Below are 72,089 nucleotides of genomic sequence, written 5' to 3' on the forward strand. Positions count from 1 at the left end.
TTATATATATATATGTATGTATGCATGTATTGCTTATGGGCTCTCTGTTTTATGCACAAGTTGGCTTACACTAAGGTTTTAGTTTGTGTTTGGCTATGTTCAAATGAAGCCCAGAAACTTGTTCTTCTTGCTATTCATTGCTCCCTTTGTGTTGCAATTGTGGCCAGTGGCAATTCGTGAACCTTCAATTTATATAAATATTACTATTGGTCACGTTTCACACTATTTTGTCCAACTTGTTAAGCAATAAATATTCTCAATAGCAATAATTGTGAATGCAGGATCCTTATATTAAAAAGCTCGTAGGTTATTATAACTGTGACTGTAGTATTCTTTGTGGAAACTGTGACTGCAAGGTATTAGCAGTCTTGTTGTGATTTCCTATTGACCCTTATGTTGTATTACCAATATCTGCTAATTACGTTTGAAGCTTTTATGCATTTCTATTTTACTCTAGTAAAAGGTGTCAACAAATGTGACCTTGATTGATTCTTAATGCTTTCCTATTTGCTCTCGAGTCTCAGCAGCTTTTTGCTTGCAATAACATAAATGGTTGTTTTGATACATTTTTAGTTGAAAGTAATAACATAACAGGTATGTACTAATTGATAGTTGAAACCAGTGTAGAACCGGTCGGTCGGAGGTAGAATAATGTCAAAACCTTGATCGGCCGTATTGGTCTCCATTTGATGCTGGACCGGACGACTGAATCGACTGATTGTATAATTATATATTTTTAATTATACATATACAAAACGGCATCGTTTTGGGATGTTAGTTTGAAAAAAATATATATATAAATGAAACGGCGCCGTTTTAACTTAGGGTTTAAACCCCTCCCCCCCTCCCACCTCTCCTCTCTTCTTCTCTCCTTAGAGTCTTCGACTTCCCTCTTCTTCTCAAACTCGCCCTGCCTCTCTTCCCTCTCCACTATAGTCAGCAGTCTCCCTTTCTAGCGACAGTGCAGCCCACTTTAGCGACTCAGCTGTGACTTCGTTGAGTTTGTACCCCTAAGCATGTTGCCATTCCTCTGCCTGTCCCTCAGCCATTGCCCAGAGAGCTCGTGTTAAAAAACCCCCCCACACCCATGATCACCGCCGCATGCCAATGATTTTCTTGAGGTGGGATTTTGATCCCACTTGTCACTTCACAATTCACATGCATCACTTGAGGCAATTTTTTTTTTTTTAATTTTTAGTGTTCAGTTTTGTCATTTTGATGTGTTTAATTTATCATCATATTAATTATCAATTTATGTTAATATGTTACATATTATTTTTTGTTTAAATTTTTTTTTTGTGTATGTGCAGGGATTGAAAAATTTTGGATTAAAAAATTGGACTGTGAACTTGAAGTGTGAACATTAATCTGAGACTCACTGTGAGTGTTCTTAGACTTGTAAAGTTATTTTGTTGTAAAATTGTTTTGATTCTTGAAATAAATTGTGAGGTTGTGAGCAAACTAAAATCTAGATTAGAGTCTTAGACTTGTGATGTTTGTCATGTTGTAAACTAGCTGCTGTATAATAGACAAATTGTGTTGATGTTTGTTTTAATTTGTTGTGTTTCACTCTTTTTAATTAATTATGTATTTAATTTTTTACATGTTAGATGGATTCTTCATCAAGTCCAATTGATCTTGATTCGAATGAACAAATCATTAATTTGGAAGAGATCCAAACACCAAGACCCCCAAGTACTCCTAATAGTAGTAGTTGTCCACTTCCTAAGAAACGGAAAGAGAATGATCCGTCAATTGTTTGGAACCATTTTACAAAAGTTGAGGATTCTCCCGTAGATGATGCTAAGGCTAAGTGTAATTATTGTGGCAAGATGTATGCTTGCCACTCAAAGAGGAACGAAACTTCAACCATGCAAAATCATCTACCTTTATGTCCCAAAAATCCTCATAAACGCGAGTCTTCGGATAAATACCAAAAAACATTGGCAAGTGAGGCAACACCTGAGGAAGAGGTTGGAGAGAGTGATAGTAGTATGGTAAGGAATCTTGTAACCCACAAATATAGTGAAGAGGCTGTGAGGTCCGCGATTGTGGAGATGGTAATCATTGATGAATTGCCATTTAGAATTGTTGAAGGACAAGGTTTTAAGAAGATGGTTAGGTTGCTTGAACCTCAATTTAAAGTACCATGTCGTGTAACGGTTGTAAGAGATTGTATGAAATTGTTTGCATCAGAAAAGACCAAGCTTAAAAAGTTGTTAAAAAATGAGGGAATAAGGATTTCATTAACTATTGATTCATGGACATCGATACAAAATCTTAATTATATGTGCTTAACTACACATTTCCTTGATAGTGATTGGAAATTACAAAAGAAAATCATTAATTTTTGTTTAATCCCTAATCATCGAGGGGATACTATTGGGAGATATGTTGAATCGTGTCTCCGTGATTGGGACATTAATAAGATATTTACTGTTACTGTTGATAATGCTAACTCAAATGATACTGCAATTTTATATTTGAGGCATTTTTTGACGGGAAATGTGTTGGGGGGAAAGTATATGCACATAAGATGTTGTGCTCATATCTTGAACCTTGTCGTGAATGAGAGTCTTAAGGAGTGTAATGATGCCATCACAATGGTTAGAAATGCGGTTAGATATGTGCGCTCCTCCCCTGCAATATTAGACAAGTTTAAGGAATGCGCAAAGAAAGAGAAAATTGATTGTGAACAAAGGTTTTTCCTTGATGTGCAAACCTAATGGAATTCAACTTACATGATGTTGGAAGCTGCTGAGAAATTTGAGAATACTTTCAAGCGGATGGAGAGTGAAGACTGCAATTTTCTCTCTTACTTTAATGATGGACACATGGGGCCTCCTAGAGCTACGGAGTGGGAGACAGTACGGGTTTTTGTGAAATTTTTGAAAATATTTTATGATGTCATTTGTCAATTTTCTGGGTCTTTATATGTCATGGCAAATACCAATTTTTTGGAGATTTGTATGCTCCAAAAGGAGTTGGTTAGGTTGAGTGAGAGTGACAATACTTGTTTGAAGAACATGACCATAAGCATGAAAATGAAATATGATAAGTATTGGGGTTCATTGGATAGGATGAACTTGTTGTTATTGATTGCAATTGTGCTTGATCCACATAGTAAGTTAGGGCTTCTTACTTTCTACCTGAAAAAAATTCATGACAAGACTCGGGCTGAAGAATTGGTGTCGAGTGTGAGACAATTATTAGTAGATTTGTATGCGGAGTATAATGTTACGTTTGGTTCTACTTCGATGAGTCAAGAACATGTGCCCCCTCCTACATCTACACCCACAAAAGATGGTGAAGACAATTATGAGTCACGATTGTTTTCTGAGTGGTTGCTAGTATCTTCTACCTCTGAATCTACAGTTTCCAAAACAGAGGTAGACCGGTATTTATCAGATAGTTGTCAGGCACCCACCCCATCTTTTGACTTATTAAACTGGTGAAGAATTAATGAGCATAACTATCCTATCATTGCGAGAATTGCACGAGACTTGTTGGTCATGCCTGTTTCTACAGTTACATCAGAGTCAGCATTTAGTACGGGAGTTCGTGTACTTGATCCTTTTCGGAGTTCGTTAGCTCCGAAAATTGTTGAGGCACATATTTGTACTCAGAATTGGTTGCGACATCCGTCAACACCAATTGATATTCGAGAGTCTATGGATAATGTGGAGAGCTTTGTGGTAGAATCTGGTAATTTTTTTTTATTCAATTTCCATATCCATTTAATTTTATAAATTAATTTAATTTCTTTTTCATTATTCAAATTTATTAATATTTGATATTTTATTCTTATTAATGTTTCTAACTTTCTATATAGAGTTAGGAGCATTGGACGTCACAACTATTGAAGATTGAAGACTTCTTGGGAATCTATTTGGAATCTTGGATGATGAAAATTTAGCACAATTTTATTCAAGAACAATTGTTGCCTACTTAAGAAAATTTGATTTTATTTGTAATGTGTATTAAACATCTAGTGGAGTTTTTTATTTATTTATTTTTAGTTATCTAGTAATTAGTATATAAGTAGTTTCCATTGGTTTTAATTTTCTGTTAGTAACTGTGGAACGCTGCAGAAACTTGATTAATTAGTGTGTTATTTAACTCCTTTTTATGAATTGGAACAATTATCGTGAAAAATTTATCAACATGAAATTCCTATCTAGTAGTTTGTGTGTAAAAATGATGGATTTGCTCATGATCTGTTTGGTTGCTGACATGGAATTTGTGCTTATGCTTTGTTTGGTTTATGCCAAACTGTTTTGTTTGGTTGCTGACATGAAATTCTGCAATTCCCATTAGTAGCCAGCACCAAACAGAACTGCTTGTGGGGTAATTTATGCATATGTGGAATGTTTGAATATGGAATTGAAGCAAGCCTAGTTAAGGGAACCATTGAAGGCTTGTAGTTGTAATTGTGTTCCTTTTATGGTACTAACTTGAAGAAAAAATTAGTAGCTAATAATGCACTAACTTGTGTTCTCGAGAGTTAAGGCTATGAACTGTGTTCCATGCATATGTTAATGTGTGTTGAGTTCCTTCTAAATTACATACCTTTCTATGATGGTTACATACCTTTCTCTCAGTATTTCCCCCCCCCCCCCCCCCCCCCCCCCCCTCTCTTCTTTGAGTTGTTGAGTTCATATTTTAGATCTATGTTTGAGCCAATATTTTTTACCGAAACAGCTAGATTTGGGTGGTTGTTCTCTGTTTGCCAAACCAGATTAGCAGTTAACCAAATATTCTTCTTAAGGAGCTTTCCTTCAATTTTTGTTCTATTTCAAATGAGGGACATAAATGTCTTCTCCTAAATCCGGTAGTTATTGGGCACTGTTTGTTGCTTATAAATAGTGTTTTTTTTTTTTTTTTTTTTTTAAGATTGTGTGTTACTCTCAGGTGTTGCGCCTATTGTCCTTTTTAACGATGTGAATAAGGCGACTAGCTGTCATTTTGGTCCTCCATTGAGTTTTCTTGTCCAGAATATGCAAAATATCCATATATAGCTTATAATCATATGGTTGAATTGAGAATTATCCTAAGGCGCTTTTGCCTTAATGTGGATGTTTGCTGAACTTGACCAGATTCTTTCAAACATGAGCCAAACATAGTCCTTGTTGTTCTGTCTGGCCCGAAATTGCCCTTTTGAGTCGAACTATTATGTTATGAGCCTAATATTTGAGAGCCAACCTCGAAGTAGAATTTTAACATTCTTGGGAAATGCCCATTTTGTTGTTTTCATTATTGATAGAATGAATGAAATGACCTCGATGGGTTGGTGCCTAATAAATTAATAGATTACAAAACAAAAGGTAAGAAATCTACATGAAATGGATGGATGTTTTGTGATATTGAATTTTACTTTTAGTGTAATGACATCATTGTATTAATTGATTAAAAGTAAATAATAAAATAATTACAAAGAGTTATATAAATATTATGACTCTGAACAAATTAACCCCCTAATCACTTCTAACCAATTATAAAGAGTAACAAACAATGTTTATTTAGAGAGATATGTGGTGAAATCGTTCTGATAAGTTGCTATCCTAAAGTATGTACATAGAGAAATGATATTTGCAGTCGTGGGTGTGCAAGCGGCGTGCAGTCACTTTGAAAAAAGTGAATTAATATGGGACTCACATGAAAAAAAAAATTATTTTTATAACTTATTTTTATTCATTCCGTACAACCGTTTGCATCCCGCTTGTATTTGCCAACTGCATCTAGCAGTTCTGATGTACGTAATGGTTTTAAACGTATGATCATTGTGAAAAATTCATTGAAAAATAGACCAAAAAAAAAAACCAAAGAAATAAAATTTATGGAGTCATCTCAAACCACAAATGATATAATACACATGCCTTACATAATCCCTTTTGAAGAAAAACAAATTTAAATGTTGATTATGATCATATACTCACTTTAAAATGCATCCATTCTTTTCATCTTTTAGAAAAGAGAGAAGAAAATAGTAACGCCAATATTTTCTGGCATTTCAGCTACTATAATTTTTAATTGATCAGTTCCTTTGACCTTACATTAACTTTAATTTTAGAAACTGTTGTATGATATAGATATTATAGATAACCATAACTCCTATACCTTTTGATTGACATATTGTTTTAGTTTGTTTTTATCTTGTAGTTGGCAACATATTTTCCACTACATTAAAGAAGTACTTCGACAATGGATAGTGATAATCGCTCAACGGATAATTCATAAATGGATGACAACAGCAATGGAGAAGAGGTAAACTCTTGAGTTAGGGTTGAATTCTAGTAGTTTTGACTTCAAGCACGAGGTATATTCGATTGTTGTGCTTATTCAATTTGTGTGTGACAAAATGAGCATTAATCTTAGAATACCCTAACACAATATTGGTTTACATGACCATCAATATATTTACAAAATTCTAAATGATAACCCAACAAATTGTAAAGACTTATTTCAATTCGAGGTGGGCACATTTTGGGCATTATGCTCGACCTTGCGTGGAGAAGGATTTTTGTTGGGTTCAAGACGTGAGGTTGGTGTAAAGGAAGTAGTAGCCAAGTTTTGTATTTTGGTGAGACATGCATAAGGGCAACTCATTGTCAGGGACAAGTTTCAGCATAGCAGTGAAACCATTAATTGCCATTTGCGAACAATCATAAAAGGGCTATGTGAGCTTGTGAGGTATATTATTAGGCCAACACATACAGGGGAATCCCATCTCTATGTTGCGGGCAACCCTTAGAATATGTCATGGTTTGAGGTAAGCAACACGTTTTTGTTATCCACATTTTTATGTTATTGATTTGTATATGCATGAGACAAAGAATAAAAAAAAAGACGTGGCATTTGATTGAATTTTTTTGTGGTGTTACAGGGATGCATTGGGGCGATAGACGAAACGATGATCGATGCGATCGTACCAACTGAGGTACATGAGGCATATAAAAACAGGAAGGGATGAGTTACATAAAATGTATTATGTGTATGTGACTTCGACATGAAGTTCACATTAATGTACACAGGGTGAGACGATAATGGTCATGATGCCTGTGTCTTAATTAATGCGATAACTCAGTCAAACATCAATTTTCCAATGCCGCCTCCTGGTGAACTTCCAACCGAAATAATATTTTTTATTTATTTTACATTCAAGATTTTTTTAAATGGATTGAATAATGTTTATTATATTTTCAACTTTACACTATGGCTCGCTAACAAATGTGTACAAGTCGCTATTACCTTGTGGATTTGGCATTTCCACTTTCTCTTGGATATATGCCACCATACCCAAGAGAAAGGTATCATAGAAGCGATTGGCATAATTAGCGCAGATTCAATGGGTATCGAGATTATTTTAATTTTCGACATTTCTCATTGTTGAATGTTATTGAGCACACACTTGGTGTGATGAAAGAATGCTTCATAACTCCAAGTTTAATGCCTACTTACTCGGTTAGAAGGCAAGGGAGGATCATAAATGCCTGTTGTACGTTACATAATTTCATTAGAATTACAATGCCTCATGACTGGTTGTTCGCAGACGCACATCGAATGCGGATATGCCTTAACTATTCAACTGGGGTGGATGAAGCGGCATCATCATCTCACCAAGCAAACATGACAAGTGCATTAGCCCAAACAATAGGTGCAATTATGGATAATATTACACTATCGATGTGGATAGCTATGGGTGACAATTGAATATTAGTTATTAAAAAATTTATGTAATGGTGTAATTTGTATTGGAGGTAGATAATTTTGTGAGTGGAATATGTACTTCGATACATTATACACTTGGTATTTGATATTTTTGTGACTATTGTTCAATTATGCAATTTGGGGGTTTATTAGGAATTTCGAAACTAATTCATTTGAAAAAAAAAAATCTACAACACTTTAATACATATAATTAATTATTACAATAATTAAAATTATTCTAATTTATGATTAAAATAAAAAATTTCAAATTTCCTATATCTTAGAAAAATAAATAGTTTATAATTAGACTATATTTTAAAAGAGAATTATTTTTTCGGATTATACATTAATTTCGGCCATTTTGGTGTATAAACAGAATATTTATACATTATTTTTCAATTACTCATCAATATTACTTTTTTATTAATATATTCATTATCATATAATCAATAATTATTAAATCATCTCCAATCATTAGTGGTACCCACCACTTTATCAAATCCCAAAAAGTTAAAAATATCTCATCTCATTTCATTATCCAAACATACATTTGTTTTTACAAACTATCTTATCTTATCTTAACTCATCTTATCTCATTACTATTAAACATTTCATCATCTCATCTAAATTGTATATCCAAACGATACCTAAATAACGAGCCACGACATATATTTAGGTATTTTTTTTCTTTCTAAGAAATAACAAATTTAATAGAAAAGAATTTTTTCCATCACACTTGTTCAAGTTGTATTAATGAAAAGGAACTAGTACAAGGAAATGGGATGAATCATGAAACCCCGTTACAACAACAATAGAAAATAAATTAATATGCTTTAATTGTCCAAATCAAGGATTTTCAATTACAAATCATAATACACTAGACTCTCATATTACTATGTAAGATGTGACACACTTATCACTATCAGTTGATAAAGAATTATCCAATTAGAGATCATCCAATACTGATAAATGTATCACATCTTACATAGTCGAAAAGTGAGATGATAGTGGGTTTATAAAATTTTCCTATCCTATGGTACTAGGGGAGGGTGGAGGCAAAAATGGTAAAAGGGTAAAGGGAGGACAACTACTTTACTAAACTCGTGTAAGCTGGAACCTTTTAAGGAGGTGGGATAGTAAGAACAAAGTGTAAAGAGGAGGTGCCATGAAAGAAGAGCCATGAGAGAGATTTAAACCAATGATAAAATAAAAAATACATCAAGGGAACTACGAGAAAGGGACGAGGAGAGACATCTAACCATTTCCAGAGTAATCTGAGCTGTTTGGGTGGGACTTTCAAAGGGTTGCAAAGGGGGAAGAGCGAGAGTCGGGCTAGAGAATAAAAGAAAGATCGATTTCTTTTTTCTCTTAACCATAATTGGTTCAAGCAAGCACTAAACCTACTTGGGTTATAGCCAAAGTGGTACAAAATCTAGTTCAACTAATACCAGAGTTTGTATATTCATATAGCAAAACAGTTCAACAATCGCCAAGGCCATAGACCTATAATCTGTTTCAGTGCTAGAACAAGATACAATCACTTGTTTATTGAAATTTCAAGAGATCAATGAGGAACCTAAGTACACGGCAAAACCCATGGTGGATCTCCTATCATCAATAGACCCTACCCAATATATATGAGTCATCATGGTGTGCAATAAGCTGCAGTGAGCTTGGTGTTTACTAAAGTCCATAGTGAGGAGTTGCTTTCAAGTATCTTAATACCCTTTCGAGTGTTGTGAAACGTTTAGTTGTCGGGAAATGCATAAATTAATAGAGCTGATTCATGGGAAAGGATATGTTGGGTTTGGTAATGGTACAATATTGGAGGGATCCTTCTATTTAGTACCATCAAAGAGGGGCTCTCCAGAGTATTTTGACAATTTTGAACCCAAGGCTAGTGGATTGAAGTAAAGTTTTGCTCCTAACATCTCAGCTAGGGGTGAGCATCAACCCCAATCGCAATCAGAATCCTTTAAATCCGACTCCGACTCCAACTTTGTTGGAGCTCGAATCTGAGCTACATATTTAGCCTATTTTTAAACAAGTTTTTTTTTTTTTTTTTTTGGTGGAATTTTTATAATTGTTAGTATTGATTAATAGATACTTATTCACTAATGTCTAATTATATTTTATTACACTATAGTATTACAATTGTGTTATTAACTTATTATACTAGACTTATTTTTATACTAATATCCAACTTATTTTCTACTAGACTTATACTATAGTATCTAATTACGTGTTATCATACTATAATATTATATATAATATTTATAGTGTCTAATTATATATTATTATACTACTGTATTATGTGTTATTAACTTATTCTTTTAGACTTATTTCTATACTAGTGTCTAACTTATTTATAACTTATTTGTATACTAGACTTATTTCTATACTAGTATCTAATTTATTTATATACCAAACTTATACTATAGTGTCTAATTATATATTAGTACTACATATTATATTAGTACCTAACTTATTTCTATACTTAATTATGTATGGTAGTAATATTATGAGTTTACATATAATAAACTATTATTAGTCTATTTATATTATAGTATAAGTATATTATTTTATAATAATTAGCTCATACTAGTAAATTATTGAAAATTATAAAAGTTCTAGTTGTATAACTCTATAACTATACTAGTATATATGATCTATATATAGATAAATACATATTTTTAAAACATATGTATAATATCGGAGTTAGAGTCAAATCAGATTGGATTGGACTAAAAACACACAAAAAAATCCAACTTCGACTTCGTTTTGTTGAAGTTGGTGTGGAGTCAAGTTTGGATTTTTTCTTAGCCCTAATCTTAGCTCGATGAAGTAGATTAGTTATATATTTTGACAAATTCAAATGAGGCATATGGAGCCTATGAACACCCAAGAAGTAGTCTCAACTTTAGTTGAATAATGAGAGCATGAATATAGGAATCGTTGGAGCATGTGATGATGAGATCATCCACATAAATCAATACAAGTTTCGTCAAACCCAAGATTGAGGAGTGCTTGGGACAGTCATGTGAACCAAGCTAGAGGAGATTGCTTAAGACCATGGATGGCCTTTCTAAGTCGACATACATGATGGGAATATGAGTGATCAATGAACCCAACAAGTTGTTCCAAAAATACTTCCTCATTCAAGTGGCCATGCAAAAATATATTTGAAACATCCAATTGACGAAGTGTCTAGTTGTAAGATATTGCCAAATCAAGAACCATTTGAATGGTTGTTAGCTTCACCACAGGACTAAAAGTTTCAATAAAATTAATGTTGGTTTGCTGCACAAACTCCTTTGCCACCAAGCGAGTCTTATATTTATCCACGATACCTTCGACTTTAGGTTTTAACTTGTAAATTCACTTACAATGAATGACATTGTGTGGGGGTTGGGGGCAAAGTCCCAATGTTTGGGTGTGAGGCTTAAAATTCAGTTGCCAAGTCAAGAGTCTAATTTGCAAATTTTGTAGGTTGAGCGATGGTGTGGAGGGAAACTGTAACGTCCGTCCTTGTGGTGGGTCCTTTAGAAAATGATGAAGAAAATAGATAGAAATTTTGGTTTCTTTTGAAATTTCTTTTCCTTTTGTGCCAGGATTCAAAAGACTCTATATTTATAAATAAAACTTATTTATTAATTTGAAAATGTTACAGTGGAAAATATTAAATTTTTATAATTAAAATCTCTCTTACAAAATAGCATGCCTAGGCTTTCGTGCTCTTCCCCTTGGACTGTGTCTGTCCTGAAGCGTCATACTCATCTTGTCCCTGGGAGAGCACATATAAAAACTGAAATGAATCGATGACTCGTAAGTATTACTTCATACAGTTAAAATATAATAACATAGTTTTTCAGTCATGCATTCATGACTCTATACATATCAAACATAGACATTCAATTTGTTTTAAAACATTGCGAGGTAGGGTTTTTTTTAGTAAAAAAATTTCTCACGTCTCGCTACCTTCATTTCTTAAAACGTTTGTTCATGCATGCATCTTTTTTTACATACATGCATTCTTTTTTATCCTTTTCATTGGTCGTTGCACACTGTTAGGCCATGTGTGCTGGGGTTAGCGATCTTTTGGACCTAATTCCACTCGTGACCACGGGTTGGGAATCCATTTCCGTTAGGGTGCAGCATTGGGTGCACTATCAGTACTACTTACCCGGCATTGCAATCTGTCCAGTCCAGTCCTTTGGTACCCTTTTTCATTCATATGGCCGTTACATATTTTCATACATTAAATATTCAATCCTTTCATTCATTTCAATCATTTCAGTCCTTTATAGTCCTTTCTTTCAGTTCATTCGTAAAAGTCATTTAAAAAGCATGGGCTTAAACATCATCTTTCATAGCATCATTTAAAACATTAGTTCATGTATCCTTTAAAGCATCATCTTTCATAGGGACATTTTAAAATGCTTTCTTCACGTCGTTTAAAGCATAGCTTAAGGCATGAGGCCTGAGCTTCGCATTTCATTATAATTCATATAAAAGTCATTTAAAAAGCATGGGCTTAAACGTCATCTTTCATGACATCATTTAAAACATCAGTTCATGCATCCTTTAAAGTATCATCTTTCATAAGAACATTTTAAAACACTTTCTTCGTGTCGTTTAAATCATAGGGCTGAGGCCTCACATTTCATTTCGTGAAAATACATACAATACTTACTGCGTATACCATCCATTCACATGTGTACACTTACATACTTTGGGTGTGTGAAAATGGGCTACCAAGAAGGGCCGTTACGTATTTATACTTGAAAACTTATACTTAACGTCTTTTTATAAAACATGTTTAATAAAGAAAAATATTTCATTTTCATTTGCTTATCTTTTAGAAAACTCTAGAAGAGTATGAATGCAATACTTACCTAAACTTCATGCCATACCATTCCATACAGTCCATTCATGTGCGTGTTAGATAGCAACCTACATGTATACACATAACCTCACGTCATTTTCTGTCTAATGCATAAGCAACTATATTAGAAATAGAATGACGCTTCACTTGGAACACTCTTCGTCCATCCCTGGGCCCTTACATGCCATTTACTATGTTAAAACCTTCGGAATCTTATCTTTTAAAGTGAATCTCTATAATTCACTTAAGGGTTAAGATACTAAGACTTTCACCTTATTCTTCTATCAAACACACGTCAATGCATGACTCAGATTGACTAAGTCACACATCCCAATCCTAGACAACCTACCCGTTACTACCTTTATACATCTTAGCTCACAGTAAACCCTCATGCCCATCCATATACGTCACACAATTTAAAGCCAACTCTAGGCTAAAACACCACGTAACCATGTTGATGATAGATTATGCATTATATATGGTAAATCCATTCGATACACGTGTCTCACCAGATGCACATGTAACTTATCCATTTATCACTTAAGACTAACACACAGTCCATTAGTAGCTTACTTATATGAACAAGCACTATACTCTGATACCAACTTACTCAGACCCGATCGATAGGACACTTCCTACTTCCCGGCCCTGTATAAGTTCATCCCGACACTTAAACAAGACAGGACTACATCCACAAATGCATCTCTGTCACATCACGTAGCTCAAGAGTAACTTCGAGTTACATTAGGACGCCTGTCATGCTTCCGCTACACTACTCTTACACTTTTCCACCACTTCACATGTACTCTCAGCCATAAGTCAACCACAAGGTGACACCCGTCACCTCGGACTATAGGCCACATCACAGCTATTTCGGAACACTGTTCCAAAGTTCCTGACGTTACAAAATACACTTCACAGTTCCATGCATCACTATGACACGTGCCACACAGTGCTCGCCTCACAACATGGAGTATGCACCATATGTACCCCCTCCATTACATCACGTATTACCACGACGCATACCACACGGTGTGTCGCTACACAACTTGGAGCACATGCCATATGTACTTTCTTCACACTACGTCACATCACCATTACGGCATATATGCCATATGGTGCACCACTCCATCACATGGAGTACACTACACTCAACGTGTACTCCATCCACAACACAATGTTGCATTATAACTATGACACATGCTTCACACCCATACTCCACAGCACGATCCACAATACTACACAATTATACCCAACACTTTGTTATACAGCCACACCTCACTTCACAATTATGCAGTGAACTTCACAATATTAACAGCATAGTCCACAACCTATCGACTACTATTTATCATAAACAATGAGAGATAGAGGGTTATACTATCAACGGGATAACTTATGCGTTGCTCGCTGCCCGTCACAATCAAAAACGTCAGAAGAGTCATACGTGGCGATTAAATCTCGTACAATGGCGGTTAGCTACGTACATTGGCTATCCACCATGTAAAGTGGCAGTTTGAGGTTAGGGAAGGGCTAGGGGTGGTCTCGAGAGGTTCATGGTGGTCTTGCAATGGTGGTGAGGGGCGGAGCACGGCGGCATCTCGCCGTGAACAATGCACCTGAGAGAGAGTGAGGGTGCGTGAGGTTGAAGGGAGCTATAGAATTTTGTGGGGAGCTAGGGGGAGGAAGAGGGAGGCTGGTGGTAGTGCTTGGTGGCAGGGGAGGTGGAGTACGGCGGCACTAGGGCTGTTGGTGAGGGTAAAACCATGCATGAAATCCATTTTATGGGATGCGTACGTGTCCACGGAGAGGGGGACGAAGGCTAGATTTTGGTGGAGGAGGTCCACCGGTGATAGGGGAGCTCATGGGTGAAGGCTGGTGGCCTGTGCTACTGCGTATGGCGGTGGGGATGTAGAACCCGTGTGGGTTTCGGGTGTGAGGGAGATCCAACGGAGAGAGACGGCTAAGGGGAAGGAAGACCATGGAAATGAAGCTGGCGAGGTGGTAGAGCTGTTGGTGGTGGTCAGTGGCCAAGTTGGCCGTGTATGGTGGCGCTAGGAGGAGAAATGGGTTTCATTTATATTGAAGTTGTCATGAGAGGAGGAGGGCATGCGGGGGCTGTTGGTGGGAGGAAGTGTTGGCCAAAAGAAAGGGAGCAGCTGGTGACTGGCATTGAGGCCAAGGGTGGCCAGCGGTGGCTGGCCTGGAGGGCACTTCGGGCTAGAGAGAGGGAGAGGAAAGAGAGAAAAGAGAAAAGTGAGGGAAAAAGAGAGGGGTTTGGGTATTTAATCCATGCCCTTTGTTTTGGGATCTATAAAACGATCTAACGGTGAATTTAAATACTGATTTGAAAATACGTAAGCATTTTATTTAATTTAAAACATTGAGATGAATTAAGATAGAATATTATTTTAATAATTAAATTTTATAAAATAATATCCCTTCATCATTAATTAAAATGATGAAGTCTTGTTAGTTATTTGAAGAGAATAAAATCATTTAAATTAATTCAGAATTTTCAACATAAATTTAAATCTCATAATATTTTTAAATGATTAAAATCTTTTAAATTAAATAATTTCCCACAATTATAATATTTTTTGGAGCTCTTCAAAAATATTATAATTGTGTTATTTAAAAACAAGTTTAGTCCGATAATACTGAAAATATCACATATAAATATTTTTAAAATATTTAAAAATATTCGTAAGTTTTAAAATATTGAACTTATTTTGAAATCCACTTGGTATCTTTTAAAATACGCCATCAAGACTCGGCATATAGAACGAGGCTCATAACTATAGAAGAAGGAATAAGCGGGTCATTACAGAAATAAAGAGATGTTCCGTGCTATAAAATAGTTGGTAATCAGGATACTGCTTTGGATAGAAAATGCCTACTCAAGATCTAGTTGTCATGGGGTGAAGAGGGTGAGGAACAAGGATTGTTATGGTTGTTATGGTTGTTCGATGGGAAAAAGTGGAGGCATGGTCAAGTGTGGCAACTATAGGAGAAGAGGAAAACAGTAGTGAAGTAGTAATGTTGGTCAAGGGGGAATTAGGTGGTTTTGCAAAGTGATTAGATAAAGGAGATGTTAATGTTGGTGCTAGTGCTAGTAAAATATTGGAAGCAGCATGGGTTTGAGGGATTGAAGCATTTGCCTTATCATAGATTGGGAACTTGCATTCATAAAAATAACATGGCGAGAGATGTACACCAAATTGCTATGTGGATTTAGATACTTATAACCCCTAAGATTCATATTGTAGTCCAAAAAAAGGCATTGCTTACTACGTTTGTGAGAATTGTAAGGCTTGAGTAAGGGGTAACAACATCAACCAAAGACATTTAAAATTTGTATAGCCTAGTGGTTTATGGAAGATGGTAGTATAGGGTGACTCAAGACTGAGAAAATGAGTAGGCAATCTATTTATGAGGAGCAAAGTTGTCAATAATGCATCAACCAAATATTTGTGAGAGAGACCTCAATGTGCTAATAAGGCTAGCCCAATTTCTGTGATGTATCTATGTTTCCTCAAAACAACCCCATTTTGTTGGGATGTATGAGGACGAGACATTCAATGAAGAATTCCATGTGTTTAAGAAATATTGTTTGAACTGATGTGAGGTGAACTTACCACCTCCATCAGTTTGGAATGATTTGATGATGGTATTCAAACTGATTTTCAACAAAAATGTTAAACTTGACAAAGCATGAGAAAACTTAAGGTTTCCAAATCATTGGCAAACTTGGAGAAGTCATCAATAAAAATAATATAGTGATTACAACCTCAAATAGATGAAATAGGAGATAACCAAATGTTAGAATGAATAACTTCTAGAGAACTAAAACTAAGTCTTGAAGAACAACAATGGGTGTAATTAGCAGGTAAAATTTTGGATATATTTTAGAACCGAACTGATCTAAGTCAGTTCTAGAATTTTGAAAAGCAATACATGCATACTGGTTCATATAGAAAATTGAAACTTTTAGTTTTTCAATTTCAGTCCAGTTTGGTTTGGTTTTACAAGTGTGACTTAATTGGTTTTGGACTTTTTTGTTCGGCTAATTAGTTTTTCTGGCCCAAATGAAAAAACTATACAAAACAATGTGTAAAAAATTAATAGAACATGAGACTTACATATATTAAATATTAAATTACATACTTAAATATATAATATGGTATAAGTATAAGACTACACTTTATATTATATATACAATATAAAAAAAACATATCAATATTTCGATTTAATTCAGTCCAAATCAGCCTTCAAAACATGAAAATTGTGACTGAACCGATTTTGAATCGGTTTCAATTCCTAGAAACCGATTGAACCGGTTGTGAAGAACTATTCGGTTCAATTTGGTTTAGTTAGGTTGATTTTCAGTTTTTTCTTACACCCTTAAGAACTACTAAAGGGCAATTTTTTTATTTTAGCAAGCTATTAAGTTTCATATATGAAGGAAGATAAATATTTTTGGAACATTGGAAGTTGAAAGTGCTTGAGAACATGATCAGATATTCAGATGGCTATCCAAGTTTGAGATGCCACAAAAGCCAATGTTTTGACTCCCATCATGTAGGTGAAACTCTTGTTACTTCTGAGAAATTCCCTTTGTAGGCGGATGGGGTATAGCCCATCCTTAATAGAAAATTAAGATGTGGTGAGTTAAAAAAAAAAAAAAAATAGTTATTGTCTTCACACAAGTTCTTGTTAGAAGATTGACATGAGCTTTTGGATGATGAGAAACATTATTTAATCTAAACAAAGAGGTTGGAGTATAAAGTATGCTACAAACAAAATATAGCATAGGTAGAGAGGATCCATTGCTAACTAGAACTGATTCAGAACCTTGATATGCCTACTAATCTGAGAGATTATCCAAGTTAGTTGTAATGTGAGTGTTTTCCCCTATGTCAACATACCATGCTTGGTCTTCAAGATTTGAGTTTTTGGTACCAACCATGATAGCTAATTGCTTGGGAGGGTGATGACCTTGGTAAGCACAATCCATCCTATGAAATCAATTCAAAGCTTGGTGATTTGTTCTCCCACAAATCTAACATGAGACTCATGTAGGTGTGGAAGATAACTTGTTGGACTTGAAATTCATATGTGCAGTTAATTGCTTTTTGTGCTTTTACTATCGATATTTATGACAGGATCTTGGGTATTTAGGACAAGCCTGAGGAGTGAGATGAAATGAGAATTTTATGAATACTAATAAGATAATTTATGAATAGTAGTAAGATAGTTTGAGTTAAGATAAAGCTAGATCCACCAATAATAACTACCGAGGATGGCTCCCGATTGAGGTGGTTACTGCCACCTGGATTTTTTTAAATTAAAAAAAAATAGATAAGATGAAAATAGACATGATTTTCATGAGGGAAGACAACAAGCACAACTCTGCAAAATAAAAAATAAACATAAAAAATCCTAATATTTGTAGATCAAATACAACATAATAAAAAACTCCAACATTTGAGTAAAAGATGTAGGAAAATATTATAAAGTTAAAATATTATTAGAATATAATTTTTTAATATTATTTTTATTTTAGAATTTGAAAACGTTGAATTATTTTTTATGTTTTGATTGGAAGTTTGGAAAAATTGTAATTATTAGATGAAAGAGTTAAAGATTTAAAATTGAGAAGTATTTGAGTTTTAGTAATATTTAAAAATGAGATAAAATGAGATGGAATGAGATGAAGCATGAACTTTTCTACTCATCATTTCACACATCACATACCATATTTTTATTTCTTTATTTTATTTTTGTTTTATTCCTCCTAAACTAATTGACGTTGTCTACTCATCATTTATACACCATACATTTAGTAAGGAAAAAAAGAAATAATAAAAAAATTATGTGTAGTATGTGATGTGAGAATAATTTTTCAAATTTAAAAAACAAGGACTAAAGCAACCTCCATCATAAAGTTAGGTGGCCAGCTTTGATAGACTTTTTGTTTTTTTTTTCTTTAATTAGCTTTTATGCCACTGTGGGATGCCATGTTAATAGGGAAATTTCTCGGTAGGCATTCTTGGTGACTATAGTAGCATCTCCCTTTAAGTTAATGTTTTATGCAATTTTGGAAAAAGATATAGTAAAAGCTGAATAAAAAATATTATAAAGTTAAAATATTGTTAGAATATAACTTTCTAATATTATTTTTATTTGGAGATTTGAAAAAGTTTAATTATTTTTTATTTTTTGTTTAAAAGTTTGGAAAAGTTATAATGATTAGTTTGAAAGTATTTGCGTTTGAGTGATACTTGGAAAGGAGATGGGATGAGATGAGAGAAGAATTTTGAGATGAAAACAGTTTCCAAACAAACCTTTAGACTTGGAATGGGGAGGATTACTATTAGGTTTCTGAGAGTAGAGAGCGAAATCCATGACTTCAATGGAGGAGGTTTGTGCAGCTAACAATTGTTGATGATTTAATAGTTTTACTTGGAAGCACTCAAATGACATGGTAGTATTGTGAGTAGCAAAGTCGAAGACAATGACAAAGGAGGCATAAGAGGGGTTGAGTCCACTAGTGATTATAAGATGAGGTCCTCATCATCTATTGGTTTTTCCATTGCTGTTAATTGATCAGCTTGCCTTGGCTAAAGAATTGAAATGTTGAATTGCCACACTTTAAATTGCCTTGGCTAATAGACAATCTTGAGGCTAAGGATTGCCACACTTGCTTTGAAGTGTTAAGACCATATACAATTGAAAGCACAACATCAGTGAGTACGGCATTAATCAAAGTGAGAATTTACTGATCCTTTTTATTCTGAATGATATAATCTGCGTCAATAGTCTGAGAACCAAGTAGGTTTTATTGGAGGGCATGGCTCAAAGCCATCAACAATACCCAAAAATTCATGGCTCCTTAAAACATGAAGGAATTGTGACAACCATAATAAATAAGTTGAACTGCCCATCTACAAATTGAAGTAGAGGCTGCTACTCCTAGAAATGTAGTAAAAAAGGTGGACAAAGCAGCATGTGGCAATAATTTCTTTGACTTGAGCTTCGCAGATAAACTAGATAAAGTCTTGCTTTACTCAACCTTGGAGGAGTATTCGATTTGTCTACATATCCTTCACCATAAAATAAGATTAAGTGAATATAAAGTAGGAGTGGCTATATCGAGATTAGTTTTTAATAGTTAGAAAATAGGAGGAAGCATTAGTGCAGTGTAGAATATCATTTAAAAGAAAATGATTATTAGTTGAAGAGGCGGGGGAGGAGCCTGCATTAGAAAGGATCAAAGCTCCACCATTTCCAGCTGCCACTTTGTCATTCACTTGATATGGTTGTTACCACAAGGTCAAGTTACTTCATTTTGCGGTAACATGATTGGTGGGGCCATAGTCCAAATACCATGGTTGTTCAACTCTTCAATGTTGTTTGCATGAGCTACCAACTGAGCATAAGGGTGGCAGCCTTGTAGAAGGTCATTTGATGGAATTGTCCAAGGCTTTATGGTTGGTCCCATAATAGCTATGGCATAAGGGTCTATTGGTAGAGAAGAATTGGTTCGTGTTGCCTTGCTATGCAAAAGCAAAACTATTGAAATATGAGAATGCTGAGTTGGTGGCTTGCCCTATTGTGGGAACTTCAGATATTTGGTTCCATCAAGCCTTACAGATACCAATGAGGTGCAAATTTAGACTCAACATCTGGTAGATGGAAGACGATACTGAGAATCGATGAACCAATGTGTGAGCCAAGGGGAAGTTCATCTAGTGGGTCGAGGCTGCCACTCGAGAGGTGGCCAGAATTCTCAAACCAAAAGTATAAACCACAGCCTAAATATTCTTTAAACCACCTCTAGCTACCACGGTGTTCATTGCCTCAAGAGATAATTGGAGTAATCACCATCAATTTGATTGGAAATCTACCAAACCATAAATGGTGACAGTTAGAGATAGCCGAAATTCATTAGCTGACAACCACCATCAATTTCTTTTAGAAAAAATAGAAATTTTGATTGTGTGGGGATGAGTGTATTCTACTTATGATGAAAAAGCTAATGTGGCTAGTGGTATAATCGATTTGATTTGTGTAAAAGACGTGTTTTACCACCAACCACATAGTTGACCTGCAACGAACAAATGGGCAGCACTAGTTTTCTTAAGGAAACTCCAATGCCAAAGTCAGAAATATAATGAGAGTAAGAGTATGTAAAAGATGAAGTAAATCAAATCAAGTATTTGTTACCTCATGCAGGCTATTTATAGAGGTTATTTCCTTGGAGTGATAGGAGTCTAATTAGCCTTGTGAAACCTTTTCCTTCTAGGAATAGGAGCCTATCTCCTCTTAGGAATCTAAATCAACTCTCTCTTAGGAGTCTGAGTCCATTATTGACTTTATCTCTTAGCTAAAACTGTGGGCAATGAGCTTGATTACTAGATGGTACAAATATCCCTTCCAGTTATCCTGCTAATTTTCTTTATGCTGGCACATAAGAAATTAAATACTTTGCATTCCCTACACCTACCTTTTACCCCGCTGGCTGATGGGCACTTGCTTGCTTTTTGTTTTCTTCTACCCCATTGAGGGTCCATACTGGTGAGTGTATAGGTGTCTCCACACTCTTATGAAGCCTTAGAAGGCCTTGAGAATCTTCAAGTCAATAATCTGCAAAATTAATTTTGAAAATTTTTTCTAGTTTCCTATTTGGTCCCTGGTTTTTTGTTTGTTTTGTGATAAGCAGTGAAGATCTCGGCTTGGAGAGATAAGTGGGAGATGTACTCGACCGCATTAGATGCGAGCACAAATCTCTACTTTGGCTGGAAAAGTACTCGGCTGCATTGAGTGTGAGAGTGGGTCTTTGCTTTGGCTAGATATGTACTCGACCGTATTAGGTGTGAGCGTAGAGCTTAATTTTGAGTTTATTTATTTGTGCGGATGTTTTCCTGCAAAATTGTTTATTGTCGGCAACGAGTGCATATTTTCATGATTGGTTTTTTTTGTATCTTTTCGTTGTCATTTTTCCTATTGTTGGTAGTAGTGGATTTGGTAGCCCTTGGAGTAAATTGTTGTTGGTGTTGTCGTTTTATTGTTGGTGTTGTTGTTTTGTTGTTGATGTTGTAGTAACCTGCGCTTAAGTGTTCAAGAAGCCCGTTGACTCCCTGGGTTCACATTAGGCAGTTGCTGAGCTCATCGACTCGTTTCTGAAGGAAACTCATGTAATGCATTTGTGGAGCTCGATGGCTCTTTCCCATAGGTAACTCGCTTGCAGCGGTTCACGAGCATAGACACTCGGCATTTACTGGATAAGATGTTGTGCTCGTATTGTTGTCCAGGTGAGAGAGGTCGAGTAATCCAAAGAGTCGCTTGCCTATTAGGTACCTGGGAGGTCAGGTGGTCCTTGACCTTTCTCGTCTGTTTGCTTGTCACGAGGAAGGTCAAGCAGTCTGATAACTTGTCCTGCCTATTGACTCTCAACGAGGTGTGAGTGGTGTCAAGTGGTCCCTAACCTTTCCCTTTTTTATGGGCACCACGAGTCTTTGGATTCATCATTGGCGTTTAGGGGTGGCGTGGTCTAATGACCTCTACTTCCTTTTCACATGACATCATGAACTACTAAGGCTCGTCATAGGTGTTTAAGAGTGGCGTGGTCTAATGACCTCTACTTCCTTTTCACATGACATCATGAACTACTAAGGCTCGTCATAGGTGTTTAAGAGTGGAATGGTCTAATGACCTCCGTGTCCTTTTTACATGGCACCGCGAGCTATGGCTATGTTTGGGTGTGGAGTTGAATTAAGTTGAGTTAAGTTGAGATGAAAGTTGAAAATTAAATAAAATATTATTAGAATCTTATTTTTTAATATTCTTATTATTTTAGGATTTGAAAAAGTTGAATTGTTTATTATATTTTATTTTAAAATTTGGAAAAGTTTTAATGATTATATTTTGTGTTTAAGGGATAACCTCTGTGTCCTTTTTACATGGCACCGCGAGTTACTACAGCTCGTCATAGGTGTTTAAGGGTGGTGTAGTCTGATGACCTCCGCACCCTTTTTATATGGCACCGCAAGCTTTTGGACTCGTCACTAATGTATGGAGGGATGCTCAACTGGACTGTTGTGGAAGGAGGATGAGTTCAATCGCCTTAATAGATTTTCACCAAAAACCAAATAGGTTAGTGTAAATACAAATTACAAGTTTGAGATTTGTAAACTTGAACCATTCCACTAGAGTGTAGTGAAAGCTGGTGACACACGAGTGATGCCCGCGGGCAGCCATGCTGAGGTCGGGCAATCCAAAGAGTTACTTGCCTGTTAGCTACTTGGGAGGTCGAGCAATCTTTGACCTTTCCCACCTATTTGCTCGTCACGATAGAGGTTGGGCAGTCTGAAAAGTTATCCCACCTATTGACTCTCGTCGAGGTGAGAGTGGTGTTGGGTGGTCCTTTACCTTTTCCTTTTCCTTTTTCATGGGCACCGCGAGTTTTGTTGACAAAAATGAGATGCCCGAACGGTGCCCGTGATAGGCTTCGTAGTTGGTATTTCGTTTATGAGATTGTTTGCTGCCGACTGTTTTTCACTTTGTTTGTATCAGATTATATATATTTGTATTTGTTATTTTATTTTCCCGTTTGCATATCCTCTTTTGCTTTTTGTTGCCATGAGCAAGTTGTGCTTGCCTTGCCTGCCTCTATCAAAAAGTACTATGTAAGAAATTGTGTGAAACGACAAGGAAGCTGTTGTCCACCTAAGGGGGCAGTGAGCTTTGTAGGGGTGTCGCTGAGTGCCAAGGGTTGTGTGAGCTGTTTGGGTGAGGCTGGCAAGGTGTAGCCAGCCATGATCAGCTACAGTGTAGCAACCGAGTTGCATGGTTTCAATCTGGAGTTGCCTTGGTAAAGGATGGTGGTGGAGCTCTCATGGCATCCCATTTCCCGACCAGAGAGTTGGTTGGTGGTCGCTTGGGGCCTCACTAACTATAATTGTTCCATCAGATGCTCTTTCTCGCCACGATTAGTTGCCCACCATGCTAGTGTTGTTCTCCTCGACCAGTTACCCGTTGTGCATCATTGCCCCAACATGGGCAATGAACTGCTTGGTGAAATTGTTGCCCACCACAAGGTGTTTCACGTTGGTTCCATAGCTTAGCAAGGCATTGTATGTCGGTCACCACAACTTGGTAGCCATGGTAGCGTGAAACTTTGGTTGCCATTGTGTGAAAACTTCTCCATGAAACTGCTTGCTTGTTGCCCATTGGAAGTGTTGTGTTCTAGTTGTCTGCCTATGGGCGCGAGCCTTGTCGCATGCCAAGGGGCATTAGTCTTGTCTCCTGCCGAGGGGCGAATGTCTTGTTGCTCAGCAAGGAGCATGGGTCTTGTTGCTCAGCAAGGAGCGTGGGTCTGATTGCTCGCTGAGGGGTGCAAGTCTTGTTACCCGCCAAGGGGCGTGGGCCTTGTTGTTTGCTGAGGGGCCTTGGTCTTGTTGCTTGTCATCGGCTCTAAGAGAGCCTGCAACGTGTCTTCAACATTCACAAAATCGTCTACTCAATCCATGAACTTTCTTAAGATGGATGGAGCTCTCCTGGCTAACTTCGTCATAAACTGGCTTTGGGGCCAGATGCCCCCTAGAAGGGCGGCCAAGGCGATCATCTCATCTTGGTCATCCATAGTGAGCCTTTCTTTGTTGAGTCGTGTCAAATAGGCTTTCAAGTTTTCTCTCTCTTTTTGTTTTATGGTTAGCAGATAGGTGGTTGGTCTACGATGCCTTCTACTTATCATAAATTGTGTAAGGAAATGCTTTGCCAGCTCCTCAAAACTTCTAATAGATCCAAGACGTAGAGTACCAAACCAGCCCTGCGCTATGCCTTTCAACATTAGTGGGAAAGCACGACCAACCACTTCCCTAGGAAAGCCGTGAAAGGTCATATGTGTTTTGAAATTTTCAAAGTGAGCAACGGGATCCTTAGATCCGTCGTACAAGTCGATCTGCAGCACTTTGAATTTGGACAGGTACCACCATGACTTCCTCAATGTAAGGAAAATTTGTATGAGTAAGCAGTTGCTCCACTGGAGAGGAACCACCCATCCTCTTCGCTATCTCCTCGCACTTGTCAATCAGACTGCGCAGTTTGTCATGCAATCTTTTCTTTTCTATCTCTTCATTGTTTACACCTTCTGTACTATGCGCATCTCCTTCAACTTGCCTGTTTTGGATAGAAGGGGGGGCGTCTTTCTGCCGTTTCAGTTCTTCATTCTCTTTTTGCAGTTGCACAACAACTGCCATTGCGTGCTTCAGTTTTTCCTCATCTTCTGCCAACCTCGTCTTTACATCTGCCATGCTTACTTCTGGATCACGGTTTGCGTGTGATCGTGTAATGGTTGGCATATGAAAATCACATTGAAGTCTGTTAAAATCCCACAAGCGGCGTAATTGTCAAGGACATATTTCACCACCAACCACACGGTTAACCCGCAAAGAACAAATGTGCGGCACTAGTTGTCCTGGGAAAACTCCGATGCCAAAGTTAAAAATATAATATGAGAGTAAGAGTATGTAGAAGATGAAGTAAATCAAATCAAGTATTTGTTGCCTCATATAGGCTATTTATAGAGGTTATTTCCTTGGAGTGATAAGAGTCTAATTAGCCTTGTGAACCCTTTTCCTTCTAGGAGTAAGAGCTATCTCCTCATATGAATCTGAGTCAACTCTCTCTTATGAGTCTAAATACCTTCTTGACTTTATCTCTTATCTAAAACTGTGGACAGTAGGCTTAATTACTAGATGGTATAAATATCCCTTCCAGTTTGGTTCAATTTTAAGCTCATTGGAAAATTGAACTAAAATAATCGGTTTTGTGATAGTAAAATTCAAAATCAATTGGTTCATCAACAAAACTAAATATATCAGTCTTTCGGTTTATTTCGGGCCATATAAGGTACATTTACGAGTAACAAACCTATTTTTCTTCTTTATTTTGTTTTTTCATTCCCCCCCCCCCCCCCCCCCCCCCTCCTCCTTCCCTTTTTAACATTATATAACTTAAGTTCCTTAATCTGATTATGTATAATAATGTTCATGTCATGATACTATCCAAGATATTAAATTATTAATGTATTAAGGAGAATATAGTGGAAGTTGAGTTATATAATTTATTAATTTGTATGAATGTATCCTCCAATTAATAAGCGTTATGTAAGCATAAATAATAATGCATTAATAATTTAACATTAATATTTATGCATAAGAGTAAGTTATATAATAAATAATATAATTGTTATCTTATTGTTGGGGGTAGAAATATGCGGCCAGTCCAACCCATGCGCATAGAAGCCTATTAGGAAAGAGTAGCAACAAAGAAATAGAGAGGATATATCATGACTAAGGGCTTATTTGGGAAAATCTATTCTTATCTCAAAAAGTTTTCATAATTTTATTTCTAAATATCACTAAAATACAAATACTTTTTAATTTTGAACCTTTAATTTTTTTATCTAATCATTAAAACTTTCTCAAACTTCCAAACAAAACATAAAAAATAATATTATTTTTTCAAATTTCAAATAAAAAATTATATTAAAAAAAGTATGTTAAAATAATATTTTAATTTTATAATAATTTTATTCAACTTCTTCTCTCTTCTTTTCTAAAATCTAATAAATCATCTTAATTTAAATAATTTCTCTATTATTCACATAATCTTCATATCAACTCTCTTACCAAACGAGTGCTAGGACAAACAAAAAGGTGTAAAGGCTAACGCCATTTTTATCACTGCAACTAATAACAAAGAAAGCTATGATTGATTGTAAAATCACTAAATATAGTAAATCTTGCCCTAAAAAAATCCATGCATACAGCTTTAATAACGAACCATGCAAATCTTGGTGTGTTTCACGATTTACATGCATTTTATTTGTTGTTTATTCATCAAATCCAAAACATTTCAAATTTGAATCAACCCAAATAGTTTGAAAAATATATTTCGGAATTGACTCCCACCAAATAATAATATCATCAGATTCCATGCAAACCTAGCCAATGCATGAGCTTCTCCATTAGCTTCATGTCCGCTATGATGAAGAGACCAAGTAAAAAACCTTTGGAGCAAGTTCTTAATTTATTGGACCAAACTACCCCCACAAACTTGTAGAATAGCCTTCTTTTTCCAATTCTTGGACTGCTAGCAAAGATCAAACTCCACCCTCAATTCTGCAATTCCTAGAGGTATGCACAGCTGCAAGCCCCTTAAGATAGCAATTAATTCAATCTTCATTGGATCGGCAATAGCAGCTTCTGATTTACTTACAGCAAACAACACCTTCCCTTCATGATCTCGTAGCACTGCTCCAACACCAAACTTACATTGATTACTAAAGAGAGCTCCATTTACATTGAGTTTTAACACATCTACAGGAGGAGGCTGCCAATTACACTTGTATCTTTGTTGAATTTTCATTGCCTCTATTGTAGCATTATGTTCCTGGTATAGAGTGAAAGCATGCTCAATGACTTGCTCAGTTGGCAATGTATTTCCTTCATATATTCTTTAATTTCTTCTATACCAAAGCCCCCATTCTAGAAGAAACAATTTTTCCAATTCTCCTACTATTTTTTTTTTTCTAATGACAAATAGAGCCATTTGTGTGAACTCAAACATGTTTGTTGCTTCTTTTATAGTAGGAAAAAACTACACCCAACAGTCATTGGCATGAGGACAATAGACAAGTGCATGATTTAAATCCTCATCTTCTGTTTGATACCATTGACAGTTAGCCTCATCTATTACTCGTCTAGACTTCAAGTTTTTAAAGGTGGGAAGGATTTTTTTTTACAAACTCTCCATGAAAACACCTTAACTCTTTAAGGAACATGCATTTTCCAAAGGTGCTTCCATAATAGTTTGTTGTCTTCAGCACTTGAACTTTCTGCCTCCTCTTTGTTTTGCTCCAAAGAATTGAAAAAAACATAAGCACTTTTTACCCTGTAAACTCCACTTTTCTCATACTTCCATATAAGTAAATCTGACACATTATCTAATGCTAATCTTATACTTAGAACCTCAGTTGCCTCTCTTGCTGGCAGCACACTTCTCACTTTCTCAATATCCCATCTTCTAGGATCCTCCTTCATAAGAGAAACCACTACCTGTAAATCAGCTGCAGTAGATCTAGCACCAGATTAACCAGCAGTTTATGGTTTGGAAGCCAATAATCAATCCATATATTGATAGACAGACCATTGCCAACTCGCTATCTACAGCCTTTTAATAAACTATGCTTGGTTTCCCATATGCCTCTCCACACATAAGAAGGATTACCACCCAATCTAGAGTCTATAAAACTAGATGTTGGAAAATATCTAGCTTTAAAAACCTTATGAAGAAGAGTGGAATCCTCATTCATTATCCTCCAACCCTACTTAGCTAAAAGAGCTTTATTGAAAGTTTGTATACACTTGAATCCCATACCTCCATCTGGTTTTGACTCACACAGCTTCTTCCAACTAACCCAACTTAACTTTTTCTCTTCTTTTCTTTGACCCCACCAAAAGCTATCCATCAATCCTTCTAGATCTGAACATAGTGACTTTGGCAATTTAAAACAACTTATTGTATAAGTAGGAATTGAAGGGGCCACAGTTTTCAAAAAAACTTTTTTCCCTCCTTGTGATAAAAGTTTTTCTTTCCAGCCTTATAATTTAGGCCAAACTCTATGTTTTAATGCTGAAAATTCTTGATATTTACCTCTTCCAACCATAGGTGGCAAACCTAAATATTTTCCAAATTGCTAAAAATGAGTGACACCCCAAAACTGCATGTTCTTCACATTTGAGCTGAGGGAACATTATGACCAAATACCATAGAAGTCTTCTCTCTATTTATCTTGTATCCTGAGACTTTCTTATAGATGTCAAGCCTATGTTGTAAGGTTAAACAAGATTGCCTAGTGGCTCTACAGAACATAACATTATCATCTGCAAATAAGAGATGAGTCAACTTAGGTGCCCCTCTACATACCCGAATCCCTTCAATCTGTTGACGCTCATTTGCCTTGCTGAGCAAAGATATAAGCCCCTTAGTACAAAGTAAAAAAAAAAAAAATATATATATATATAGGGAGAAATGGGATCTCCTTCTCTTAATCCACGAGTTGGAACAACTGGTCCCTTAGGCTCACCATTCACAAGAATTGAAAAAGAGATAGTTGTGACACAAAACATCACCAACTAAATCCACTTTGAGTTGAAATCCATATGCAACATCACATTTTCAAGGAACCTCCACTTGACTCTATTGTAAGCCTTACTCATATCCAACTTCAAAGACATAAAACCATCATTTTCCCTTCTCTTCTAAGAAAATGCACCATTTTATAGGCCACTAATACATTATTTGTAATTAATTTTCTTAGAACAAAAGCTGTTTGTGAAGGTAAAATAATAGCAGGTAAAATCAACTTGAGCCTATTAGCTAAAATCTTGGAAATCAACTTATCTATGAAATTACATGGGCTAATTGGCCTATAATTAGAAACTAACTCAGTGACATCAACTCCAACAACAGACCAAAATTTTGATAAAAAAAAATATGGGCCATACCATCTGGTTCAGGTGCTTTTATTGGATGCATCTCATCTAATGCTTTCTTCACCTCATCAGCTGTAAAAGCTGCATCAAGCTGTTCCAACATTGGAGTTGTAACTCTACCATTTAAATCATGCAGAAAACTCATACTGCCTAACTCCTCAGCAGCAGTGAAGAGAGTCTTAATATACTCAGTAATGAATCCATCTCTTGCCTCATCAGTTTGCCATCTTCCAGCTGAATCCTTTATCTCTTTTATCCAATTCTTCTTTTTCCTCTGAGTTGCTTTATGATGGAAGAAATGTGTATTCTTATCTCCCTGAACTAACCACAGAACCTTTGATCTTTGTTTCAACATGGTCTCACTTCTTTGCAACCATTGTCGAACCTCCCTTCGTGCCATTTGAATTTCCTGTCTATTAAGAGAAAGTGGATCAACCTGATGAGCTAATCAAAGATTCTCCTTTGCCTTTGTAGATTTCTATGCACATGTCAAAAGCTAGATCTATTCCACACAGAGAGCTTTTCACTGCAATGCTCAATCTTCCTCATGACAGTATTCAATTCTCTCTTTCCTTCAACTTCCTTCCATGCTCTATCAACTACTTGTTTACAGCTAGAAGCTTCCATCCACATTGCCTCAAACTAAAACAATTTCTTTCTTGGAACCTATTGCAACTTTAGGATGATAGGCATATGATAAGAGTAAGCAACTATACTATGAACTACAACTGCCATTGGATAGAAAGAATGCCATTTTAAATTAGAAAAGCACCTATCTAGCCTTTCACTAATAGTATGACCCTCTTTCCTTTTGTTACACCATGTAAATGGATTACCTCTAAAACCAAAATCATGTACTTGACATTCTTCAATGACGTCTCGAAAAGCCTTCATTTGCCTATCTAGTCTAGTTCTACCACCATTCTTTTCATTATTATTCATAATCTCATTAATAGAACATGTATTAGAAGGAACTTTAAGAGACCTCAACAAAGACCAAGATTCATTTCTCCTACTCACCTCTAGTTGACCATAGAACCCAGTTAGCCACCATGATTCACCATTTACACCTTCTTCAGTAACTTTAGCATGAATATGAGACTTTGAAAAACTTTGAGCTTCAACTCTAAATTGTTTCTTCCAATACAATGCATCCCACCACTTCTCCTTTCACAACTAACAGCTAAACAACCAAAAACTCCCAGCTTGCACTTTAGTCTTTCCATTACACGAGCATGTAACCTTGTTTCTTATAAAAGTAAAATATCAGGAACTTCTTTTCTGACCAACTCAGAAAGGATCTGAATTCCCAGTGGGTCCCAAGCCTATGGGAATTCCAGCTTATAAAACTCATTGACATCGGCAAGGCTGTTGCACAGCCACTGCTAATCCCAATTGCTTGTTACCCCTCCTATTCTGATGGTCCTTCTCAACATGATCAACATCATCATTAGAAGGAGTTAGAAACTTACATTTCTTGTTGTCAACAACATGTAGAATACCACCAGCAATCTCCTCCATAGTTCTCTTCCTCTTAAAATCCTCATCAAGAAGACCCCCTATCTCTTTTCTTCCAAGTACTTCTAGTGCACATCCTCTGCAAAAAATTAGATTTTTCTTGTATAGCTTCACCAATGTGATCTTCATTTCCATTAACAGGCTTAGCAATAGCCCCATCATTAACATCAAAAAGCCCAGCATCAGGCCCAATATGAGATGGTCCAACAGGCCCATGATTACCACATTTTTACACGTGTACCTCCACCTCTTCTTCAGTTACTATATTATCAATAATAGTCGTTACAGCATGAGTGACTTCCTGCTACCTATAATAGTCAGTACTTGATACTATGTTGAAATTGTCAAAGGTAACAGCTACAATTGTGCCTGAAATTAAACTATCCTCATTAGTAGGCATTGAAGAGAAACAAAGGTTACCATTCCTAATCTCAGCATGCTTGGCACCACCAACCGTTGCCATGTTCTACTCCTGCTCCACCCCAATGTTCTTTACAACTCTTGAACGTTGATCCTGAGATAGCTCCCACCTTTTCTTGAAATTTGACTCTATCCGTAGCCAAAAACCAAATTAAGGCGAAGATTGAGGTTCCAATTGACAGCTTGCACTTTCATGTATAATTCTACCGCATGTAAAACAAAAATGAGGAAGCTTCTCATACTATACTGGACTCCAAACCTCGGCACCCTGCACAGTGCAAGTGCTTCCTCTAGCAAGAAGTTTTTTCAAATCAATCATAATCTTAACTCTTAAACAACTTCCCCATCCAACATCATTAGTATCAGCATCCACCTCCAATACCTCACCTATAGAACCACCTAGCTTGCCTTCATAATCCTTATTCATACCAAACAAAGGAAGATTATAAAATTGCACCCAGAAAGGTGCAACATCAAACTTCAATGGATGAACTGGAGTAATTCGATCAAAAGGAATAATCACAAACAACTGACCATAAAAAAACCAAGGCCTTCCTCTTTCTATTCTTTCCTTATCTGCATGAGTCGCAAAACTCATCACAAACACATTCCTTCCAACCTCATTCAACACAGCAGGTTTACTAAGGTGTCATATTCTTGCCATAGTCAATTCTATAACATGCTTTCCCAACTGTCGATCACACCAAATTTTTCCAATTAAACTCAAGTCACCCTTGCTCTTCACCATAGAAACATTCACCTCCTCCAGCACAATAGAGGCATCTTCTTTTTCGCTCAACCGAAAATTACTCCACAAGTGTTGCAAACCTTCCATCGCAGGTGGAAGAAAAGATCACAGAAACTATAATAAGATTAGAACCCGCATGGACTCAACACCACATCTAAACTCTCACAAGACAGAATCCTAGAGAGAAACTAGAGAGGAGACTCAGAATTACATCATGTTTTAAGATGGAACGCACAAGAAATTAGTATGAAGTGAACGTACCACTCACCTTATTAATATGACAATTTTTTATTAGTAAGAGATCAACCATGGTTTCATAGATGATCTTAATCAATTTCATCTTTACATTCAAATACTATTTAATTACAAATAATTTTCAATTTCAAATTTTTAAAATTTTAACTTTTTTATCTAATCATTACAATTTTTCTAAAATTTTAAATAAAATACAAAATATAATTCAATTTTCTCAAATCACAAAATAAAAATAATATTTAAAGATTATTTTAATTTTATAATATTTTTATGAAATATTTTCTCATATTTTTTAAAATCTCATAAAATAACTTAACTTAAATTATTTTATTATTATTTACAAACTACCTCATTTAATATATTTCACCTTAAACTTTATGAGAAATGATGTATAAAATTAGTACACGATTATGCATTTCACGTTAACCTATCATTTATAAGAAAAGATATTAGTAATAAAAAAGATATTTATAATTATAAATTATGTAATCGTGAGGAAAGATATTTATAATTATAAATTATATAACTGTTACGTAATTATTTTTAAAATAAATATTAAAATAAGAAATTTATATAAAAAATTAATTTTTTAATAAATAATTAATATTTTTTTAAATGTTTAAGCAATTATTATTCAAAAAAAAATAACAGAAGAGAGAGAAGTGACACGACAGAGTTGACGCGAACGTTTTGTTCGCTCGACTGTGCAGTTGTACGCCACGAATGTCGAACTGCTCTAATGTGACACGTCAGGGCACACGCGAGTGTTTTGTTTGGCGAATGCGCAGTTGCACGCCACGAATCAATATCTGTCCCAACGACTCCTATTTTGCCACGCAATCCCGTGCAATGGGAAAATCCTGGAAAAAGCCCCGCCCGCGCCCCCCATCCTTACATTTATCTACTCTCTGACTCTTCCTCCTCCTATAACCGTCTCTCGCCTTTTCCTTTCCACGACTATCAAATCAGTCAGAGTTCTCTTCCTTGTTGCTCTCCAAATTTATTCCTTCCCCTCGCGACATCAAAGCTGACAGACAACGCAAATCAATCCCGAATTCATACAAATAAAACTAGTTCTCTGTGTGTGTGTGTGTTTTTCTTTTCTTTTTTTAGGAGGAATGGTGGCCTCAAAGCCGGGTGTGCCTTCGTGGATTAGTGCGGCAGCGGTAACAAAGCTTGATTTTGAAGGAAAGGAAAATATGCTCAAGGAGGCTGCTACTTCTTCTTCTTCTTCTTATTCTACAAGAGGACTTGCGGATGTGGATTTGGGCTTTGGAGAGAGAGCATTAGCTGCCGCCGGTGCCGCTGCCCTCTCCGCTGTCATCGTTAACCCTCTTGATGTCGCCAAGGTTTTCAATTTCTTTTAATACCCATTTTATTAATTTCTTTGTACTTCAAATGCTCACGTACTACTGTTTTTTTTTTTTTTCGAAAAAAGTTATTTCTTCCCTCAATTGGCAACGTATTGTTTGAGGCACCCATCCTAGATTCATTGTGGATGATAATTAGAGAAATTAACTGATTGGGTAGATTTGTGGGTTTTATTTGGACATCTAGTTCTTAGGGATGGAACCAACTTATGACGTAATTTCTTAGGCCGGTTCATCTGCAGTCCGGATCTGGTGTAAACCAGTCTTTAACACCACCCAATGGGAGGCTGAAACGTGAGCATTGTATTTCAAATAAACCGAATAACAGAGAATCATTTTTCTCGTTTGAAAAGAATGATACTCCGCGATGAATTACATAGCATAACATAACCCGCAACCTATAACATTACAGCAACCAGAAAAACCATCTGATCAACCACAAGCTTAAAATACAATTATGAAAGAAAAGAAAATGATAATTTTGGCAGCTGAACCCACTTTCTTGTGTATTGGTGTATATAAAGAATTCATCCGTGTAATTGGATTTTCACCTTGGAAAAAAAAAAAAAAAAAACCTTCTAAGGATATAAAGTAAAGCAGTTAAGAATGATATAATGTACCTGCTCAGCCTTGTCAGTTGTCAAGAAGCGATCCCCGTTATCAGATCATTGTTCTTCAACTTTGAACGGTGCTATATGCTCAGCTTTGCCTTGACTTTATTGTTTTTATCTATATCAGGTCTTTGTAGTTTCTGCTGTTGTATGAGATATGTGAACTTCTTTTTAACAAACAAGCCCTATTATTTGTGAATTTCACAAGAAAAGCTGATCCATGACCAACACTTTCAAGACTCAGAAAACCCATCTAAAAGATAAAATGTCTCTGATTTTCAACTATAAGCTAAACAATCACAAAAAATAAGCTTTGTAACAATTGCATGAAATAATTAGGAGCTTATCACTGAAACCGAAGAACTTATACATAGGGACGGATCGAAAAATCACAGGAGGTCAAATACGCACTGTTTTTCATCAAAAAGCCTTCAAAGAGAGCATAAAAGAGAGATGGAAAGAAGAATACGGCTGGAATTGCATCATATAGAGCTTCAGAGCGTGAGTGCATAATCAGATCTACAAGGACATGGAGGTCAATGAGATTGGGCAAAATAGCAGAGGAGAGAGAAAGAAAGAGAAGGTGAGGATACAAATGAAGGGTGGGGGTGGATCCATGGATAGCAGTTTATTGTGAGAGGGAATGGAGCGGCAGAGGGGCACGAGTACGATTGGGCAGCAAAACAACAAAATAGATTGGTTTGGGAGATAGAGAGAGTAACAGAATAATGAAAGAAAACTTCCTTTACATTTGTGTTAGTGTTTCTGTGGTAATCAGATGCCATGTGTGTATTTTCTTGATTCAAGAAAATTTTGACGTGATGGCATGTCCTTTTGGAAGGTGTAAAACCCTTCTTTATGCCAATGCCCAATTGAAGATGAACTCTTCTTAGGCATGTAGATGCATGTGGTGTCTATATCTGTATGTATTAATATTTATGTTAAACATAAACAGATAAGTCTTAAATTTATTTTCACAGCAAGTCGTTGCTTTACATCTATAAAATAATCTTAAAAAATAACTTCCCTTTTGAATTTAAATTTTCCAAAACTAAAACCCAACCACTAGACTAACTATTAACATTAATAAACCTTAAATAATAGCAATTGGAGATTTTTCCAGGCTATGTAGTGTTTGTTTTACATGTATGTACCTGATTGGGATTTGATATACGATACTTAAAGAACTTTGTGCCGCATATTAAGAAGCATAGAATCTATAGAACTCAAAACTTAATTTTTGATTTTGTCATGTATGTGTGTATTCATATAAGTTCTTTAAAATTGTTCTGATAGGTATGTGCTTTTAAAATAAAATGATCAAAACTTAAAAAGGAGTTGTCTGGTGTAAAACTATCAAGTTTGGGTATCTTTTTCTTATAAAAATAAAAATAAAAAAACAAAAAGAAAAAATGTTTGGGTATCTTTTCATATAGAATATCACTGCAATAACAATTATAAAAATATTTGGGGGGTGTAATAATAGTTTGAAATGTCTGTATTTTTTTTGTTCTTTTTAAGTTAAGGATTAGGATATTCATATCAAACCTTAATATAATGTTGCTTCTTCTGAAATATGATTTCATATGAGAGTTGCCAAAATCATATTCTGTCATGTCAAAACTGGTTTTGAATATAGTTTTCTCCCACATTTTCATATAACAATTTTTTTGTGTTTACAGTTTGTAGCCTATTTAAGCATTTAATTCCTTGATTTTCCTCTTCTCTGGTAATATATTCTTGGAATTACGTATTTTAAACACCTTAAAATCCTTAATTACAGACAAGGTTGCAAGCACAAGCTGCTGGAGTTCCTTATCAGGGGCTGTGCCACATGACATGTTTTGACACAAACACGGTGAGCATACAAACAGTCTATGATTCTTAACTACTAGCAGTTTGTAGGTTAGCCCACTTATGTAATAGTTTTGACTTATTTTTGGATTGTGTGTGGTTTCTTGAATACTTGAGCCATCTTTTATATTTTATGAACTGTTTCTTCTAGATGCTACCGGATTTGAGATGTTCATCATCTACACGTGCAATTCTTGGCTTTGAATCAGGATGCCCTCCAGAGTGTAGCCGGTATAAAGGAACTTTTGATGTTTTATACAAAGTCACACGTCAGGTTAGTGAACACATAGACTATGAGTATATTGTGAATTTTCCCCAATATATGTTTTAAAATATTTCTGATGCCTAACTGGCCTCTTCTGGCCTCCTTGTACCATGTAGAATGATATAAAGAGATAAGTTTGTATTTGATTGTCTTTCGAGTAGAAAATTCTGTACCACTACCCAAAAGAAAATTTAGTTTTTCCTGTCTAGTGGTGAAACGTTATTTAAAACAAGTTCATTAGAGTCGTGGATGACACCCTTACAATAAGGTTTATTATAACATAATGCTGTTAAGATATTCTGTCTTATAAAAACAAAAAAGATATTCTTTGTCTTGTAGATGCGCCTGTTTTGTACAGATTAAAAAAGTTATTTATTATTTATACTGTCCAGTTTCTATTTGGTGTGGAAATCACTTATCACTGGGGGCTTCAAGGAGTAAATTTGTGCAGGAAGGGTTTGCTGGGCTATGGAGAGGCACAAATGCAAGCTTGGCATTGGCTGTGCCAACAGTAAGTCTTCTTTAGCCAGGGGTTTTGCGTTTGTGGTTTCTTCTTTGTGCATTGCAGATTCATGCTATCTTTTGCCTCTTTCGCATGCTCTCTCACTTAAGTTTATATGTTTTACTGACAACCAGGTGGGCATCTACTTGCCTTGTTATGACATTTTCCGCAATATAATGGAAGATTTTACAACTCGAAATGCACCAACCTTGACTCCATATGTGCCATTAGTGGCAGGGTCAGTTGCACGCTCATTAGCTTGTGTTTCTTGTTACCCTATTGAACTGGCAAGGACCCGCATGCAGGTAAGCTGTGTAGTCTAATACTGGCTCTTTCTTCCCGTCCTAAGAGCTTTCTTTAAGTACGTGAAGAAAACATCTTTCTTATTGGGGAATATTAAAAAGGGAAAGAAAATACAAGGAACAAACCATTAGATTTAGTACTCTTTACCACGAATGGAGAGAATTAGTTTTTGAGGGAGAACTTTCTTGTCTATCTCATTCTGGTCTTTCCTTTATGATATAGGCTTTTAAAGAAACCCAAGCTGGCGTTAAGCCTGCTGGAGTTAGGAAGACACTGCTTGGGCTTATCAACCCTGTGAAAAGCACAAACCTACTTCAAAATTGTAAGTGTACTTCTGAAATGATGTGTCTAGAATTTTCTGAGTTCTATCTCCACTCTGAAGCTGAATTTATCCATCTAGATTTTGAAATGTGCCTCTGGAGCGATTTGGCTAGATTTTCTTGAGTTGTACGTCTTTTGTGGTGGTCTGGTAATCCTTTAATGAAAAAATGCGATGGATGCTCAAAAGTTTTATGTTCGTAGTTTATTCTTTGGCTTTTATTATCAGATATGTGAACTGTATTCTCTTTTAACAGTGCAAAACTATCGTATCTTGTGGACTGGCCTTGGAGCACAACTTGCTCGTGATATTCCTTTCTCTGCAATCTGCTGGTCTACCCTTGAGCCTGTGAGACATTATTTCTACGCTGGTATCTTATTATGTATTGCTTCTAGCACATATTTCCAACTTGGGCCATTTTCTCTTTCTGCTTTATGCAGATTCGGAGAAGATTGCTTGGAATGATGGGTGATAAAGCAAGTGCAAGCAGTGTGCTTGGGGCAAATTTTTGTGCTGGCTTTGTTGCAGGAAGCCTTGCAGCTGCTGCTACTTGTCCACTGGATGTAGCAAGAACCCGACGGCAGATAGAGGTGTTATCTCCAATTCAAGCCTCTGCAACAAGCATCTGCCTTTCCAGTCTTTTTTTACTTCTTTTTTTTTCCCTCATATGCTTTTTTCCTTCTCTGTTCTTTGACCACATAAACCCAACCATCACATGCAATTGCATTTTAAATTTGATGATGATTGAAGAACACCACAGAAAGTAAAAAGGGAAAAACAATTCAAGCCACGGGCAACGGCTTCTTGCTCTTACATAAATGAAATGTAACCAGTATGGTCTTGGCAGATAAAAAAAAAAAAATCGTGCAATTTATGGTCATGAGGTAAACATTTTTTCCCATGTAGGTTGCTTGAGATTATGTTCCTTTCATATCCCATATATTGAATAATAGTAGGGTTCAAGTAATGGCTTGTAATAAGGTTTTGCAAAGGTGTACCTTAGATTTCCATGCCTTCCCTAGGGATTGAGGATGAAGTTGCAAGCATTATCAGAATTAGATAGTAGTTGACCTCGTGACTGAGACCTGCAAAACTACTTTGCATGAATTTACAGTTAAATTTATTTAATTCAAATACATGGAATTTTCTTTTTCCTCTTTGATGTTCTTTTGTACTTGTTTTGGTTGTTGACGCAGTTTCCTTTCCTGAATTTTTAGAAGGACCCAGCAAAGGCATTAAGGATGACAACAACAAAAACATTGCTCGAAATTTGGAGGTATGTAGCACTCTGTTAGTAAATGATACAACTGCACGGTTCCACCCCATTGCATCCTGAAGTTCCCTTAGCATAAAGATGCTGTGCTTCCATTAAGAACATATTGTATAGTTCCTATGTCACTCATGATGTGGACTTATCAAAACAATACTAATTATATTGATCGGATCAGGGATGGTGGAATGAAGGGACTATTTACGGGAATCAGTCCCCGTGTTGGTCGTGCTGGACCCTCAGTCGGCATAGTTGTCTCCTTTTATGAAGTTGTCAAGTATGCCTTGCATCACAGGCTTGGAACTCAATAATCAGGGGAGCATACTTAAATGATCCGGGAGACACTCCTGGTTGTGGTCAGCCTACGAGATTATGCTTTCCGCTTTACAAATCTAACAGCAGTTTGCATACTGACGACTAGCTCAATTCTTGAAAGGATATATAATGTTCACCCAGGATCCTGCTACCAAGATTGGCGAAAGATGACAGGGTTTGAGAGCCAACAAATAATGCCTAGGCAACTATGATTCTTCTTTTTTCCCCATTTTTCCTATAGCCTGGAAATGCCAAGCTAGGATTGTCATTTTTTCGTTTATGCTTAAAAGTCTGCTTTCTGCAATCCAACAGAAAATTCTCTTCGTTTCATAACTTTTGCTTGGTATTAACGTTTCACATAAAGTTGCGGAGTATAAAATGTGAAGAGTTTACGAGATTTGCTACGCACCCAGAATATTCTTACTTCAGATGTGAATAATCACGAGTGACTCTTGAGTTCTAAATTTATAATGGCTTGAAGGTTCAACCCAATTGTGAGCTGCTATTTCATGCACACCTTTGATGCGAGAAAGTTCATATGCGAGCGGGGCCGACATGGATAATCACCAACGGGTACTGGATGCAGAGATTCTCTATAGTTTTTTCACCTAATTCTTGATTGAGATGTTAAGCGTGGAGCACCAAGAGTGAGCAGAGAAAGTAAATTCATTCAACAAATCGATAGAACCATTCATTCAATTTCCGAATACAAATGAACCCCACCAAAGAAAAAAACAATTCCTCCTCCCCCATGGTAAGAAATATGAACAATGCAATTACATTCCAAACCCTGGCCTCTGCTCTAACGCATCTAAAGTACTAAAATTGGAAAACTAGAAGAGGTTGTAGTAGGATGAGGCGTCGAGAGGGTGGATGAGGTATGTAAGCACCAGCGCCACCAACATAAGCAAATATGCAATCCCTTGGTCAATTGAGGTCCCTAAAATATCAACGTCGACAACAGGTAAAAGATTCCATCAAAATTAAGATTCCACAACCCAACAAAAATAAGATAAAGAAAAGAAAGGTAAAATGAAAACAATGCCCTATGTTTCAGATCTAACTAACAAAAGCAAAAGTTGTCAAGTTTACCATCGCTGGTAGGGGCAGGAGCAGGAGCCAGGGACTGGGCTTCTACCACCACAGCGGGGGAAACAATGGCGAACAATAGAGCAAAGATCGCCACCATTCCAATGACAGCCTTTGAAGAACAAGAAAAACCTGCCATTATTTTCTCTCCCTAGAAGAAAATGAACCCAGAAAAAAGAAAATCCCAGCACTCAAAAGCAAGAAACCCCAGAGAATTGAGAAAGAGAGACAGCGAGAATGGGTAATTAGAAGAGGGTGCAAAGAAGACGAAAGTTTTCCTTTTTATATAGATAGATGAGGGTAAAACGAAGGGGAAAGCCACCGGCTGGCTACTCTACCTGCCATACATATATATACATACATACATACCATGCATGCATAAGGAAATACCCCATTAGCTTAAAATAACAGTAGGTCAGTAACATTTATAAGGAAGTACACACATACATACTTATGGAATGACAACCTTTTTCAAAACTTTTTTAAAGTTTTTACTCTATTTTGAATTCAACATTTTCGGAGGCCACATGCACATGGTGGTTGGTTTTTATTTTATTTTACTTTGTTTTCTTCTGGCATTTGGGACAGACAGTCTGGACACCACTCTGAGGTTCTCCGCTAACGTTCGGCCGAGACATTCGGTTCCAAATGCAACGCAACTTCGGATTAAATGATTGAAGTGGGACCTCTATTTCAACGGATCTCAACGGCTAATATTCGAATCGATTTTATTCTTTCTACTTTTACTGTTAGTAAATACACCACTCAAAATATAACACTTTTAGAGTGATGTTCCAGATAATACAGTTAATTAATAAAACTTAAATATTAGAGACGGTTATTCTTTTTTTTTTTCTTTTCTTTTTATACATTGAGGAAGGGGGGTTTAACCAAGACCTCCACTTTGGAGACTTGGGTGCTATGCCATCATACCTTAGACCTTTGGCACAAGGTTATTCTATTCTTAATTATGTGAATAAAGCACAAAATTCATATAATTTGAATGTAATATTTGATTGGTAATATTTAAATTTATTTTTTTTTTAAATTAAATTATTTCATGTAAGTATTTTACTAATTGTACTATACACATGAGAATATTATAAATCTTTAGAGATATCAGTTGAAAAAAGAAAATATTAGAGATAAAAGGCGTTTACTATATAAATTATATGTGCAATGGTATACTTATCAAAAATCAATTGGACTGACTGTCTCTTGATTTTTGAGCCTGTGTCATTCTCAAGCTATGGTGAGAGGGCAACACTTAGGGATTGTACTAATTTCGTCTACAACGGGTTAAACTTTCGTAGCTGTAGGGCCTATCTTTCCTGTCCGTACCATTTACTTTCTACTTTTAGTTACATCTTCTACGCCAATTCATGCGAAAATTAAATACGCTGGAATTCAAAATTCAAATTCGAAAAAAGGAAAAAAGGAAAAGGTGGAAACAACAAAAACAAAGAGTGGTGGCATCTTAACATCTTGTTTTTTGTTTTTGTTTTTACAGGGCCTTCATTCTTCTGATGTAGCACAGTTGGTCCAATGACAACAACACAAACCCATGCTCTATAAGTTAGCTCTATAAACTAGCAATATAGACACCCTTTGGATAGTAAATTGAGATAAATGAATTAAGATAAAAATTAAAAATTAATTAAAATATTATTTTTTAATATTATTATTTTAAATTTTAAAAAAATTGAATTCTTTATTATAATTTTTGTGAAATTTTGAAAAAATTGCAATGATAAGAGACAATATGTAATGAAACACTTTTACCATCCAAACATGGCCATAATCACTGTTCTTGAGACATGACCACCACAAAGCCGCCATGCTTAAGATATTGTTATCCACATACGTTATGGCAGATTAATTACATTAGTGTTTCAATAATGTACTATAAATCCAATGATGTGCGCAAACCACACAACACACCATGACAAGCACATGCTGTGGTGAAGAAACAAGTTTTCTCGCCACATGGGCCGGTCGCATTACAATACTTTCTATATTCATTCCACCCAATGAAAATAAAAGCATCATCTACCCAAAGCCTAGAAGACTTCAGGACAGAAATCGGGTAATTTGGCATCAAGTGCATCACCTGGATTTCCAATTTCAGGGTCATCGAGATTCGACCAACATAATTAGTCTGCAAACTTAATAATAAAGTGAGATTCCGTAATTTCAGGTTTAAAAAGACATGTTGAATAATTGACAAAATGACACCCCAAAAACTCATAGCCTTACAAACAACCAAATGGCACACAAAGCGGGAAGAACTTTAATGTGCAAGAATTCAACTTAACAAAGTCATTCTTCACGTTCTTTTGGCAAACAGCTCTATAACCTGCATTAAGTAAAGCCAAAATCACCTTCCGACTGCAAGAAGAAAAGGCTATCTAGCTAAACTAGATTTAGCACTACAGGCAACCGTGGGGGCAAACAGAACGGTGCTGACACCACAGACTCCACACCTTGACAACGGAAGTTCAGAGAGGAGCGCTTCCAACAATCAAAATTTGTTCATACATCCTAGAGAAAGGGAGCCTCTCTCTCTCTCTCTCTCTCTCTCTCTCTCTCTCTCTCTCTCTCTCTCTCTCATACAAGTGAATAAACATGTTAGTCTAGGAAATGTTGTAGAGTTACCACCTTGAAGAATAAATGCTACCCAACATGTCTTCATATAATATAATGTAATGGACGACAATAAAACAATAAAAATAGGTACTCTTAACACAACAAAGACCTCACAAAACACAATTACAGAGTGTTACTTCGTCATTTAAAAACCTTATTGCATAGAATAAGGCGGAATCTGTTTTAAAGGCAAAAAGGTAATTATGATAATTATATCTGCAAGGCAACAAGGTCTGTTCCAGATTACTTGTTTCTATCAAATTATTGACAGTTTCCACTAGAAAGAGCATACTAATTGAATTGTTTGGATGGCTGACCATGTTGAATAGAGCTTCAATATTAAACAAAAAAAAATTGAATACACAATGGCAGGGTCCCAAAGAGCAAAATGCACCACCACTTAGAATGATCATGAAGAGATCTCCAATAAAGCTTATTTCAGTGGGAACTAGCAATTTCAAAAAATGCACCAGTGCATGGATGCTCTACCTAGGGATCAAACCATATATGGTTGTAGATTCAACAATGTGATTAAATGGTTTGAAAATGTACTGACAATAATGCAGAAATTTATTAAAAATTGTTAATATCTTACTTGATGTGTTCAAACAGGTAACTTTGGATCCACGGTTCCAGTGGCATTGCCTTCTCCTGTTAGAACATGGTCTGGGTCCTGCATGTATATAATACACTCATCAGAAAAACACAATCAACAAAATGAGGAGTTAAGCTAGCAGGCATCTACCTCCATTCCCCATTTGATGTAATCTGGGGACTCACAGGCCTTGTATTCGTCGACCAAACTCTCGATTATGTCTCTCGATTCGTCAAATTCTGAAAGGTCATTGTCCTGTACAGATTTTAAGAATATTTTCAAATAAGACCCTAACGTAATCCCGGAACTCATCAAAGCTTGCACGGCCTCAAAATGGAATCTAATTCATCATCAGTATCACTTACCAGGTATTACGGAAAAAAGTAAATGGCATATTGCTTGACTATCTCTAAAAGCAGTGCAATTTTTTTTAATAAACTCTGTCCAATCCTTCCAATTTGCAACCAATAGAACTTCTTTTTTCTTTTCTATAAGTAATAATTCATCCTTTATTAGTAAGTGCAAAAGGCGCAAGTCAGGTACACTGGATCTATACAAAAGAAACGCCTAACAAGAAGATAAAGATACAAGAGAATAATGTAAATTAAGAGTTTGCAATGTCCAGCACCAGACGAATTAGATCTGAAATGAGATTATTATACTTATAATGATGGCAACTTACAGCGAACATTGGGAATTTCCGGTAGTTGTCAAGAAATGCTTGCTTCTTTCTCAACTTCTCATATTGACTCAAGCACTTGCTGAAAAGGTGCCGGATACTAGTATGGCTAGCTAGCATAAGTCCGCTGACCTAACAAATGCAAAACACACCAGATTTATTGACCATTTTCTCAATTACTGTTCTTTCCCCCAAATAAAAAGCACATTACTTCATAAGAAAAACAGGGAAGCCCATGTCCATAACAGTTACACTAATAAAATTTCAAGTTTAAGAAATTGTATGATCCTGAAAAATCTTTGAAGGAGAAAACATTAACACAAGAAGGAAAAAAAAAAGGAGGAATCTTACCCTATGAGCAGTTTGAACATATGGAGACTTTCTGGACAGAGCAACCTAAGAAGAGAGAGAGAGAGAGAGAGAGAGAGAGGAATAAAGTTCAAAAGAATGGACTAAGGATCAGAAGCAATTGCTTTTACTCAGAAAAGAGACCTGAATGCTTGCAGGGCCCCACTCAATAAAGTTAACAAGCTTTCTTTCACGTATCCTTTGCAAACTCTCATGAACCTGATCAGAGAGAAGGTGAATAATTAGACCCAGTAGCAACAAAAAAATCCCCCAAAAAATTTCCATTAGAACCCTGATAGCTTAGCATTCATTTCCAAGATTACCGCCAACAATTTGAAAGAATAATAATCCCTTTAACAAGCAATGATTTTTAGATTGATCAAATGAGAAAGACATGACAAGTACATGCAGTTCTCTTTGCCTCCCCCCCCCCCCCCCCCTTCTCTCTCTCTCTCTCTCTCCTCCCTTAAAGCAGTATGTGTGTGTGCATATTTATATTCTCAGCCCCTAAAAAGTAGATGTAAAAAGGTTTTACAAGTAAAACTTTTTCGTGTTTAAAACCATGATTTTTTTTTTTTTCCTCTGAAATTAAATTGAAACATTGAAGAACAGAACTTTTTGGCATGAACGGGTAGGATCTAAATCTAACAATTAAACAAATGTTAAAATAGGAGAAAAAGCAGTAGGCTGCAGGATGTTCATGTAAGCGATCATGGGTGCATGAGAGTTTATTAGGAGCCCCATAAAAGTTAACTGCCCTTGTGGACACATTAAATATAATATCAATAATAAAAAATTAATTTTTTATCGCAATAGGTCTGAATGAAAAGAAGTTCCAAGTATATTCTGTCATAAAAACAAATGCCTAGCTTCCCCATACAAGTACAAGCATACAAATTTGCAGAAAATAATATAAAATCAAAGATTTTTAAGTTTCTGTTAACATACCTGAGTAGGGTCCACTTCCCCTTGTATGATATTCAATATTGATATATATTTGGCTTGACTGGCCTCTTTTGTCCGAGCATATGAGGAAACCATAATATTCTTAGTCTGTGAAAAAGATCTATATCAAAGGAATGCCAAAACCACATATGGATTAAAAACCATAAGCAAATATTCTTGCCTGCAGAAGTCTTCTCATAACATCAAGTACAGTGGTTTTACGAATCACACTAGCCTGCCAAGAAAAGATAGATTTGGATGAGACTTAGCTGAAATGATGTTCTAGAAGCATAACATGCCTGATTCAAAAGTTTGTAGCAATATGACATCAAATCAATCAAATCAAAAATAAAAAAAAAAAATAAAAGAGAGAACAACTAGATTTCTTGCTACCTCTATTTAATGCAGTCAAGTTTTTTCTTTTTTAAAATATTCTAAGTAATCATAACTTTTTATAGAAACGCTAATAACCCATAACAATGAACAAAAAACAAATGCATATCTAAAACTTACTTGGCGCTCCACAGTGAGTGGTGTATATCCTGTCATCAGAAAATGGCATCTTGGGGTTGGAATTAAGGAGGCAAGAAGGCCAACCAAGTCATTGTTCATGTAGCCTGGATATCGCAGAGTGGTTGTGCTGGCAGACATTACAGTGGAAACCAAAGAATTTGTTTCCGCAAAGGTGGGGTTTGATAGATGAAGACGTTCCACACAAATTCTATTCAATGCAGTGTTATCAAGGACAACAACACAATCAGCATTTAATGTTAGTCGCTTGAGCGTCAAAAGCGAGTTGTAGGGCTGGACTACCACATCACTTGTCTCCATCTGGTTAGGAAATACACTATATGTCTGAACCAGTTTTTTGCTGTAGCGGTCATTAAGGGTTTCCAACAGATATGAACCCATACCTACGTTATTTAAGGTGAGCATAATCAACAAGTGAACAGGCAGGGGAACACTTGCAGTCATGTAGATGTCATCATGCAAATACTAAAAACTGTGAAGTGAGCAAAAGATCCCCTGATATTGATGCAAAATTTTGAGCTAATGAGCATAATGATGCTCAAGGTTGTATGTATATGTTTTATTCACCTTTAAGATGATATCAGTAATCCGAATTTTGTTCAACCTCAGTAAAAACAAAAAGCAGTTAAGTTCATTCTCAAAATTTGAAATTATGAATTCGTTTTAATCTCCAATGAAACCAATGCCAATGTTAGATTTACTTTATCACTCAGTAATGCCATAAAAAGAATGTGCTATACAATGCAAAAGACAGAGAAGTAAAGAACCTGATCCTGTTCCTCCAGCAATAGAGTGGCATAAAACAAAACCCTCAAGACTATCACTACCATCCGCTTCTCTATCAATCATGTCCATTATATCCTCTTCAACACCCTTCCCCTGATCATAAATTAGAAACCATATGAACAATATGAAAACCAGACAATCACATGCAAGTGAAATCCGAAAATTTTTGAGCTTATAGAAGGAATTTCAGATAACATTGTTTCTTACAAACTGGTGCAAATCATTATTCTCCTATTGGTTGAAGCATGTGTGATTCAAAAGAAATTCTAACTATAAAACTCAATTTAGAAGTATGAACATGTGGAATAATAAATTCAACAAACAAAGAATTTTAGTGTAATAGAAATATTTGACTGGTCATCCATAGCCAAAACTCATAGATCTGTGTTGTTATTAGTCAGGATCTTCGTAAGATTACAAATATATTTCATCTTTGAATGCATTCCCTACTTTTGTCACTTTGACAACATCCAGAAAAGCAGATTGTCTTTCTTCAACACCACAAGAACATCACTCCATTGGCATGCAGCCATCTTAGTTCTGAATTTAAAGCATAAATGTTACATATTAAAAAATAAACTAATTAACATGCAGATATACCAACCATCAAAGAGTAAATCTTATGCACACAGAGCCCTCAAAGCATTGGCTTAGAATCGACAAAGACTGTCATAAAACCTACCATATGGAAACAAAGCAACAAACCTGATGATAACCACTGGCCCAATTATTTCCCGCACCTCCTCCATGATCTGAAACAAAGACGTTCTCGTGATTGTAAAGATTTCTATATTCACCATTTTGGATGCCGTTAATTACCCTGGGCTCCAGGTCAATCAGCAAAGCCCGTGGGACGTAGTGCTGATCATCAGCTTGGTAGAAAAAAACATCTTTCCTGTCACCTCCCTGCAGCATCTCAAAGTCAAATTACTAAAAATTATATGTCAATTATAAGAAAGAATAATACCTACTGACAAACCCAACAACAAATTCAGCATTACTTTGATGATAAAAGGTCAGAAGAAACATGGAAGCTCTGGATAAAAATTGCATCAATCATCACCCGAGTAAGCCAAATTACCTCAAATCTGAACCTAAAAGACATACTCCGCTTATTTTGAACAGGAGTCTAAATAAAACTCCTCTGATAATCCTCAATTTTAATTTGGAAACAACAGAGGCGATGTGCCCAAATAGACATTAACCCATGCAAGCAAGCAATCATCCCTAATCATGTTCCAAAATGAAAAACGTAAGAAAAATAAAGAAGAGAAAATCAAACTAAGCTTCTCTTTAATTACGAAACAAAACGGAATTACCATTCACCTAACCCTAACGGGCCTACTGCGCTTAATTAGGCCATTTTCAATTCCATTTGCTCAATAGTTTTTTAAGTGGGTCTCTCCTACACAATAAATACATACTCAGGGGCGGAACTAGATGCATGCTAGGGGGGGCGGTTTTTAAAAATGTAATATGGTATATAAATAAGTATAATTTTTCTTAAATTTTAAAATTTTTACTGAAATTAGCCCCCCCAATATTTAAGATTTCAAAATTTTTACTGAAATTATTTTTCAAATCTCAATTTTTACTCCTAACTTATCACATTATTTACACTCAAATATTTTGAGTTGCTTACCAATACATCTTAAAAATAAAAATACTCAAGTTGACAAGCCATCATTAGACTTTTCTCCTTTAGGCTTTAGCACATCTGCACGCCTGCACCTCTACGGACTACGTGATTTGACTCTCCTTTAGCACATTGCACCTGCAAGAGCCTCACGTCTGCAGCTCTGTTTGATTAGATTTTTTCAAACTTCAGTACAGCGCACACCACAGCCTACATACATTTCTCCTTCAGCATACAGCTGGTGTGGCTCATACGCAGAGGGACTTTTTTTTCATTAAGAAACTAAGGAAGTGCGATTTGAAGAGAGAAACAGAGGTAGACTGGTAGTGCGATTTCAAAGGAAAAGTGTGTACAGTATTGTGTGTGGGTTGTGGCTTTTATGGAGATGGAGAGATGAATCACTTGAGGACCTGAGGGTAGCTTTCAAAGATAAAAAAGAGTTGTTTTCAATAGCCCAGGTGAAGGTAAGCTCTTGGCCCTCTATGTACTACTAGCAAGTTTTTTATTTTTATTTTTTGACTTTTTTGTGTTGATGCTTTATGCAATGACGTTGCCGTTGTTGGTTTTGGTGGATTGCCTTTTTTTTATTTTTTTGTCATTTGGATTTGGTGAATTGCTTCCATTGGAACTTGGATATGTTATTGTCATTTGCTTCTAATTTTTTTGAAGGAGAAATCCTAAGTTGATATTTCATTTTCTTTTCTTTTTGTAATGGTCTCTAGCAAACTATGGAAATCTTTTTGTAATGATCTCTAGCAAACTATGAAAATCTTAAAGAAAATTATCTTATAAGATCATTTATAGACATGTATTTTTTGTATACAATTTTATGACGTATGATTATTGTTTTTTATATAGTCAGGTGCAAAAAATACATATTACTTATACTCACACATACCACATACTTTGTCAATCGCCCCCCAAATACTAAATCCTAGTTCCGCCCCTGTACATACTCATACACATAATCCCCGACTTAACACATTAATAGACAAATTATTCATAATTTGAGCGAGTACATTAAAACTTCAGTAATTATAAGTGCATTAAAAAAAATTAAAAAGCAGCGCTCAAATAAGCCGAACAAACCTACAAGAAAAAAGTTTGGGCTACTTTTTAAAATTCAATATATTTTCTTCCTGCACAAATTTCTCAGTAGCCAACAATTAAAATACGTTTGTTGGCGAATTCAGTAGCTATACGCATGCCCACAGATACAAACACGAGTGCAGGAGGGAGGAGGAAGGCAAGGACCTGAGTAGCGAAATCTTCGAGAATGCCCTCCTTACTAATCCCGTGCTCGAGGCAGAGCTGCTTCCAGAACTCCATGCCGATCTGGTTCCCGCATTGTCCGACTTGGAGCGTGATGATCTCCCTCGGCATTTCTTCTCTTCTTTCCTCTTCCTCTTCTCGGGGAAACTAAATAGCTAGGGTTCTGAACCGGAAAGGGAAAGGGAAAAGAAGAAGAGGAAGAACAAGATAGATGGGATCCCTCTGCTCTTCCTTCCCTCTTGCTGTGGCGCGGGGAGATTTTTGAAAAGGGAAAGGAAATGAGGGGGAAATTAGGAGGAAATATAGGTGAAAGTGAATGCCATTATCGGAGTCCGTTTCGAGCGGCACTGTAAACGCAGTAATCTGACCCCGACTGAATCGCCCTAGCGTGCGCGCAATGCGTAGGTTATGATGTGTTAAAAAATGTAAACATGTAATTTGCTGGGCATAGCTTGACCGTGAAAAAACACTCGGGTAAATAATATTTAATTAAATTCGTTTCAATTCGGTTAACTCTCGTTAAGATATCTTCTCAAAAAAAAACCCTCGTTAGATATGTTATTTTAATTTTTTCTAATTTGATTTGTTATCTCGATTTGATTAGAATTCGTGAAAATATAGTTGAATATATATATACACTTCTGTACATATTAAATCTAATAATATAAGTGTATATGAGTGTAGTGATTTTTATAATTAAATATATAGTTTGTAAACCCTTAGTTAATTAAGTACTTCAGTTATTTATATAGCCAAGAATTTGATGATTTGATGGAATACGGTCTCGTTCTCCAAATGGTTTCGAAACCTCCTTCTCCCAATGTATAAAAAAAAAATTATAATTTATATAATAGTTAGTGTGTAGGACTGGTAGTTTTGTTATAGGGAAACACTTAAGGCCAAATGAGTGTGAAAGAAATTTTCACACCAGTCAATAGAAAACATCCATGTAGGCTATTTTTGAGGAACTAAAATGCACCTGTATGCAGAAGACACTCTCCCTCTCCTTCTCTCTCTCCCTCTCCCTCCCCTATCTGTGTATCCCATCTCACTCTAGCCCTCTCATTTCTCTCCCTCTCCAGTTCCCATCTACACTCCTTCACGCAGACGGAAGCCCTATCTGCACTCCTCCACACCTGAACTTGACACCAATGCCGACGAAAGCCCCAAAACATCTTGGGTCTAAATCGATACCCGTATCTCATTCATTCTCTCTCTCTACCCAACGTGTGCAAACGCCCTATGTTAGTTATTCTGTTATTGGATATGGAAATCTATGATCAGGGCTAATGTCCCAAGCAAGAAAAGAATCTTTCCTTTGCAAAGATTATATTTTGAGTTTTCGCTATTATTTGTAGGGCTAAGCAACCAGGTACCGGACCGGGTATCCGGGTATACCCGGCCCGGAACCTGAATTCCAAATCCGGGCCGGAGTCCGACCCAGATATAGCCGGTTATGATCCGGTCTGGAACCCGGATTGATCTGGGTTTTTACAACCCGGAAATCTGGGTTCTGGCCTCTACCCAGACTCTCTCACCACCATCGGACTCTCTCACCCCTCTCCCCATTCTCCCTCTTTCGCACCACACCCATAAACCCAACCACCGTGACCACCTCCTCCGCTTCCTCATGGCCCATCTTAAACCGCCATTCAATCGCTAAGCAAAACCTAAAAATGTCTGGCTAATATCAGAGAATTTTTCTAAAATCCGATTTCGGTCCACTGAAACCCTAACCTTCTACTCACCTGACCTCTCGGTTTCTGTTCGGTCTTGAGAGGCTTATCTCCAAGACTCCATCTCGCTCTCCAATGGCATAGACACCCAAAACCAAAAAGCGAAGGCTTGTAAAAAAACCAAACACAATCCCTAAACACTGATTCCAAGAGGTCGATACCACCTCCACCTCCAACAAAAAACCCAAAACCGAAAAGCCTCGGAAACCCCAACCCCGACCACCACCACCACAACAACAATCCCTAAACACTGATTCCGGATCCGATTCCGAATCCGACTCCCTCCCCAACCTCCTGGAGCTCTTCTCCAAAGGCTAGCTTATCGACCTCATCTCCAGCACCGCCCTTCAACTCCCCTCACTCTCCCGCCTCGTTAAATGATGCTGCGGTTGCCTTTGAATGTATGAAAAAAATGATCGACGGGAGGCCTAATGTGGATGACGGCGATGACTAGATGAGGCTAGGGTTTCGGGAAAATTCGTTGAGAGAGAGAGAGAGAGAGAGAGAGAGAAGTCAAATTGGGGGGGGGGGGGGGGGGGGGAATCGGATGCTGTATAACCCAATGCCAAAACGGCGTCGTTTTGGCACTGGATTTGGGTTTTTAAAAAACCCGAGTACCGGATTTAAAACCCGGGTACCGGATGAACCCGGGTTTTAGAAACCGGGTACCGGCTCGAGTGTTTTCTGGGCCGGTGCCCGTAACCGGAACCCGATTATCCGGGTTCCGGACCGGGCCCGAAAAAAATCCGGCCCGGTTGCCTAGCCCTAACTATTTGTGCTACTATGAATGGACTTGTCTAGAAATTGTATAGTTAGTAGCTCATTGACAACAAAGAATTTGGCAAGTGTTTTTTTTCGTTTCTTATTGACGATTTTCTTGATGTGCCCTTCTTATGATATATACTCATTTTCATCTCCCCTTCTCTATCTTTATTGGCTAATCCTTTAGTTTTTTTTTTAATAATTCTTTCTATTGATTGGTTATTGTTTCAATTCTCGATTTACTTCCAATCTTCAGTTTGACTTGGCTTTAATATTTGGTTATGATTCAATAGCTATTTTTTTTTTTTAAGTCCAAAATCCTGAATATTTTTAAAGAGGTTAGTGATCCAACTGACTGTTAATGGAGATGGGATAAGCAGATGGGGGAGGGAGAGAAGGAGATGGAGAGTGTGTTTTGCATATGGGTGCATTTAGCTCCTCAAAGATAGCCAACGTAGCTGTTTTCTATTGGCTGGTGTGAAAATTTCTTTCACACCCATCCAACCTGAAAGGTTTCCTTTCTTATACCACGTTGGGACCATATAAAAAACAAATACATAAAAATGCTATAATATTATAATTCTATATAAGGTTTATGTATAAATTATACAAGTTTCATTAAATTTAACATTTTTTTTTTAATTTGGTATTTTCAATTATTTAATTTATTAAAAAATGAATAAAAAATATTTAAAAGAGTACAAGTGAAACTCGAATAATCACTAGACTCGCTAGGGTTCATTAAAGAATACGGACAAAAATAAATAAATAACTCGACTCGACTCAAACTCATATTTGAATATTTGATCTGCACGAACTTGAGTTATTTGAGTCCAACTCAACTCAATAACCTAATAAATCGACCCAGCTTAGATAGATTACAGACCTAGAGGTGCTTTTCAATCTATGCTTAACTACATAGCACTTATAGGTTGAAAGTCGGCAGAAGGCCACAAACTCTCCTTATAGTGGAGTTTAAGTTATAACTTAGACTCCAGCATGTTAGGCAATTCAATGAATCATTCATAGGCTAATACCAATGATATAAAGTGAATCAATATTCAACTTTAAACCTAGAACCTAATGCATGTCAAACAACTTATTAGTACCCTCAAGATCATTGAACCACCACCCTTGATGGTCACAACCCACCATCTAGCATTGTATAATGCTTACCGATTGTTCATCATGATTAGTAATGCTATAGATAATAGCAGCTCCTAATTGTGAAATAGGAGTGGGACAATGATGATGTCACAGTATGTAAAATTTTATGGCCAACATTATTGTTAGTAGAATAACTCTATTTGAAAGTCTCTACACTAAACACTAATTACGTATCATAATTTGATTTGAAATATAGATTTTAAAATTTGAATCTTACAAATCAAATTATATCATGTGGATATCGTGTGGTAATATTTCTCAATAATTCATAACAACTTTAATATAAAACAAATCATCCCAATAAAAAAGAAACGAATGATAGATTTTAAAACTGCAATAATTATAGCCATTTTGAAAACTTGAAGCCTATCATCGGTGTGTTAATAATTTTATTATTTTAGAACTGTTACTTGGGTTTGGATAGTGAAAAGTGTTGAAAAATATTGTGAATAGTAGTGAAAAAATATGTTAAAAGTAATAATAGAATATTAAATAATAGTAAAAAGTATGTGAAAATTAATAATAAAGTAATAAATAGTAATTGAATATGTTGAGAATACTTAAGGTACTTTTAGTATCCAAACTTTTGCGTGGTAAATGGTAAATTTTAATTTTAATTTTTGTTTTTTATTACATACAATGGATGCCAAAAGACACTTACACTCAAAGATTGTAACAACGCAACCCAATAGTATAAACTATAAAGGATGAAATAGGGGAAAAAAAAAATCTAATGGGCCTAATATAAGTTTAATGGGGTGTATTGGAAAAGCTCACGGGCTACTAGGATTTTTGAAGTTAATGGATTTTTATGGACTATATTGGATAAGTTGTGAGTTATTATTTCTTGGGATTTAGCTAGACCCAAATGCCCAAAATTTTATTTTAAGTTGTTAAAATTAGATAAAAAAATTTAGAAGAAATTAATTGACCAATATTTTAGAAATTCAATTAGAATTACAGTGTGTTGCACCAGTAGATCATGATAAGTCATACTGTGTGTTGCACCAGTTATAGGGTTTTCTCACCTGTGTTTGCCATTGTCCTGTCACATTGCATGCAATCCATCCCCTCTCCCTACTATTTGTCCTTAGTGGTAGGTGAGGAGTGGTGTTCCCACTATCCTGGTGGTAGGGATGAGTGGGTACTCATTTAATGCGACATGATGGCCTCTTGCTTGACGCTTCTCTATTCATTTAATGCAGCGTGCCTATTGTCTGACCTTGTTGGCTGCAGGCCATGCTGGTGGCATGACCATCGTTGCTGCTGACCAGGCCCCCCTTGGGCTAAATCCAACTTACCCCCTTTCTTCCTTCCTCGTTGGGTTGTTTGCTAGTCCGTCAAGGCCTTAAGTGGGACGAACCCCACGTAGCCCAAGAAGAGAAATTTATCCCTTTCTCATGTAACGGATCAAGGAAATCATCCAAAATAATCTCCTTAATTCCAGGACTTGTATCTTGTATGGAATGTAGATATTTTTTACGTATTTGTCAGCTTAATGTCTAGCATTATTATCTCCTTCATTTACGTCCTTGTATAGCTTATATAATGTACAAACATGTCATGAATAATATTGAGCAGAAACCATTTCCATACTGAGTGTAAACTCTTATATGGTATCACGAGCCATTTCTCTCCACTGAGACCGACTCTGTTTCTATGGCTTCCCTTGCAAAAACTTCCCCTCACACCCTAATCTCCATCAACGCTGCAGGCCAACTTCCCCAGAAATTAACTGGTCCCAATTTTCCCTCATGGAGTGCAACCCTTTCCTCTTTACTTCTCGGCTATGACCTTATGAGATTCCTGGATGGAACTCATTCCTACCCTCCCCAGCCCACTCATCCTGCTGAAGATGCAGACATTGTTGCCTACTTCACCTGGTTTCGGCAAGATCAACTCCTTCTCAATGGCATACTTGCCTCTGTTGCTGAATCTATCACTCCACTCATCGCCTCAGCCAAGACTTCTCGCATCGTTTATATGCAAACAAGTCTCGATCCCGCGTGATGCAACTCAAGGAGCACCTCACCCTTCTTCAACGAGGTGATCAACCGATTGCTGCATACCTTCAAGATGTCAAAAGCACCATCGATGAACTCGCCATCATCGATACTCCTCTGTCCTCTGACGACATCACACTTCATGTTCTTCGTGGCCTTGGTCCCGACTACCGTGATCTGGTTGCACCTATCCACACACGTGAGACCCCACTCACATTTGAGGAATTGCATGATCTTTTGACATCCCATGAAACCTATCTGTAGCGGCTCAACAAGGCAACTCAGCACCTTGTTACAACAGCCAATCCCACCAATCGTCGACCTTAGAACAAACCCTCCCCTCCTGAGCGACGTTCTGACTCGTCTTGGCCTGTTCCACACCACAAACCCAATGGGTCCCACTCCAAATACAAAGGCAAATGTCGGTTGTGTGGTGAAGTTGGTCACTCAGCTAGCTTCTGCCCCAAACACTCTGTTCAAACCAAAACTGCTGCTGCCAATTGTGTTGGCACCAATCAACCTCAGTCCTCTAAATGGCTTGTCGACTATGGGGTGTCTCACCATATCACCTCCGATTTTTCCAACTTAACCATCAACTCAGAGTATTATGGAACTAATGAAGTAGTTATTGGCGATGGCACAGGTTTACTGGTTACACACATCGGCTCCTTCACTTTTCAATCGCCACATCGTGTTTTTAACATGCATGATACTTTATGTGTTCCTGCCATACATAAGAATTTAGTCTCTGTCCATCATTTTACAAAACAAAACAATGTGATCAACCTTTTATCTTGTGAAGGATCAGACAACGGGGGCACTACTTCTTCGAGGACGATGTGAAAATGGGGTCTATCCTCTTCCTCCAGCATCCCACACCTCTCAATCCATTGTTGCAAATGTTGGTGAACGTACAACTGCATCTATTTGGCACAGTCGGCTTGGCCATCCCAGCAATAAAATTGTTTCTCATGTTATTTTCAGATTTCATTTACCTGTTTCTAGCTCACGATCAGTCTCCATTTGTTCTTCTTGTCATTCTAATAAAAGCTGTTCAATCCAAGATTTCAAGTTTTGTGTAATTACATATTTACACATGGATTTTGATGATAACAAATGAATTCAAAAAATAAAGAAGTCTCAAGCTCAAGTTGTCTACACAATGGAATCAAGCACATCAAAGAAACAAGCATGAGCAAGAAGGGAACAAGTTCACATTAAAATTATAGAGTAATGTTGTAAATCTCTTCAAAATTCGAAATTAGGATTAATGCTCAAAATTAATATTTTATCATAAAACATTAAAATACATTTTTCACATGTGCATGAATATTTTTGAAAATTAAATTTGAAAATTTTGAAAGATAATTGATTGTCATCTTTTACATGTGCATGCCTTGATTAAAGGGTTGAATTTTGAAAATATTAAAGATGATTGATTGTCATCTTTCACATGTGCATGTTTTATTTGAATATTTTCAAAAGTGATTGATACTTTTTTGGACTTATACAAAAGGTAGATGATTTTGTTTGAAAAATTTGAAAAGTAAAGTGTCCTCATTTTGTCATATGCAAAAAGTAAAAGATTAGGTTTGAATTTTTTGAAAAGGAAAGTGTGCTCATTTTGTCATATGCCAAAAGTAAAAGATTAGGTTTGATTTTTTTTAAAAAGTGAATGATGTTGTTTTTGACAATTGAAAAAGAAGAACCTTTTATTTGAATTTTTTTGGAAAAGTGAATGATGTTGTCTTTGACATGTGAATCTTTTTAAATTTGAATATGAAGTCTCATATGCCTATAAATAGATCATTTGAGAGCTTCACATTTACAACACCAAGAGCATACAACATTCATTCAAAACTTTCATTCTCTCTTCTCTAAGCATTGAGCCTTAATCCTTATTCATTTTGAGAAATATAGTTTGAGCTGTATTGTTCTTATTTCACTCATTGAGGAGTCTTTTCTGATAACCTACCCACTATCAGCTTTTGTATCAGAAAAATTGTGTGTATAACCCTTGTGTGTGTAGAAAGTATTCTACACGGGGAATAATTGAATCACCACGTGTAAGGTGATTGCAAGTGTAGAGGGTGTTCTACACGGATCCTTTGTAGCGGTGTTGTTCAAAGGTGTAATAGGTTTCTATCTCCACCTGAAGGAGGTTGAATAGTGAATTTGAGAATCCTCAAGGGGTAGCTTGAGGCGAGGACGTAGGCAGTGGGGCCGAACCTCGTTAACATACTGAGTTTGCTTCTCTCTTACCCTTACTCTTTATATTTATTGTTACTTCATATTTTGTTTATATTTTATATTATATATTTGATTTATAATTGTTATTTTTTTAATACAACTCAATTCACCTCCCCTCTTGTGTTAGTCATCTGGGCAACAATTGGTATCAGAGCTAAGAGCTCTATTATAAGATTAACTATCTTTTGAGTTAAGATCTTATGGCTAACATTGCAGTTTCATTTGGTGAAGGTCAATCTAGCAGTCGGCCTCCACTCTTTTGTGGAGATAATTACTCATTCTGAAAAGTTAGAATGAGAATATTTTTTCAAGCTCAAGGTAGAGAAATCTGGAAATGTATTGTAAATGGACCTTATATTCCAACAAAAGCGGTTGATGGAGTAAAGGTCAAAAAGGAAGAAGAAGAGTTTGATCGTGAAGACGATAGACTTTATACTTTAAATTTAACTGCTATGAATTTATTATATAATGCTCTTAATGGAAATGAATTTAATAGAATAATGAATTGCGCTACGGCAAAAGAAATTTGGGATAACTTGGAAGTTACTTATGAAGGAATTTCGCAAGTCAAGAAATCAAAAATTTATATTCTTACTCATGAATATGAAATGTTTAAGATAAATGATGATGAATCTATTTCTAGTATGCACACTCGTTTTACTGACATCATAAACAGCTTGACAGCTCTTGGCAAAGTTTATACTAAGGTGGAGATAGTAAGAAAAATTCTCAACTCTTTACCAAAACGTTGGGAATCAAAAGTTACAGCGATTCTTGAAGCTAGAAACCTCAAGAAGCTCGAAGTCAATGAACTCATCGGGTCACTTATCACCCATGAGTACACATTGAAAAGAGGAGAAGAAGAATGAAAGCCAAAGAAGAGCTTAGCACTTAAAGCTGTTCCTCATGAAAGTGAAAGTGATGAAGATGAGGAAAATGACGATAAAGATGAAGAAGTTGCGATGATAACAAGAAGAATTCAGAGGTTCTTGAAGAAAAATAGAACTCCTCCGAGGAAATCTTTCAAAAAGTTTTCCAAGAAAGATTCAGGTAAAAATGACACTTTAATTTGTTATAAATGCAATAAACCTGGTCATATCAAGCCAGATTGTCCTCTGCTAAAGAAAGATCGAAACAAGGGTAAGAAAGCAATGAAAGCTACATGGGATGATGATTCAAGTAGCTCAGATAGTGAAGCAAGCAATGAAGAATCAGTAAATCTTTATCTTATGGCTAAAGATGACATTGAGGTAACAAATCTTGATAATATTGAAAATCCTTCATATGAAGAATTGTAAAATATTTTAGAAGAGGTTTATGAGGAATTTGAAAAATTGGGTATCAAATATACTGCTTTGAAAAAGAAAAATTTTTCTTTAATAAATGAAATTGAAATTTTAAGAAAAGAAAGTATCATTTTGAAAGATGAAAATCTTGAATTGAATAAGAAGAAAACCGATTTAGAAAATATTGTTGAAAACTTTACGAATGGAAAAAGAAATTTTGAAAAACTTCTTGGTAGTCAAAGATGTGTTTTTGACAAGGCAGATTTGGGATATATGCCAAAACAAAAATACAAATCTTATAAAAATTTCTTTGATAATTATTCTACATCAAAGACTAATATTCAAAATTCTTTTCATAAAAATAATTTTGTCAAAAAAGGATATTATTATAATCATTCAAGTTTTTCATATATGTCACATGCTATTTGCAATTTTTGTAATAGAAATGGTCATAATTATCATACTTGTCCTATTAGAAGAAATCATACAATGACTATTAGGGCCATATGGGTACCTAAAAATCTTGTTTCTTCTAATACTAATAAATAAATGACCCAAAGAACTTGGGTACCAAAAAAAATCATTTTAATTGTTTTTATAGGTATGCATGAAGTCTTCCACAAGCAAAAACAAATGGTTTTTAGATAGTGGATGTTCAAGACACATGACGGGAGACAAGACTAAGTTCTTTGATCTTAGATCTAAAGAAGAAGGACACGTGACATTTGGAGACAACTCGAAAGGGAAGATCGTGGGAATAGGTAAAATTGGTAATGAATTTTCTCTCATAATTGAAGAAGTTCTACTTGTTGACGGTCTAAAACATAATCTTTTGAGTATAAGTCAATTATGTGATAAAGGATTTACAGTTACTTTCAAAATGGATAAATGCATTATTTTGAATGATTATGATTGTAATATTTGTTTTATTGCTTTTAGAAGTAACATTGTTTATACAATCGATTTTGAAGAAATTACCCCACAAGATGCAATTTGTTTTTCAGCTCAAGATAAAACTAGTTGGTTATGGCATAGAAGACTAGGTCATGCCAACATGGAACTTATTTCCAAACTTTCAAAAAATGATCTTGTGAGAGGTTTACCAAAAACATATTTTCTTAAAGAAAAAATTTGTGATGCATGTCAATTTGGTAAACAAACAAAAACTTCTTTTAAAACTAAGAAACATATTTCCACTATTAGACCATTGCAACTGATACACATGGATCTTTTTGGACCAAATAGAGTTGCAAGTTTAGGAGGAAAATATTATGCATTTGTTATTATTGATGATTTCTCTTGATATACTTGGGTCATCTTTCTTGCTCATAAAGATGAGGCACATAATGCCTTTACCAAGTTATGCAAGAGAATTCAAAATGAAAATGGCTATACTATTTCAAGTATCCGAAGTGATAGGAGAAAAGAGTTTTTTAATAAAAATATTGAAACATTTTGTGATGAAAACGGTTTTGTGCATAGTTTTTCTGCTCCTCGAACTCCTCAACAAAATCGGGTAGTAGAGAGGAAAAATAGATCTCTTCAAGAGATGGCAAGAACAATGCTCAATGAGAACAACTTGCCTAGTTATTTTTGGGCCGAAGCGGTAAGTACTGCATGTTATGTTATAAATAGAGTTATGTTAAGGTCTAAATTAGATAAAAGCCCCTATGAACTTTGGAATGAGAAAAAGCTCAATATTGGTTACTTTCATGTATTTGGATGCAAATGTTTTATTTTGAATGATAAGGATAATTTAGGCAAATTTGATGCAAAATCTGATGAAGGTAGGGGTGTAAATTTTAACCGGAAAACCGGACTGGACCGGCCCGGACCGGACCGGTTGTGCCAGTTTTGAACCGGTCCGGTTCGGAACCGGTTTCATAAAATGAAAAATCGGCCGGAACCGGTCCGGTTTCGGTTCCGGCCATTTTTAGACCGAACCGGCCCGGACCGGACTGGTACTATTTAATATGTGTATATTTTTTTATTTATTTAATGTTATATGTTATATATTTTATATTATATATAATTTTTTATATATAATATATAATAATATAATTATAATTATATATAAGAGAGTGTTATTTTAATTTATAAAATAAAAGTTTAATCTCAAACATGAAAATTTAATTGATCATATGCTTTAAATATATAATATTATAAATATATATTATTTATTAATAACATTTTATCATAAATTCATAAGAAGTAAGAACCTAAAAAGAAAGAAAATCACTCAAATATTATTACTAAATTTTAATGGGCTAATACATTTAAAACTCTTTATATTTTTTTTATAAGTACATAAGACATTAGTAGATAAATATAAATTATATATATTAGCATATAATTTATATAAAGCCATACCAAAGCTATACTAATAGCATAAATTTTTTACATAGCACTTTTGTTTTGCATAGCAGTCTTTTTATATAGTAGTTTTTTTTTTAAGTAGAATTTTTTGACATAGCAGTTTTTTTTTTTTATAAACATATTTTTTTATAATAAATATATATTTTATTAAAACCGGAAAACCGGACCGAACCGGACCGGAAACCGGTAAAACCGAAATACCGGTTTAGGAGGGTAATCGGTGCGTAATCGGTTTTGAAAAATGTAAAACCGGTGCCTACCGGTTCGGTCCTAGATTTTGTCTAAAACCGGACCGAACCGAACCGGTTACACCCCTAGATGAAGGTATCTTTTTCGGGTATTCTACTAATAGTAAAACTTATAGAGTATTCAATAAAAAGACTTTGACTGTACAGGAATCTATGCATGTAGTATTTGATTAATCTAATTTTTCACTCTCCAAGAAATCTATTGATGAAGAAACAGGAGGTATAAATAATATGGAAAGTCTCAATGTCAACAAAGAGAAAACAATAGAGGAAGTTCAACATGGAGCCATCAGGAAAGATCATCAAAATTTAATACAAGATGCAACCAAACAGTGGAAATTTGTGAAAGATCATCAAGTGGAACAAATTTTGGGAGAACCTTCACAAGGTGTAAGTACTCGATCATCTCTTAGAAATATTTGCAATCATACTGCTTTTCTATCTCAAATTGAACCCAAAAATATTGATGACGCACTTCTTGATGAATCTTGGATTCTAGCTATGCAAGAAGAGTTGAATCAATTTGAAAGAAATAATGTTTGGACACTTGTTCTTAGACCCAAAAATCATACTATTATTGGAACAAAATGGGTTTTTAGAAACAAGAAAGATGAGTCCGGAGTCATTACTAGAAATAAGGCTCGACTTGTAGCCCAAGGTTTTAATCAAGAAGAAGGAATCGATTATGATGAGACATATGCACCTGTCGCAAGATTAGAAACTATTCGAATGCTACTTGCATATGCTTGTTATAAAAATTTCAAACTTTTTCAAATGGATGTTAAAAGTGTTTTCTTAAATGGTTTTATAAATGAAGATGTATATGTTGAGCAACCTCCAGATTTTGAAAATCATATTTTCCCAAATCATGTTTTCAAACTCACAAAAGCACTATATGGACTTAAACAAGGTCCTAGAGCTTGGTACGAAAGACTTAGTGGTTTCTTGATTGAAAAAGGTTTTTCAAGAGGAAAAATCGACACAACTCTTTTCATTAAATATGAAAATGATGATATTCTTTTGATTTAGATTTATGTTGATGATATAATATTCGGTGCTACTAATGAAAATATGTGTCAAGTTTTTGCTAAGTCTATGCAGGAAAAATTTGAGATGAGCATGATGGGAGAACTTACATTCTTTCTCGGATTGCAAATTAAGCAAGCAAAAAGTGGGACATTCATCAATCAATCAAAATATATTAAGGAATTACTGAAAAAGTTTGGGATGGAAAATGCTAAGGAAATTGGAACACCAATGAGCCCATCAACTAAACTTGATAAAGATGAATCCGGTAAGCCAGTTGACTCGAAGATATATCGAGGTATGATTGGTAACTTATTATATTTAACAGCCAGTAGACCAGATATTATGTTTAGTGTGTGCTTATGTGCACGCTTTCAATCATCTCCAAAAGAATCACATTTAATTGCAGTTAAGCGCATTCTTAGATATCTTAATGGTACAATTAACCTAGGGTTATGGTACCCTAAGCACACATCTTTCGATCTAATCAGCTACACAGATGCAGATTATGCTGGCTATAAAATAGATCGAAAAAGCACTACTGGAGCATGCCATTTCTTAGGTCATGCACTAGTTTCTTGGTTTAGTAAAAAATAAAATTCTGTTGCACTATCTACTGCTGAGGCAGAATATGTTGCTGCGGGTAGTTGTTGTGCTCAAGTTCTTTACATGAAGCAACAACTTGAAGATTTTAAACTCATGTATAATCACATTCCAATCAAATGTGATAATACAAGTGCTATAAATCTTTCAAAGAACCCAATACAACATTCTAGAACTAAGGATATTGAAATAAGATATCATTTTCTTCGAGATCATGTGCAGAAAGGCGATATAGTACTAGAATTCACAAACACACACGATTAGTTAGCAGATATTTTCACAAAACCTTTACCAGAAGATAGATTATGTATGATCAGAAGATAAATAGGTATGATGCATGCTATGAATATCTCTTAAAAGATAGACTATAGTCAATAAAAATAGAGATAGATTTTTTAAATGCTTTTACATAAACTTGAGATTTTTAGCCTCATGTTTGAGACGCTCATTCTCTTCATACAATATCATGTCATTCTTATCCATGGGAACCGGCAAGCGGAATGAAGAATCTAATAAAGATTTCAACTGTTTATTCTTCTGCCGAATGATTCCTTCCCTTGTGTGAGACTCTTGAACAATTCGTTGAAGTACAACAATTTGTTTTTTGAGCTTTTCAACTTCATGATTTTTGACTTGTAGCCGCTGAGAAAAAGCAACAATAGAGGAAGAGTAGCGAGTCCCAAGACTCACCAAGTCATAAATAGCATTAGAATCTGACTTATTAGTCAGATTATTATTTTCCTGCTGCAACATGGCACCAATGGCAGCTGCAGAAAGGACAGGAGGTTGAGATGCAGAATGCCTCATGGATGGATCTAGAGAAATGTTAGAACAATGAGCCATTGAGAAAAGAATAGAAGGCTTAAAACGAGAATGTTGAAGGAATGCAGATGAGTTATAGAGATGAGAAGAAAACTTGATGCGGATTGGATGAACTTCAGGACTGATTTTATAGAGATATCATAAAGAACAAGACAAGTTATCATCCAAGTCAAAGAGCAATGTATTTTTTTTCCGATCGGTGAAAATTACATTTTTTTAGAAACTCGGAGCCTTCAATCTCATTTGTCAACAATATCAGGCGATTTTTTCAAATCTCCAGCCGCACTTGTCGGGTCACGGACGGATGAAATTTATTTATTTTTTTTAACTATCTACAGTGTCTACTAACGTACCGTTTTCTTCAGATCCATTTAATTGTTGCGGATCCTTTTTAATATGCCAAAAGTGGGAGAAGTGTTAGACTAGAACATTAACATTGTTTGAATTGCTAAACTTATTATATATGCTTGAAATTATATTTATACTTTTGCTTGAAAAACTAACGCACATTCTCAGGGGGAGCTTAAGTATTAATACAGCTTTCAGGTTCTATCAAGTATTTGTCATCATCAAAAAGGGGGAGATTGTTGAACCCAAGATTTCAAATTTTGTGTAATTATATATTTACACATGGATTTTGATGATAATAAATGAATTCAAAGAATAAAGAAGTCTCAAGCTCAAGTTGTCTACACAATGGAATCAAGCACATCAAGGAAACAAGCATGAGCAAGAAGGGAACAAGTTCACATTAAAATTATAGAGTAATGTTGTAAATCTCTTCAAAATTTGAAATTAGGATTAATGCTCAAAATTAATATTTTATCATAAAGCATTAAAATACATTTTTCACATGTGCATGAATATTTTTGAAAATTAAATTTGAAAATTTTGAAAGGTGATTGATTGTCATCTTTTACATGTGCATGTCTTGATTAAAGGGTTGAACTTTGAAAAAATTAAAGATGATTGATTGTCATCTTTTACATTTGCATATTTTATTTGAATATTTTCAAAAGTGATTGATACTTTTTTGGACTTATACAAAAGGTAGATGATTTTGTTTGAAAATTTTGAAAAGTAAAGTGTGCTCATTTTGTCATATGCAAAAAGTAAAAGATTAGGTTTGAATTTTTTGAAAAGGAAAGTGTGCTCATTTTGTCATATGCCAAAAGTAAAAAATTAGGTTTGATTTTTTTTAAAAAGTGAATGATGTTCTCTTTGACAATTGAAAAAGAAGAACCTTTTATTTGAATTTTTTTGAAAAAGTGAATGATGTTGTCTTTGACATGTGAATTTTTTTAAATTTGAATATGAAGTCTCATATGCCTATAAATAGATCATTTGAGAGCTTCACATTTACAACACCAAGAGCATACAACATTCATTCAAAACTTTCATTCTCTCTTTTCTAAGCATTGAGCCTTAATCCTTATTCATTTTGAGAGATATAGTTTGCGCTGTATTGTTCTTATTTCACTCATTGAGGAGTGTTTTCTGATAACCTACCCACTATCAGCTTTTGTATCAGAAAAATGGTGTGTATAACCCTTGAGCGTGTAGAAAGTATTCTACACGGGGAATAGTTGAATCACCACGTGTAAGGTGATTGCAAGTGTAGAGGGTGTTCTACACGGATCCTTTGTAGCAGTGTTGTTCAAAGGTGTAATAGGTTTCTATCTCCACCTGAAGGAGGTTGAATAGTGAATTTGAGAATCCTCAAGGGGTAGCTTGAGGCGAAGACGTAGGCAGTGGGGCCGAACCTCGTTAACATACTGAGTTTGCTTCTCTCTTACCCTTACTCTTTATATTTATTGTTATTTCATATTTTGTTTATATTTTATATTATATATTTGATTTATAATTGTTATTTTTTTAATACAACTCAATTCACCCCCCCCCTCTTGTGTTAGTCATCTGGGCAACAAAAGCCATCAACTTCCATTTGGTACCAGCTCTCTTACAAGCAACTCACCACTTGAATATATTTTTTCCGATGTTTGGGGTCCCACGCAAATTTCCTCCACTGATGGCCATCGCTACTATGTCATTTTTATCGACCATTTCACACGATATTGCTGGTTGTTTCCCATGCATAACAAATCTGATGTATCTGCCATTTTTCCTCAACTTCGTTCTATCTTAGAAAAACAATTTGGCTGTCCCATAAAAAATTTATACACTGACAATGGAGGCGAATATGTTAAACTTCGATCATATCTCACCTCCCATGGCATCGACCATCTCACCACTCCTCCTCACACTCCACAATTAAATGGACTTTCTGAACGACGACATCGTCAAATCGTCGAAACCGGCATGACTCTACTCACTCAATCCCATATGCATACAAAATATTGACATCTTGCATTTCAGACAGCCGTGTACCTTATGAATCGGCTTCCCACTCCCATTTTACAACATCAATCCCCCTTTGAGAAATTATTTGGCACCTTGCCCAATTATCTTAAATTACGGACCTTCGGTTGTTTGTGTTTTCCTTGGCTTAAACCATACAATTCCCACAAACTTCAACCCAAGTCTTCTGCGTGTGTTTTTATCGGGTACTCCACCTCTCAACATGCTTATAAGTGCCTCCATATTCACACTAACAGAACCTATGTATCTCGCCATGTTACGTTTGATGAAAGTCACTTTCCTTTTCATGATCACTCTGCAGCTTCACCCCTTCCCACCCAGACTGAGACACATACTCAGCCTCCTCTTCACTTAGTATGTTCTCCCAGTCCTCCACCCTTACTCTTAGACCCACCGAATTCACGTCCTTCCTCTCCTACCATCAACAATAACTCTCGCCCGATCTCACAACGTCCTCCAGAAGTCCCTGCGCCTCCGGTCACTACCAGTGAACACCCCGGTCCATCTATTGCTCCACTCTCTGGCAGGATTCACAGCATGACAACTCGAGCCATGAAGAACATTCACAAGCCCAAAGAACTCTACACGGTCGCCAAGCATCCACTTCTAGCATCTCTAGAGCCTCAAAATGTCACTCAAGCTCTCAAGGATCCTCAGTGGAGACGGGCCATGAGTGAGGAGTTCACAGCTTTGCTACGCCACGGCACATGGGAGTTAGTTCCTCCGTCCACTCACATTCAACCTGTTGGCTGCAAATGGATCTTTCGAGTCAAACGTAAGCCTGACGGAAGTACCGATCGTTACAAAGCCCGCTTGGTGGCTAAAGGCTTTCATCAACAATATGGACTCGATTATAAAGAGACGTTCTCTCCCGTGGTCAAACCAGTCACCATACGGGCAATTCTTTCGTAAGCATTAACCAATGGGTGGTCTCTACGGCAACTTGACGTTAATAATGCTTTTCTCCACGGCACCTTCACGGAAGACGTCTACATGAAACAACCCATTGGATTTGTTGATCCTCAGTTTCCAGCACATATTTGCAAGCTTCGACAGTCCCTATATGGGTTAAAACAGGCTCCCCGTGCATGGTACACCGCACTCAGCACTTATCTCACTCGAATGGGCTTCTCTCAATCTAAAGCCGATCCTTCTCTGTTTATCTACCACAAAGATTCGGTTCAGGCATATTTATTGATCTATGTTGATGATCTTATCTTAACCAGCAACTCTTCTTTGTTTGATAAGCAGGTTATTCATCAACTCGGCCAACATTTTTCACTCAAAGATCTTGGCTCCCTTCATTACTTTTCTGGGTGTTGAAGTCATTCCCACAGCAACTGGTCTGTTTCTTACTCAACAAAAATACATTCGGGATCTCTTAACAAAGCATCACCTTGATGGAGCAAAAGCTGTGCAGACGCCACTCTCCACCTTGGAAAGACTCCAACTGAATGATGGCACTCCAGCCGTGGACAGTACCATCTATCGACAACTTATTGGCGTTCTCCAATACCTTTCATTTACCAGACCAGATGTGGCTTATCCTGTGAATAAGCTAGCTCAATTTATGCATAAACCCACCCAAACGCATTGGACTGCTCTCAAACGTCTCCTGCGGTATCTGAAAGGGACAATCAATTTTGGGTTGCAGTTTCATTGCTCCTCCAATCTCCAAGTCTCTGCCTTCGCTGATGCCAATTGGGCACGAAATGTTGATGATCGCACTTCAACCAGCGCCTATGTAATCTTCTTAGGCAACAACCCTATCTCCTGGTGCACCAAAAAGCAACGTGCCGTTGCTCATTCCTCCACCGAAGCAGAATACCGTGCACTCGCCACCACCACTTCTGAGCTTGCATGGCTCATGGGGCTATTCAAAGAGCTGGGTCTTCAACCGCCAACTCCTCCAAAAATTTTCTGTGACAACATTGGCGCCACACAGCTTAGTATAAATCCCGTACATCATAGTCGCATGAAACACATTGCCATTGATCTACATTTCCGAGATTATGTGAAGAAAGGCCTCCTTACCGTTAATCATGTGTCTACTCATGACGAATTAACAAATGCTCTAACCAAACCTCTCACACGGTCCCAATTTCATACTTTGCATTCCAAGATTGGCGTTATCGACGGTACTGCCATCTTGCGGGGGCGTGTAACGGATCAAGGAAATCATCCAAAATAATCTCCTTAATTCCAAGACTTGTATCTTGTATGGAATGTAGATATTCTTTATGTATCTGTCAGCTTAATGTCTAGCATTATTATCTCCTTCATTTACGTCCTTGTATAGCTTATATAATGTACAAACATGTCATGAATAATATTGAGCAGAAACCATTTCCATACTGAGTGTAAACTCTTATATCTCACACCCATAGAAAAGGAGTACTTTCATCTCAACTAGTCTCTGTCACATGAAACGTCTTCCAATGCACATCCATCTCACCTTGTCGTCCAGTACAATAAATCGTGACAACACAAGTTCATTTCTTGCACTTACTAATCTACATGGCCTTCTAGGGTCTTTTCCAATCTATAAAGAACTTGATGAAAACATGATTTTCTCCCACTAGATCAGATGGTAAAGAAAAAGTGAATGATAAATCCTTAAACAGATCCGATATTTTGAGCGAGAATAAATCGAAGACATTGCTTCATTTGCTACCAAACAAACATGGAATCAACGACATTTTAACTTGTTTTCTTTGTCACTTGTGTACGTATCAAAGCAGAGCAATGGAACAAGATCTAGCAAGCTAGGATTACAAAATCACTTGGGAGCTCTGATCTGTTTAAGAAGCCTGAAAATGGGGTTTGCGTATTTTATTGATTTGAGGAGGATTTTTTGAGTAATTTATTGTGAAATGATTTTTCAAGTGTTTCTCAGCATTCTCATTCTATATCAACAAACTCTCTAGCTAGCAGTTGTCATTAGGGTTGGGCAACCGGGTACCGGACCGGGTATCCGGGTATACTCGGCCCGGAACTCGGATTCCAAATCCGGGCCTGAGTCCGGCCCGGATACACCCGGGTTATGACCCGGGTTGGAACCCGGATTGATCCGGATTTTTACAACCCGGAAATCCGGGTTCCGGCCTATACCCGGGTTTTTTTTTTTTTTTTAACACAGCCTGATTATTAAATTTTTTTCAGCAAAAATATATTGTGGCACTCTTTTTTTCTTTTTCAGATCTTGCACATAACATTCCTTCAAAATATTGTGGCACATACGTTTCTTCTTTTTTTTTTTTTCAGATCTTGCACATAATCAGTGCGTGTGCTAGCAGGATATCAAAAAATGTCAAGGGTCTCGTGTACTCTACCATTGTTAGTCAAACCCAAAATCATGGTGTTCCAGGATATCAAATCCCGTACACCCAAATCAGCAAACATCTTCATGGCATAATTAACTTACCCAAATTTAGCATACATTTCCATGAGTGAATTAGCAACAACTGGATCTGACTCAAAACCCGATTTAACCAAAGCATGAATTTGACCACCCTGCTCTGCTGGGGGGAGTGTACAAAAAGAACTTAGAACAATACTGAGTGTGAACTCAGTTGGCCTAAAATTCTTCCTCAAGCTCCACACAAAGAGTTGCAAAGCATCCTCAACACAACCATGTGCTGCATAGCCTGAAATCATGGATCTGATTCAAAACCCGATTTAACAACCAAAACAGATCAATAACAGCACTTGCTACAATGCTATTAGAATTAAATGGTTAAATATATAAACAACAGCATATAATTATATTCTATGCATGCAAAAGCATTACCAAATGTATAATGCATGCATGGTTTAGGCATATAATTATATTCTTTCCAGTCAAAGATGAATGAGAATGGTCCTTCTAAACTAATTAGGCATACAAGTACACGACTACTTGTTCTTCTTTTCTCATTCACTACTCAGAGCTGACATGCAAGCAGCATTGCTAATGTTCAAGAGACAGAATAGCAGCATTCAAGTGATAACTAGTAACAATATATGTGCTTTAATCAAAGGATAGAAATTAATTGCCAAAATGTAAGTTAGGAAACTTCATGATAGATCAAATCAGAATACCATGCTATACGAAAAAATCAAGAAAGAGAGAACTCAAGATGTACCTCTTTCAATTTATTTGCAAAAAAACAACAAATTAATATGGATGGGAAAAACAACAAAAAAATTTTCAAATTACACGTGTTTAACACGCTTGGAGAAATATTGCATGTTTGATGCATGCATCTACATGCAACATATCTTCGTCATATCTCCAACATTAATTAAGACTAATGTTAAATTATAAATTTAGTTTTCATTTGAGCAAAAATAAAATTTACAATTAAAAGATAATTTTTTTATATATAAATCATAAATCATCTATTTACTTTTTTTCAAATGAAATATGTAAAGTTACGCACTTTAAAAATGTATAAACCATTTTTTATTGATCAATGACATTCATTTTTACATAATTTTTTTTACTAACTCGTTTAATAATTGATTAATCAAAATAAAAAATAGAAAATTAATTTGTTGTTTTCTTTCTAGATTTCATGTTTCCCATCCAACTTAAAGAACATGATGCTAAAAAATCTACATCCAATTTATTTGCAAGTAGCCCTGCTTATCTATTCTTTATTTGCAAGTCAATAATTTAGGAGTTTCTTACATCCAATTTATCTTGGAGATTGTAACACTCCTAATTTTAAATTTCGTTGAACTTAATTAAAAGTGGATGTAGATTTTCTTAGGGCATTATGCGGTAAAATCATATTTAGATGCAATACCATAACAATTAAAATCAAAGCCATTCTAAACCATTGTGGAATGAAAAATTAACAACCAAAAAAATGGAGAACGGGATTAGAAGCTTAAAAGAAACTAGTCATAAGCTTAAAAGAAAAACAGAAACAAACCACCACTTTATACATGTTTAACAAAATAACAAAAAAAACCCAGATCTACCAAAGGTTCTTCCCCTTTTCATTTTCTACACAAATGTTACGAATAAATATTTTTTTTTTCCTGGTTCAAAGAGTTCGATTCATACCTTTTTCTTATCGTAATAAAACAGACCCAAATCTAAAACATACCCAAATCACAGAGAACAAACCTTGAGGTCGAGGATGATAGCGAGTTGGCGACGATGATGATGGGTCACGGGATGACGGGTTTTCTTCGACCGGCACTGAGGGAGGGAGGCTAGGGTTTCTTCGATCGGCACTGAGGGAGGAAAGGAGGGCTATCTTTACTTCGATCGGCCGACGGCAGTGAGAGAGGAAGGCTAGGGTTTCTTCGGAGAGAGAGAGAGAGAGAGAGAGAGAGAGAGAGAGAGAGAGAGAGAGAGAGAGAGAGAGAGAGAGATTGTGGGGGGGGGGCGGGAATCGGGATGCAGGGTGCCAGGGGCATATAACCCAGTGCCAAAACGGCGTCGTTTTGGCACAGAGAGAGAGAGAGAGAGAGAGAGAGAGAGAGAGAGAGAGAGAGAGAGAGAGAGAGAGAGTCAGATTGTGGGGGGGGGGGGGGGGGGCGGGAATCGGGATGCAGGGTGCCAGGGGCATATAACCCAGTGCCAAAACGGCGTCGTTTTGGCACTGGGTTTGAGTTTTAAAAGAATTCGGGTACCGGATTTAAAACCCGGGTACCAGGTTTAAAATCCGGTACCCAACCCGGGTGCACCCGGGTTTTAGAAACCGGGTACCGGCCCGGGTGTTTTCCGGGCCGGGTGCCCGTAATCGGAACCCGGTTATCCGGGTTCCGGACCGGGCCGGAAAAAAATCCGGCCCGGTTGTCCAGCCCTAGTTGTCTTGTATTTTGTCAGAAGACTTTTGAGCATCTTTATGAACCTTTCAATGACTATCAAGAAAGATCTATAGTTACTTTACGGCTAAGTGAGAACGCAGAGGGATGATATTTGGGAAATAGACGATTATGTCACCAATGGTTAAAAAACCGAAGGCATAGACTAAAGAGACAACCACTCGATTCTTAAGGCGG

General features: G+C 36.2%; 3 protein-coding genes across 6 annotated transcripts; 1 reads left to right on the top strand and 2 right to left on the bottom strand.

The window, feature by feature from the left end:
• Positions 1-32,943: 32,943 nt before the first annotated feature.
• On the top strand, positions 32,944-39,301 carry LOC122310875 (mitochondrial carrier protein MTM1-like). 2 transcript variants are annotated; one of them, XM_043125103.1, is made up of 10 exons: positions 32,948-33,444; positions 35,860-35,934; positions 36,082-36,204; positions 36,647-36,706; positions 36,832-37,002; positions 37,223-37,322; positions 37,576-37,667; positions 37,760-37,909; positions 38,537-38,595; positions 38,768-39,301. In XM_043125103.1, the coding sequence occupies exons 1-10, from the start codon at positions 33,214-33,216 to the stop codon at positions 38,898-38,900; spliced, it is 1,194 nt and encodes a 397-aa protein (XP_042981037.1). In that variant the 5' UTR covers positions 32,948-33,213; the 3' UTR covers positions 38,901-39,301. The 2 variants fall into 2 exon arrangements, with proteins under 2 accessions (XP_042981047.1, XP_042981037.1); XM_043125113.1 differs by lacking the exon at positions 38,768-39,301 and having other exon boundaries at positions 32,944-33,444; positions 38,516-38,567.
• A 251-nt stretch (positions 39,302-39,552) lies between these two features.
• Positions 39,553-40,327, bottom strand: LOC122310887 (arabinogalactan protein 20-like). The gene is made up of 2 exons (XM_043125126.1): positions 39,997-40,327; positions 39,553-39,844 (listed from the first exon to the last, which is right to left on the bottom strand). The coding sequence occupies exons 1-2, from the start codon at positions 40,130-40,132 to the stop codon at positions 39,738-39,740; spliced, it is 243 nt and encodes an 80-aa protein (XP_042981060.1). The 5' UTR covers positions 40,133-40,327; the 3' UTR covers positions 39,553-39,737.
• A 1,431-nt stretch (positions 40,328-41,758) lies between these two features.
• LOC122310895 (tubulin gamma-1 chain) lies at positions 41,759-49,848 on the bottom strand. Of its 3 annotated transcripts, none has more exons than XM_043125153.1 (12): positions 49,414-49,848; positions 47,229-47,429; positions 46,505-46,616; positions 45,720-46,120; positions 45,388-45,441; positions 45,210-45,314; positions 44,406-44,480; positions 44,265-44,309; positions 43,917-44,045; positions 43,385-43,489; positions 43,235-43,312; positions 41,759-42,103 (listed from the first exon to the last, which is right to left on the bottom strand). In XM_043125153.1, exons 1-11 carry the CDS (start codon positions 49,540-49,542, stop codon positions 43,244-43,246), a joined length of 1,425 nt encoding a protein of 474 aa, XP_042981087.1. In that variant the 5' UTR covers positions 49,543-49,848; the 3' UTR covers positions 41,759-42,103; positions 43,235-43,243. The 3 variants fall into 3 exon arrangements, with proteins under 3 accessions (XP_042981087.1, XP_042981079.1, XP_042981071.1); XM_043125145.1 differs by having other exon boundaries at positions 41,759-42,151; XM_043125137.1 differs by lacking the exon at positions 41,759-42,103 and adding an exon at positions 42,133-42,349 and having other exon boundaries at positions 49,414-49,847.
• Positions 49,849-72,089: the final 22,241 nt, after the last annotated feature.

This window comes from Carya illinoinensis, chromosome 1 (genome assembly GCF_018687715.1).
Source record: "Carya illinoinensis cultivar Pawnee chromosome 1, C.illinoinensisPawnee_v1, whole genome shotgun sequence".
Lineage (NCBI taxonomy): Eukaryota > Viridiplantae > Streptophyta > Magnoliopsida > Fagales > Juglandaceae > Carya > Carya illinoinensis.

What these genes read in the sequence shown, in the direction of transcription:
- LOC122310875 (XM_043125103.1), top strand. Translation starts at nt 33,214, where the DNA reads ATGGTGGCCTCAAAGCCGGGTGTGCCTTCGTGGATTAGTGCGGCAGCG. An exon ending in CATGTTTTGACACAAACACG is followed by an intron (nt 35,935 to 36,081) that starts GTGAGCATACAA and finishes TGTTTCTTCTAG; the next exon opens with ATGCTACCGGATTTGAGATG. An exon ending in GCTGGTCTACCCTTGAGCCT is followed by an intron (nt 37,668 to 37,759) that starts GTGAGACATTAT and finishes TGCTTTATGCAG; the next exon opens with ATTCGGAGAAGATTGCTTGG.
- LOC122310887 (XM_043125126.1), bottom strand. Translation starts at nt 40,132, where the DNA reads ATGGCAGGTTTTTCTTGTTCTTCAAAGGCTGTCATTGGAATGGTGGCG. An exon ending in TCCTGCCCCTACCAGCGATG is followed by an intron (nt 39,845 to 39,996) that starts GTAAACTTGACA and finishes TTGATATTTTAG; the next exon opens with GGACCTCAATTGACCAAGGG.
- LOC122310895 (XM_043125153.1), bottom strand. Translation starts at nt 49,542, where the DNA reads ATGCCGAGGGAGATCATCACGCTCCAAGTCGGACAATGCGGGAACCAG. An exon ending in GGGGCCCTGCAAGCATTCAG is followed by an intron (nt 44,310 to 44,405) that starts GTCTCTTTTCTG and finishes CTCTCTTCTTAG; the next exon opens with GTTGCTCTGTCCAGAAAGTC. An exon ending in GGAAATTCCCAATGTTCGCT is followed by an intron (nt 43,490 to 43,916) that starts GTAAGTTGCCAT and finishes AAATCTGTACAG; the next exon opens with GACAATGACCTTTCAGAATT.